The following is a 69,718-nucleotide window of genomic DNA, read 5'->3' on the forward strand; positions in this document are numbered from 1 at the left end:
CAAAAGTGTAAATTTTCCAATCTTTGTTTTAAAAAAACAAAACATGGTTTGATCATAAAATGTGATTTGGTCCTGTCAAATAATCATATTGAAATTTGCAAAGACACGCAAACATGTGGCTGTACCCAGAGGCTGAGCCTCTGTCATTCCAGTTGCTGCAGGTGTGTACATTCCAGCCCTGTTTCCCAGCTTCCTGAAATTTCATGGCTTCATCTGCCTACTTTCTCTCCTCCCATCACCTCCCTTCTCCTGCCTTCCACATTGCTTTCTCCTTCCCTCTGACGTAAAACAAGGATGAAAACAGGGATGGATAGGAGAAGGGGGGAGGAAGCAAAATAGAGCAGTGGCTGAAAAGAAAATAGGCCAGCATTAAACCCTCGTCTCCTCTTCTCCTTCCCTCAGGCTTTGGACCATGTTTCAGGCTGTTTTCTCCATGCCCTCTGGGTTACAGGCACTAAATGTGACTCAAAGACCTTGCAGGAGCAGAATGGCCCTGACTTGTAGAGGAGCCTGAGACAGGTAGGAGGCTCAGCCGTTCCAAAATAAAAAAAAAACTGTGGTGCCTCCTGGCAAGGTGGCAGTGGTGCCAAGCATGTTGTGCCGTCAATTCATTTGCTTTGCTTTATCCTCTGCCCTCCTTGTTCCTCCCACTCTGCCTGCTCTGTCATGCAGTGTCCGTGTGCTTCTGCTCAACACCATCTACTTGTTAAACAACATGAGTGCGGGGGAGAGCAAGCAAGAGCATAGAGCGGTGGGGGAAAGAGCTGTGCGGTGACGGGTGAAGCATGGAGCGCGGTGACAGACAGGTGAGAGGATAACGTGTACCGCTTTGCCGTCAATATCACCGCCGAGCAGCCATCACCGTCTATCGTCTAATCTTCCACCTTTCCTCTCTCTTTTTGTAACTGTAAAGTGCACCTGTAGTTTTACAAAGAGAGCCGAGACAGGGATGCGTAGTTTGGCTCTGGCAGAGGCCCACGTTTTAGTGGCCCCAGAGCAAATTGTCTTTTCATAGAATGGTTCAGTGTTTCGGTCTTTGCACAGGCTTGGAGCAAATGCCCTTTTTATTACAACGGTTCAGTGCTTGGGTATTTGCACAGGCCCCCAGCAAATGCCTATTTATTAAAATGGGTCAGTGCTTAGGTCTTTGCACAGGCCTGGAGCGAATGGCCTGTTGGTAAATAGGTGCATGTCTGCGCACTGAACTGTTTATATTAAAAAATATTTGCTCCATGCCTGCGCAAAGCGAGGGCTCCACTAAGGCCGATTACGCATCTCCTCTATGGCCACTTTTATTGTGCCACCAACTTTGCCATGTATCTTTAAAGCTGTGCAGATCTTTGTACCTTAAACAATCAAAGTAATCATACTCAATGTAAATTTACTTTTTTTCTCATTTCTGTATTGTTTAGAACAATATTTTCTTATTTTGCCATGTGAAATTGTTATGCTATTATGTTAGTGTGTTTACCACACAAGTTTTGTAATGGATCTGTAGCATTTTCTATGGAGAAATGATTGGCAAAATCTCTTTTTTGGTCACAATATTTTAACAATTCACTAAAAATAAATGTGCAAATGTTTTAGAGCAATTTATGCACACATATAATGATTACATATTTGTTCAATGTTCTGGTAAATGAATTGGGTGATTTGATATAATAAACATTTGAAATAATGAACAGTTGTAAATTCATTGTGAGAATAATTACAACTAAACTTTTATCTTATATTGGCTAAATAAATTCCTGGTATTTTAAAACAGTTAGAGAAAAATTTGTCAATTGCTCACATGCTTCAGAGTTTGGAAACAGTAGTCTCCCTGCAGTAGTCCCTTTTCAGCTGAGTCTAGAATTTTGCAGTCCTCAAGTGGCATAAGCATTGCAGATTGCAGAGTAATATGTCTAACTCAAAAGGGGTTGTGTTGGACATCTGCAGAGAGACCACTACTTCTCATATCCATTGGTGTTTTAAATATCCTATGCAGATGAAGTGTTTCATTCTGGAATTTTTTTAAAGGATAGATGTGAAACATAATGGAATAATTAAATTATTGATGAGCCTTAAAAAATGCACCATAGCCTGTAAGTGGCCACAAATACAAGACAATCTGGCCAGGTTAAGGTTATACTTGTATAAGGCCTTTGCAGATGTTTTTTAGCAGACCATCCTTATGGGAAGAGTGTGCATATACCGGTATATCTTATCAATGCATGGCAGTTTTTTTTTTCTTAAGGACATCTTATGTCTTTCTGCTAATTTGTGGTAATGACCCGCAAGAAAATCAGTCATAATTCATGTTTATCACATGTTTATCGTGTTTAAACACATAAACATGTCTCTTATCTCCCATGTTAATGCGGGGTGCAACAACATGCAGTATATGTCAGTGTATTGACATTTGTTCTTAATACCCTTTGCATACATACAATGTAGGGCAATTTATCTGCTCATTAGCACACCGCAGCATAAAGTTTTGATTCTATAATACATTTTGGTGAGCTACACAAGTCGAAAATAGTGGAGGTATATTTTTCCATGCATTAGGCCTCTGTAAATGGCCCATACAAAGTGAATTTGCCGCCTCAACGCAACACGCATCCTTGCACAACAATCACATTAACACATATTAGTCACAAGTCTAAAGGGTCCCTTTTTGGTCCTTTTACTGCTTTATATTGCAAACTGTTTGCTTTAATCATCTGATACATTTTGTTTTCCAAATTTTTTGTACTTTCTGGATGCATAGGTGAGATACGCAGGCAGTTCTTTTGGTTGGTGTCAGCTTCTGCGTCCTGACCATTAATATTAATTTTTTTTTAAAAGATAAATACATTTGTAAAATGATCAGAGAACTTCTATTTTAGTAATATGAAATGTACCTATTAAATATAGCAAAAATATAAATTCTTATGTAACGTAAAACGTTTTTTTTCAACCCAAGAGCAGTTTCAAGTTTGAATTGTCGTAACAGATGTGAAAGTCTTTTTGCAGAGTGTCCAAATTTTTCTGCGTACCATCAAAATTTTCTCATGGACCACCAGTGATCCACAGACCACTGGTTGGCAACCGCTGTTTTAAAGAGCTGGTGGAGGAGAAATCAATGGGCAGGACCCCATAACCCCTAATAGGGCTGCAGTCAGGAATTAGTAAATATGCGCACTAATGCACATTTTGTATTACAATAAATTTATTTTATATATGCAGAGTAAGTGCCTGACTCTGACTTGGTATCAGACTTCTGCAGAGCCTTTACTGTGGTGTGTGGCTAGTGACAGAGAGAAGCAGCACATGGAACCAATCAATTGTGCTAACATAAAACATGCTTATCAGAGGAGAGAGCGAGATAGATAGCTTGTTGATTTCCTTTCATGATCTAATCACAGGCAAGGGGAGAGAAAAGATCCACAAAATTTACCTAACTGCAGCAGAGAACTGTGGGAAGATAGCCAAAAAGATCATTGGTGCTAGTGTAACTAATCTGAGAGGAACAAATTGGTCATTCCTCAAGAAACCCCCTAGCAACCTTTAAAGGAACCCTAGGATTCCACAGAACCCTGGTTAAGAAATACTGATATATATGCCTCCTATACCAATATTCTCCACTAATTTGTTGTATCTGTACAGAATTTAGGTTGTGAGAAAGTTTGGTGTCATTTACCAGTGCTGGTAGGTAACTTCCTTGGTACCCAACTTGAAGTTGAAGAAGATATAGCTCTTTGGCACTAATTGTCGAGCCCTTGGGTTCTATCAGGCAGAAAATTGTGTTTTCCTTGCCTTAGTGCTTATTCAGTCACAGTGAATGAACATGACTTATTAAAGAGACTTCTGCTAATATATAGTTGGGTTTCTTTGTTGTTTTTGGCCTGCATTTGTTCTATATTATTTGTTACCATTGCTGCATTAGGGGAGATAGAATAGGATATTTAGAGGTCCTAAATTGTATCTGAATGTTAAGGAAAGCATGGGCATGTACCTCCAGGCACACATCAGAACACTGCACATGCTTGGCCAGGACAATAAAGGTAGGGGCAAGGCTTAGTGCACACACCTGCATACTTGCACATGTTGCCTGTTGAGCCTGGTGACTGGGTAAGTTTCCCAAAAACAGTTTCAGTCTTTCTAATTGTTCTCTATTAGAGCATAGTATTCCTTTAGTACTGCAGGTGCACTTTTACTCCATCTCATTTTTGTGTTTAATGCATCTGAAAACTCTAATGTTTGTTATCACTCTGGCCTCCCCTGTCCTTGCCCTGTGTATTTTTATCAGACTTATGGTTTCCTCTCTCACAGAGATGGACCCTTCCGGCACCCTCTGGCAGTTTCTCCTGCAGCTGCTGGAGGAACAGAGCCACCGACACCTCATCTCCTGGACCTCTAACGATGGCGAGTTTAAACTATTAGATGCAGAGGAAGTGGCGCGACTTTGGGGCCTGCGGAAAAACAAGACCAACATGAACTATGACAAGCTAAGCCGAGCTTTAAGATACTACTATGATAAGGTAAGGTACAATATTGTCCACATGGTAGAAACCAGTAAATGTATTTAAACAAAATGTATCCTGACCTTTAGTGAAGCATATTTCTTTTCTTTTTTTATTATGCTCAGGACTAAATTTACATTAAAACTGTTTTTAAATTAGCATAATAAGAAATATTGCATATAGATATCGTGTATTTCTTTAGCCTTGCATGAGTGTCCCTAGTCTGATTTATGTATGTATCTTTGATAGAGTTCCCTTTGTTACAGAACTCATCACAACAGGGACAGAAGTATCTTTTTCTTCTTATCTTTTTATCAGCTGCCTCAGTATAAAGGATTTTTTAAAAAAGGGATCTATAACGCGTAGTTCTTAGCTAACACCTAGTTCTGTATGAATCCTTTGTCATGTAATAAAGTATACCTAAACTTGCTCATTTAAGTTGTTCTCAAATGGTAGCTTGAAAATATAGGTTTAGCTTACCTCCCTATTTTGTCATATACAGTATACAACATGTCTTTGCAATGTGTGGTCTTGGCCGTGTTGTTATGTCCTGTTGCAGCAGCTGTTTTCTGCCTATCCACCGCAGTTCTGATTCAAGACATCATGTCTGGCTTGCAGTGAACAACTATTTGGACTGCAGTGAACTATTTGGAGGGAACTTACCCTTCAACTAGGAACTTTACACAATTCTCCTCGGCCCTTCAACTTTACTCCAGAGTTGACGACTTTTTTCTGCCAGCTCACTCGGTACCTCTTGTCCAAAGTGCCCGTAATCTCTCATCCATTTGCTCTTATCATGACCCTGTGGTGGTTACACTCTCCACTTTGGGAGGTAGACAATCTGGATTTCATGGGAGACTAAATGATAGTATGTACCCAGACAAACTAATAGGCATTGAAATCGAATTTGGTATTGAGGATTTCTTTTTGCTCAGTAATCCTACTGACACATCATTCACCAATAACTGGGAAGCTTTTAAGGTCACTATTAGAGGGGAGCTGATTAAACTTGGCTCTAGACTCAAAAAGTCCAAACCAAAATGATTGAGACCAAAATGAAAGCTTAAAAGGATCTCTTAGGTCAACACAAACAGTCACCACAACTTGACTTATGTCCCCAGATTGAATCTTTAAGGACAGAAACTGATCTATGTTTAACTACTAGAGCTGAGAAATCCATTCGGTGGTCGAGTCATAGTTTTTTGGTCTGATAAACCGGTTCAGCTTTTAGTTAACAAGCTGAATCTGAATGCCCTAAGGGAGGGGGAATGCTTATGTGGGGAAGCAAATTTAGCCCACATTAGCGTGATCCCCAAACCGGGCAAGGATCCTTCTTCTGCCTCTAATTATCGCCCCATCTCCCTCATTAATTGTGATCTCAAGATCCTCACCAAAATTCTTTTCCTTTGGTTGAACTCCTTCCTCAGTAGGTATATTTACCCTGATCAGGTGGAATTCATTCCTTTTCGCCAGGCCCTGGACAAAACCAAGCGATCAAATGACTTGATCTCTTCAGTCTCTGCAAACTGGAACAGGAGTTCCGGAACAGAAAGGCTATGCTCCTTTCTATAGACCTTCAAAAAGCATTTGACAGTCTCTCTTGGGACTACTTATTTTACATACTGAACTGCATGAATTTTGGTGGTGCATTTTTGAGGAGTCTGTCCATCTTATACAAGTCCCCTGAAACAAAGATCCCTGTAGGGGGTTACTTTTCCCCTAAATTTATCAAAGAAGGCACCAGGCAAGGATGCCCTCTTTCTCCCATGCTCTTTGCTTTAGCCATTGAACCCATAGTCATAGCCATATGCTCTTGCCCTGATGTCAAAGTCATATTCTTTGGAGGAGTAGAACATAAATGTGCACTTTTCGCAGACAACATCCCAATGTATATTACTACCCCCCTGATATCTATTCCTGACCTATTCAAAATTCCTAAACAATTTGCAGATATTTCAGGTCTAAAAGTTAACCATTCCCAGTCAATGGCCATGAATATAAATCCAGATCAGTCCACTGTTAAGTTACTGAAACAATCTTTTGACCTAAAGTGGCAGACAATGGCTTTGCCATACCTGGGCATCAAACTCACCTCTGACCCCTGGCATTTATTTACCTCAAACTATGTTCCCCCTATTTCAGCAGATTTTTTTGGACCTTTCCAGATGTTTTGCCTCCCCCACCTTCCTGATTGGGTAGAGTGATAACAGTAAAAATGAATGTTTTACCATAATTTTTTTACTTATTCTAAACACTTCCCATTCCAACTCCACGCAGATCTTTGGAACTGCTTCAATCCAAGGCTATGGCTTTCATATGGGATCGCAAAGGAAGTTGTATTAACCATTTTGTCATGCTTTCCCCTAAACTTTAAGGCGGTCTGGAAGTACCTAATTTTAGGCTGTTCCATAGAGCGGCACACTTATCCCATACAACCCTATTATCCCAGAGACCCCAGTTGCTTGATATGAAGCCACAGCTTCAACGGATTTTGACATTTCCTCTCTTATGTGTATTCCTAATCTTCTCATGCCCAAGATCCCTTGCCCCTCTTTACAATACTCTGGGATAGAGTAAAACACCATCCGAAAATTAGCTTAGCCTTTTCACTTCTTGCTTCGCTTTGGGGAAATCCTGAATTTCCCCCAGGTTTGCTGCCTCACTGATTTTCTTGGTGGGTTGCCCACGTTTTTCTGTGTGGGGGGCCTTATTTCAGGTAGGCACATTCTTAGTTTTGACCACCTGGTCCAAAGTAGAGAATTACCTCATTGTCTTATTGGCTTTCCGCTACTCCCAACTGAGTTCCAAAATGTCCCAAAAGCCCCCCCCCCCCCCCCATTCCAGAATGCCATTTGGGAGTACTTGTAAATCTTTGGATGACTCGGTGGGCCAGATTTCAATTCTTTACTTGGCTCTCTCGACCCCCTCCTTTAAATTATTCTATATGCAAGCCTGGGAAAGGGACTTGGTCAAAACTAGGGAGTCAGAGGAGTGGATCGAGATTTGCCGCAACATTTCTAAGGTTTTATCCAATGTCAGTTTGTTTGAAATGAACTACAAGGTTATGTTACCTTGGTATCTGGTCCCAACTAAGTGGGCTCAAAGCTTCCCTGGCTCCTCTCGCCTCTCTTTTAGAGGCTGTGGTGGGCTAGGTGATATGAAACAAGAAACGCAAGAATTCTGGAAGAAGGCGTTTCACCTCCTTTCTTCTAATATCCAAACCCATTTCCCTATTAGGTCTGAATGTGCCCTGTTGAGTAAAACTGATATACCATTGCCTAAATAAACCAAAAGTATTCTGTAACTACATAGTTACATAGTAGGTTAGGTTGAAAAAAGACAGAAGTCCATCAAGTTCAACCACTTGGGAAATAAACAAATCCCAGATATAAAACCCTAGACAGACATAGTTGGTCCAGAGGAAGGCAAAAAAAACCCTGGTACAATTTGCTTCAACGGGGAAAAAATTCCTTCCTGATTCCATGACGCAATTGGATGTTCCCTGGATCAGCAGTCTCTTTTTTACTCTTTAAGTTTTTTTTACTTTAAAGCCTAATACCAGTTATTTTCTGTGCTTCTAGAAAACATCCAGCTTTTCTTCATCCAGCAATCTATAGTAGTTGCTGAAATTACTTCCTGAGGGAGCTGATTCCACATTTTCACAGACCTTACAGTGAATCACATGCTGCTGGCTGGAAGAATTACCCTGGCCAGAACATGGAAGTCCCCTTTAATACCGATGACTTCTCCATCGGCTAAACTCAACTGGATTATGGTAAATGATAAACCCACCTGCATGGTCAAAAGTACCCCTCATGTGTTTAACTTTACCTGGGATCCATGGATCGCCCACAATTCCTCGTCTCAAACTCCTCCCTGAAGTGGACACCCCCCCCTCCTTACTACCCCCAATCTCCTTCTTCCCTTTCCAGAATCCCTTACCGTGGGACTAACTTTTTAGTTTTGCTGGTTCACATCTTGTTGCAGAGTCTAATTTTTTTTGTTTAAGTTGTGATTATCCATGGTTATATCACTTCTTAAACTCTTATGCCTAACCACTATGTAAATCTTCTTGTCCCACTTTTTTTTTATTTACTTGTTTGTTGTATATGCAAAAAACTTTGAATAAAAATCTATTGAAATACAAAGTCAACTAGGGAAAGGAGCCCTGAGATTTAAAGGAAAAAAAATTGTGTGTGGGAACTGATTTCATTGGCTACAATTGCCATACGGGCATCAGGACAGCCAGGTAAGCAATGCTTACCCTTTTATAAAAAAAACATTTTTCAGTAAAGGTTTTCTTTAAATGTTTGGTTGTTAAAAAAGTGTAGTATACATATATTTAAAAAATCCAAAAAAGCAGATAGGAATTTATAGGTATTTTTTCTATCTCTTGCAGAGATCTTAGTACTTCCTTCCTCTTTTCTCCTATGGCATTAACTAATATCAGTTTCTAATTTCTAAAGATCTCTTGAATATGCTTACGAACACAAATCAGCCACTAATGCAGCTTTTCTACATGGGGTGATTTACTAAAGGAATTTAGGCTTTTTACATAGTAACAAGTGAATTATTTTCTTGCAAGGGATACTTGACTTAGTTCAGCAATTTAGGGTATAGTTCATTTTGTGATAAATACCCAATCACATGCAAGGATTTTAAAAAACAAAAAGGGTTTTCCTTGCATGTAATTGGATGATTGAAATCAGCTTAATCACATTTATTAAGCTAAGTGAAATATTTCTTGCAAGCATAATACACTTTGCTATATAAGCAGCCTTTATTCCTTTCGTAAATCAAACCCCTTTTGACTTTCTATAAAGTTAGTGTCCTTGTGGTGTCTATAAGGCATCTAACAAAAGACCATTGGTATTACAAATATTGACACTTGTACCCTTCACCTAGTTTGCTGTACAAATAAATAAGGATTTTACTGGTGTCTGTGCACTTCTCTGCTTTGTAGAATAGGAAACAGTGTTGCCTCCTAGTATACAGTAACTTAATATGATTTTCTTCAGTGAAGATCGTTGATGGGTCTCTGACATACCTAAAGTCATATACAATGACTCAATGGTGATATCTGATTTTGAGTCGGGATGTGCATAATTTTTGCAAATAAAATTCCCATCAAACTTTATGCCAGTAGGTGACCTGATTTGCCACTTGATGGTTACCCATTATCTTCTGTATTGAGAAAGATATATCTGTGTATAATTATAAGATATTTAGGGCTTTTGTTATAAATATTTCCCCCCACTGCAAGTCAGATTTAACTTAGAACCTACTGTAATTTTCCAGAAGTTCTCATTGGTCCAAATTCTTAACTCTAACATTTTGATGTATGATGTTATCTGTAATTTTCCTCCCAAAACAGATTTAATGTCCATTGTAGAACTTGGTGGATGATCTAGTTTATTATACCATTCAGATATTCCATTATTGGGATTTGGTATCACCCCACCAACAATGTCACCAACACCAATTTGGCTCACCCCACCAACAATGTCATGAGAAACATTTTTTGTAGCTGGCTTTTCAATTTTTTTATTTTATAACAATATAATAATCTATATAATAATATAAGTTATCACTAATATGAAAAGTGTGACACCATAATTTGGCCTTGTAATGAATGTGCCAATTAAACAAAGCAGAAATTCTGGTGGGGAGATATCTTCACTTGAGTCTTTGAGAGAGACAGGCATGTGATTCCTTTTGCCAACAACCCTGAAAATATTAGTATTGTGTGGATTGGGGCTCTAAAACACTTTGATGATTACTGTTATCTGACTTAGCAACAAACTTTGTTTTGATTTTGTTATTCTCTAAAACTGTAGTATAGAAAAAAACTAATTTTGTATAGGCCATAACTTTTACTGCATTAGTCAAAAACAATTAATAACACGGATGTATACCTGTTTTGTTTTTTCTTCAGAATATTATTAAGAAAGTCAGTGGGCAAAAGTTTGTGTACAAGTTTGTGTGTTATCCAGATCCCTGCAGTGGAGAGGCCTGCAAAGAAGATGGAAAAAGTAGGGAGCCTGTGAATGAACTGGCCCAGTCACTCAAGCCTGGAGACAGCTCCCCTTACGCCCCTAAGATGGCAAGAAGCAGCCCCAAGACCAGCCGCAATGAGTACATGCGCTCCGGCTTGTATTCCACTTTCACCATCCAGTCCCTGCAGTCCCCTCCCACTACACAGCCCAGGACTAGCAAACTGGAAGCCTTGCCTCCAGCAGAAGCTCCCCCACTGCAGGAACCCAGGAGTCAGAGTGTTGACATTCCCCAGTATGAGTCCATGGATCAGAGTGATGCAGATCTTTCTTTGGAAGTTAACATCCACAGCTCCAAAGAACTTCAGCTACATGTAATGTCTACATTTTATTTCAGTAAATATATTATACACATATGTATATGGCTTTGATATTGGCTCTGAAGAGAATTACCTGGAAGGATAAAAAGATGTAGGATGACATGGATGTGGAAGGAGAAATAACAGAGCAATGTTCTGAGAATGAGTTTTATTGGGAATTGTTGAGTTTTCCTTGTAATGTAGCTTTCATTTAAAAATACCTTTGCAGTAACATAAAACCATTCCTCTAAATTTGATAAGGCACTATGTTTTTTTCTACACATTTACTTTCATATCTGTGGATTTTACCACCCCGGGCACAGTGCCTTCTGGTAAATATATCTTCGTTAATTGAGTACACAGGAAGTAAATGGAATCTCACCATTGGGGACAGGACATAAATAAAAACCTAGTTATACCAATTTTTTACTCTATCTAAAACTAATTTTTATTTTCATGTACAACGGTTTTCCTGCTATGACACTATCCCACAAAATTATTGCAGCTGCTATAAATGAAGCTCTCATTATTGAGATGGTATAGAGTGTGTTTTTGAAGGAAAAGGGACTGAGAGGGAGCTTCAAATCATCATCCATATAGAAAATCTCTTCACTAATAATACATTTATTAGGCCTTTTCTTGCTCTATATTGCTGTAAAAGTTGGGAATATGATGTTTTGTGTAATATCCTCATTTCATAGCTGAATATCTCTTAATCAGGAAAAAAATATTTGCCTCTAATGCTATGTGCAAGCTCTAAAGAGAATTAGTGAAACAATCTCTTGCATTATAATGTCCAATGCTGCTAATCTGGCATGTTTTAGCCACATTGAGAGTTCCAACTGTAAGTAAAGGGGCACCCTTCTGACTGTTTAAACACCAGGGCTGGCTGAATAGTTTTACAATTAGCAGATTTTTCCACTTTTTAAAACAGCACCCTGTTTTCTATTAGGTTGTAGTTCTTTTACAATTACAAACAAATTAATAATACCGTTAATTGTTTTTTTGGTTTTCGATAGGGCATTGGCATGTGTATTTATTTATTTTTTTCTGTAGGTCACAGTGGATCCCCCAACTCCTGATATCAAAGTGGAGGACCCTCTTGAAGATGCATCTGCTAATGTGGAAGACCTCACTGAGCCACAGGTCTTTCTGGCATCTCTTCCTGAGATAAAAACTACAAGCTCAGAACAGCCGCTTGCCCAGGAGATCTTGGTGGTCATCAACTCCCCAGAGAAGGACGAAATAAAAGCCAAGGATGATCTACAGGAAGAAGAGAAGAAAGAGGAGGCTCCTCCAGCAGTCACACCACAGGAAGGACATCCTGTTAAAGGGAAAAAGCCAAAAGACCTGGAAATCCCCTTCTCCACTGTGATTGGACAGGAAAAGATGAATGCTGCTGTTAACTCATTGCTGGCTCCTGGAAGTGCATCATCAGTCATCACTTCTCATTCACTGGTAAGTGAAACACAAAACAGAGCTTTTTAGATTTTCAAGATTATGTTAGGAACATGTACAGCAGGCCAGAAATAGACAGTACCATCTTTTTTTATCATCCACACTCTGTCTATAGTTTTGGGGATTTGCATTCTTTACCTGTTCCCACACTATCCCAAACCTTGATTATATTCTGTAGGCAGAAACAGGCAGAAAAAATAGGGGAAAGAAGATAGGCAGGCATATGACAAATTTTAAGCAGTGTGTGTTTTTTTATTGTGATAAGTTCAGATCCTAATTCTACCATACTTGTAGACCCACTAATCACTTGATAAGCACTATAAGCATATAAAAAAATTGTGAAAATGTGAAAAAAACAATTTTACAAGCAATTACAGTGATGCATTTGGTTATTTTAGTCTCTTCAAACATTAAATGACATATTCTCAATAACCTGACGCGTTTCTTGTTGTATTCTAGTTGTACAGTTAACACAGAAAAAAACAAAACAAAAAAAGGGGAGATATAATTATAGTTGACTGACAACAGTTTCGATCATCATTAACATCCAATTGGACAGTGTTCAAGAAATAAATAGAAATTAATACTTACAGTTTAATGACCACTGTACTATGATGAGTATAAAAACATCTGCAGGTATTCACGCCAATAGCTGCACCAATAGGGGAGAGAGGTTACATTGAGGATGACTGGAAATTAGTTTTAATTTATTTAGTGCTAGGAGATGTGGAATGGAGAGTAAATTTACACTTCAAATCATGTTTAAGTAGAATAAATGGTAGGGGGTTACTTACAACTATGTAGAAGTCTGGATATGGATAATTGGAGGTAATGAGTATTATAGAAAACTAAAAAGTGTGTATATTCCAGAAAAGGTGACCAAAATAGATAGAAATAGAAGGTTAGTGTAATGTTAATTGATATGTGAGATAAACTATATGTGAAGAATTTTGCCAAATAGTAATTCGTAGTAATTAACTTACTTCTTAGAAGGTAAAAACAAAGTATTTCTAGTGTTGCATAATATAGACTAAATAAAAGTAACAAGGTAAGCTACCAGTTTGATAGTATTTTAAGATCAATGTGTAAAAGCTAGAGATGTGGGTCCAAGTTACTTACATTGCTTGGAAAAACAGAGCAGAAAAATATGGGGAGGTAAAGGACGTACCAAATGTAGCTAGAGAGAGAAATAGAAAATTGATTAGAGGAGTGGTGATTGATAAATAAGTAGTGGAAATGTATCCAAAATTATGGTAGAAGGATTCAATAGTAGGATGGGAAAGTATGTATAATCAGTATACTTGCCTATTTGATTGTTGGTAATGTAAGGAGATGATGTATGGAACCTGTAAAATCATTATAAGTATTATAGGTTGGATAATCAGAAAGAAAGTGGTTTTAAGGCAGAGTGCGATGTGAGGATAATGGTTTTGAAGCAGAGTGTGATGTGAAGAAAATTATATTACAAGCCTAGTCCTGGGTGGTATAAAAAGATTACAGAATGGTCAAAGGTTATATGTGAATAAGTGTAATTCTCATGAGCATTGTGAATCATCAATAATGTAGGGGGTTTATGGGTACTTGCAAATTTTATTACGTTTGTGGTATAAGTGGAGTGAATAGGTACTTGCTATGTGAATTACCAATAGAGTGAGTAGAGGGTTTGAGAAAGTGTTTACTCTCTATATTAGTGTTGGTGGTATGAGTGGAATAAAAAGTTGCTTAGAATGTAAATTTCCAATTGAGCAAGTAGGAGGTTTGAGAGTACGGTTAGAATTGTGTTGGTGGTTTAATTGGAGTGGAGATCCAAAGGATCTGATGCAGTGGAGTCTCGTCCTTAAATGAGAAAAAAAAGTCCTGTCACGATGTAATGGAGAGTCACCAGATAACGCGATTGAATGAGATTTGGTGGGACAGGCAACAGAAACAAGCAGAGCCAACAAACAGTTCTGTACCGTCTGTACTATCTTTTTGTAATAATGTTGCCTGACTGTACTTATAGAAATAGGATCATCTTTACCGACTCCTTCATGAGGTCTCATATCAGGGGTCTTTTAAAAATGCTGTACCCTAACATTTTTTGTGCCAATATTGCGGCCTGATTAGACTCAAATATATTTAAACCACCTGATTTTCTCACCCTGCAGCCTTATTCTGTTTGCAAGTTGCAAGTTACTGCAGGTCAAAAGAAAACACCAATATCAGCACTGACTCACTGAATGAGCGTACAAAGGGTTATTTCAAAGCTTACCCCTATAAAAATATGGTGTGTATCTGGCAGAGTATTTCGTACACATGTCTGTTCAAAAAAGGAGGACATAAGTTTGTGTGATGGACAGGGACATCTGCCTACTGACAGCTTGCTGAGTGGGATTACATTCATGGTTTACACTCTTTACACTTCACATTAGGAAATAGGCATTGAATTATCAATAGGTTGTAAAATCTCTCTGACTAATAATATAATAAATGATTATGATGGTTGGAGGTTCATATTATTGCCCCCCCCCAGGGTAGCTCTATGCAGCTTTACCTGCCCATGGAATGGGATGTTGAATAGGAGACATGATCAATCTTTTTATAGCCTTTTTATAGTGCAAAAAGTACTAACTATGTAAAAAAAAAGTTTCTATAGCAGGCAGTCAGTTGTCTGGCAGTAATAATGCCTTCTGACTGGATGCTATGGGTTACCACACTTTTTGCTTTGCCCTTGAGTGTAGAATGAGCTAGGATGTCAAGCTTAAATCCACATTTATTAAAAGGTAATTGATCTGAAATTCTCTTATTCCTTGTGTTTTTAGACTCCACTGCTGCTTACCCCAAGTTCCCTGCCTCCTTCTATCCACTTCTGGAGTACACTTAGCCCAATAGCTCCCCGGAGTCCAGCAAAGCTGTCCTTCCAGGTAATTCTTTGGTTCAAGCAAGGTTGGTGAAATGAAGAAAACAAATCTAACATTCTGGCAGGCAAAATGACTTTTATACCAATATGTATGCTTTTGTATTTTAATATTATATTTGTACATACTCATATTCTTAAAGGAAACCTGTTCTAAAAGAATCATGAAGGTTGGGAAAAAGGATGTCTTGCTGAATAAATGGCTTCTGTACTTTCTCAGAACTTTATTTCTAAAATTGCCTGTGTCCTGGCTGTCTTGCTAATTAAATGGTCTCTGTACATCCCTGATTGCTGTGCTGGAACGAATATGCAAGGAGAAGGTTCTGGCTGTATGCCTATTCCATGCCAGAGACTCATAGGAGATTGGCAACTGGCTCTTTCATAAAGAGGTCAGCAGTGACATCCTCCAGAATTCCCTTTAGCATTTAACATTTTGCTTGGTGCTGTTCTGTATTTTTGTTACTGTATTTTTGTACATATTTGTATGGGATTTATTCTAATTTCCACCTTCATCTTAATATAATTTTAATGACAAGGATTGTGAAAAGTATCCTAGGTATCTTTGTTTGGTCTGAATTCTCCCTCTCTATTTGTCCTGGTGACCATTGACACTGGGACAGATATTAGAATAGGAGGTGAGAAGAGAAAAATTCCAATGAGAAATCCTGTTCCGTTGATAATTGTCCTACAGGTTATTTCCCTCTCTTAGAACCCTCTCTTACATCCTGTTGTTTGGAACAAAATAATTAAAAGAATTTTCTCCAACAGAGATTTTACTATAATGTTTTTGGTAAAAGAGTTTGGTCTCCCACCATTTATTGCGTCTTTACATCTAGGGAAAACTGATGTTTCTCTTTTCTTTTTAGAGAAATACATCATTTTCCCCATTGTCCCTCCTGTGAAAGGGCAAAAATGGGATAATTGTTATGTATGAGTAACATGACGCACGCTATTTCTTGAATTGCAGTTCCCAGCCAATGGAAACAGCCAGATCCATGTTCCAACTCTCAGTGTTGATGGGCTGTCTACTCCTGTTGTGCTGTCTCCTGGACCTCAGAAGCCATAAGGAACTCATAGAGCTGTGACCTCTTAAGACTTTTTGAAGACACAATATTTTATCTCTTAACGCACCAACACCCATGCGGCCTGCTTTGGGATCTTTGATAGCTTTTTGTCTGCGTTATCTGTTGAAAGAGATGTAATTTTTTGTGTTGTAACACCTGCTTGGACACACTCTGCCTTTTCCTTGGGTGATAACTCTACATCATCCATGTAATCCTGAAAGCATTATGTTACATAGTAGAGGAAGACTTTTCATAATATGGAGATCACGGCTGGGGACCATGGGTGTCCATGCCTCCCCAAACTTGTTGATCAAGAAAAGGGAAAATGTTTTCTACAGAGGTCCATGAAGCCAGTACAGATCCAGTGCATACGCCTGGGAGCTTGCAGTGGCAAACAACAGATGTAATTATTGAGCACAGTTCTATTACAAATCAAGTATTTGTAAAGGAAAAGGAATGTGACATTAGGTCAAGAGATGAAATGTGATTTTGTGAAACAAAGACAAAGATCACTGGCTTTTCAGGTTGAGAGATTTTTATTTTTCTTGTGTGGTGGTTTAAGAAATATCTACCAACATTTAGGAACTTCTCCTTTAAGAAATATAATTTGAAAAAAAAAACACTGGATAATTATTGTGCTCAGAATTTTTTAGAGGTTGCCATTTGAAAAAAAATTGTTTAACCAAACTTAAAGAGCCTCCATTTCCTCTATACTCACAGATATATTTTACAGCAAACTTTTTCTCAAGTTTTGCTTTCAACGTGCAGCACAAAATAACAGGTTTATATTTTTTTTAAAAGCCTAACAAAAGTAGACTCATTTCTTGCAAAGAAGTGGCTAGAAATGCTATCATCCATGGCCTGGCAAGAGGAAGTCAAAGAAATAGATGATTTTTAGGTAAACATTTACTCCAAATGAGGCCCACCTCTTTTTTGTAGATGCTATCATATAGAAAACAAGCCTAAAGCTGCTTTGGATTGAAAACAAGATGGATTTCACTGGTAAAACAGAAACCAAATTAAGAACTTTCAAAAATAAATGTGATGGAATCCTTAAGGAATGTTCAGGGGGTTTGAATGATTGTAAAGTAGGTGAATACAAAATGGCTGACTGTCAGGATACAAGGTAGCTGAAAGCACGTACTCCTGAATAAAGATGCCACAGAGATCTAGGAATGTGGCTTGCCTCCGAAGCATGAAAGGTTTGATGGACTTCACTGGAGACCTGAAATCTTCTTGAAAATATAAAAGTGTTTATTTAACAGAGATGACCTTCTGGTCTTTTCCTGGCTGTGTTTTTGCTAAGAAGGCAAACAATTTCTTCTTGGGTTGTGAAATCTATGTTATATCCATAATGAGATTCTGGAACACCAAGCTGATCGCACATTTGAATTTGTCACCTTATCTTCTTGTCAAGCAGCAAAGATTAGCTGCAAAAAAAAAAAAAAAAGGAGAGACTAAAGTTAGACTTTGTGTTACCATCCATTTTTTTTCTTTTCTGCAAAATGTTTGACGGATTCTTCACTGCATTTTAACAGTTCCATTTGCCCCTCTGTAGGGGAGATCGACAGCAGATTCTTTCATGCACTTTTTTTAGCACATGTAGATATTAACAGAAACAAAATGTTACATTAAAAGGACAGCTGACCCAATACAGATATTTTAGCATGGGGTAGATGCTGGTAAGCTGAATCATCAATTGTTTTTTTTATCTTTTGGATACATTTTCTTGTCATATTTGCAAGCTCTGCTTTCCCTATCTTTAGCACAGGAATTCCAACTCCACTTTACTTAAAGTAAATAAAAATCAAACAGGAAAAGTGGATGGAGCAGAAAATTTACAATCAAAGTCCCTGAACAATATTGGAAAGAGAAGATTTGATTCAATAAAGGATAATTCCCGACAAACTAGATGTTTTATTTAGGGATGGGTGATAATTTGTTCTGTTACATTACATATTCCTATTTTTCCTGGGAACACCATTTTTGTAACCACCAAGGAGGATCAAAAAGGTGAGGGAGAAAAAGGTCCTTGTAATGGCTATAACACAGGTGTGGAGAGGGAATTCAGCTGCACCTTATCTAAAATATCAGTTTGGGTAGTCATTTAATGTTTTCTTTACAAAATATGGTCATTTTTCCTAAATCACTCCTTAGGCTGGTAATCTCAAACTCCTCACACATTTAAATGGTTAACAAAGCATCTAAATGGAATTTGTCTTTGTTGATCATAACATTTAATCAGATTCTATCTGTCATTTCTGTAGAGCAAATTAGAAAGAGAAATGAAATATCTGATAGGTAACTGTGGACAGCACATGCTTTATAAAGCAGTGGAATCAAAATTTACATATACATATTTTCTCTACTTTTTCTATTGGTTAAGAGGTAGCTGTTATTGAAGTGAGTTCATTTTTTATCTATTTTTTTATTGATTTGGTTGCTCTTTGCCATTTTACAGTCATCCATTAAGCTATTGTACCTTGCACATAGGAACTTTGCCTTGACTACTGCATCCAGATTGCTACCTGATTTAGGCAAGAAGTGTAGGGGAAATCTCTCTTATGGGCATGCAGCAAAATAAAATTGCTATTTATAAAACAAAAAAAAAGTTAGATAATGTAAAACCCTTGTCAGATTTTTCTTGTTCTTGTTCCTGTTCACTTTCTGGCCAAGAAGACAGAAAATGAGGGTACAGTTCCAAAACAGGGACATACATAGCAATTTTGTCTTTATTTTTATTCTTGTAAAGGTGAGCAGTAAGCAGATTTACACACTTTGGCATACCTTCCACCGTTTTAGACGAACACAACCATTTAGCAGGAAATATTTAGACAGAAATCACATCCCTGCCACACCTCTAGTCACATGGACCATGTAGAACAACTGTGAAATAATAATTTCCTCCATTATTTAAATTATTATTGGCATTTTACAATGAGAAAATTGAATAATTTAGGGATAGATAGAAGCTTTTTTGTAACATTTTATAGTTATAATACTATAACAAAAAAGTGCTGACAACCAAAAGCTATAGTAGTAATTTGAAGGCACTACTTAAACAGTCAATCATTTTTTAAATATAAAAAAATGATAAAAAAAAAACAAAAAAGGAGATTAGCGGAGGTGTTGCTGCTTGCAAAAATGTTCAACTGGAGTCCTGTTGTTTGTTATGGTCATCCAATTTTATTCACATTTTCTTTTACAATGGCCAGACAGCATAACCCTGTTTAAATCATAATTTTCAATAAGTTGCAATATTTTCCCTGGCATTTAGCTACCAGGTTATTTCAATTGCAATTTAATTGATGTTTGTGTCTATTCCTCAACAGAGTGTCATAAATAATAAGTTTAAATTAAAGGTGTACTTGCTATAGTCCATGTAAACATGTTTCTAATCTGATCCAACGTGAGCTAAACTGTAAATTAGAATAATGGAGTGACAGGGGTGAGCACAGGCACATGTAGGCGGATTCAACATGGGTGTGTGAAAAGTGCAGTAACCCATAGCTACAAATTTAAAAATCAGTTTAAGAACTCTGAAATAGAATTTGTTGCTAAAATTTACTGCTTCTTGTACATTTTATTCGTCTTTGACATATCCTGACTGTCTGTTAGTGCCTGAAAGTGCTGATTTCTGGATTTTGCATACTGTCTGCTTCCCTGTTGCAAAGAATGCAGGTTAAATTGTTCACAAGGTATCTACAAAATTGTGAAATCGTTTCTTGTCTTTTTATGAAATGATATTCTTCATAGAAGACCAATGCCCTCCAAAAGTAATATTTCAGTTTTGTTTGCTTACCAGCAAGTTGAATCGCATGCTGTCTCCTAACATCACCCTGCTGCTTCAGCAGCAAGATATGCCCATCAAAACACCACGACTGTAAAACTGTTACATTAGATTCCCTCAATGTGGAATACTTTTTACCGTACCACACATTTTAGCATTTTAATCTGTTTTTTAAATGGATTCGCATTGGCTCTTATGGAGGAAAATCATCAAAGCCCAAATATATCAAATATTGACCTAATTGATCTCAGAAGTCTACTTACACTAGCCCTTTAGCTGGCCATAAATCCAAAATGGTAAATGCTACATTTGACAAAAAGGATCACATCCCTATGGTACTTGTCAATCTGTGTCCACCATTTTGACAAATGAGAGGGAGGAGAAACTTTTCCAATACTGGGGAAATCTTGCTGATGTTCACAAGGGATGTGACAAGCTGGTAGGTGATTTGGAAAACTGAAATATAAATAATATCAAAAGAATATTGGCATAATTTTTTGTACAAACTTACTTAGGAATGTCCCCTTTCCTTAACTACCAGTATGATTCATGATGTTTATTAATGAATTGGTTCTTTATTGTTATTATTGTAATAATCACTTATAGTTTGGCTTTATATGTAGGTCAGGCAACCACAAATCCCTATGGTACCTATGTAAGCCTTCTCTTACAATGATGTTATCTTTTTTGAAGAACATAGTTCTTACTATGCTGCTCTGTACTTTCTGTGTGTGTATCTTATATTTGTTGTCTACCCCTACTCCTCTTTCTTTATCCAATCGTGGAACAGTATCAAATTCCTTCTTGGTGATCCAAGTCACCTATTCCAAAGATTTCCTCAGGAATGTTCCACAGATGCCAGACAGCAGGGGAGCACAGAAACACCTCTTCTATATTGACTTTTCAGGGTAACGTTCTGTTTTTGTGGGAGTGTGTGACATCTGTGGCTCCCCTTCTACTTTCCTAAGGCCTTTTTCTTAATCACAAGGGCGTCTTGTCCTTGAAAGGGCTTCTGGGAAAAGAACTTTTCTTAAATAGTGTGACCTATACCTGCTTGTTTTACCAGGGTCACAATTTGCTTTTTTTCCAGCATTTTCTTTGTCTGACTTTTTTAATGTTTTACTGTAGTCTTTGCTGCTGAAGTCTCCAAGCGCAACCGGCAGGACTTGATCGCACAAGGGAAGCTGGGCTTTTGTCTAAGGGTGTCAGAAGCTTAGAGGTATTTTTACACATGTTGACCATATATATATATAATTTACATACATCAGCAAAAATTGTTTGTCTGTTACGTGAAATTTTTTTAAGAATACTTCATTAGCTAAACTATAACTATTTTCAAAGCTAGAGTAGTGATTGGCTGGCTGCATAGCCAAGGGTTTGGCATGATGTGTCCTTTTTCAGTCAATCCTAACGCATACCTGTAGTTTTTCCTCTTACAAAACCCATGTGCCTCCTACAAACCTCAAACTCTAAAATTTTGTGGTGTCAGACTTTGGAAAAGAGGGAGCATAGGGAGAGGAGTAAGGAGGTATCTATACTAGTAAGGAAATTTCCAAAAATTCTGCAGAAGTATGAGGGCAAAGATTTTTAGCACATCTTGGCACTAATACATGGTGCATCAGTTAGGTTTAAATTTGCTAAACTCTAACTTTTAACATTAGACTAAATAGTAAATACAGTTTTCTCTTCCTGATAAGCCTCAAACCTCAACCTCTTATCAGAATCTCAATCCTTGCTTTAATTGTTAACCCTAAGCTCCTTATCTTCAAATCCAAAACTCAGATGATACATCTGATACAAATGGTCAGGGTCATCTCGGGGAAAAATCTGTCATGTGTACTGCGGTCACCCAACGTCATTCATGGATCCATGATTTTCCAAAAGCAATTTGTAGAGAAACAATACAATACTAAACTAGAGGAATGGGCAAGTGTTGGTGTTGACCAAAGCAACCATTTTATTTCTCTCGTCCTTTTATGCTTGCCAAGCATGTTACAATCAGCTACTTTGAACCTAATTCCAATTTGATTTTTTGGTGACAAATCCAATTTTTTTTATTAGAAAACCTGAAATTCCTGTTTAAAATTAGTTTCTATTTGATCTAATTTTTCCTCTACATCGACCGTGGTTTGCTGGTCAGTAAAATATGTATTGGTAGGCTGCCTCGATTCTTTCAATCAACTTTAAATGTATTAGCAATAGAAAGCTGTGTAAAACTGGTTGACTATATAGCTAAAAATGGCTACTTGTATAGCCAGCATAGTGCAAAGATTAGGTGTCTTTGGAAAAAGTACCTTGTGCAGTTTTAATCAGATTTTGGGCATTGCAAAGGCAAACTTTTTATTGGCAGAGTGTAAGAACAGGCATATGCTTGCTGTGTTTTCAGGAACTTGGCAGCCTGACATTCATTGACTCTCTTCTCTTCACTTTAAGTCACCCTTGCACGCAGTGGATGTACAGGAAGGAGTGGCCTTTATTATGCCTTTTTTATGCTGGGCATTGCTCTTCATGAGCCAGCACATCATACACTTTGCATACCAGATCCCTGCAACATGCTAGTGGTGTAAATGTGCAAAGAGAAAGCAGCTATGGTTGCCTCTCACCTTTGCAGGACACCCAGGTATTTGAAGGTCGATTCCACCAAATACCTCATAGATTTCTTTAGCTGAGTCATATACCAGTCTATTTTGTTGCTGTAAGACCCTATGATGAGGGGAGCAGAAACATAATAATAGTAGGATATGAGATGCCCTTCAAACCCATACTCTTTTTTTCACCCACATAGCTAATAGAATAGAGAATAGCCTCTTATAATTCAGTATTCTGAGTTACAGGAACACTCAGCAATTTAGACAGTGTTGCATGTGAATGTGAAATGTTGCATACAGCAGTTGTCTCCTCTTATGTTCTACTAGAAGCCATATTGCTTGTGTGTATACAGCAAAAGTGTTTCTGGTTAAATTTTAATCTAGATGTTTTAAAGGTAAAGTTGTATTTTGGATTCCACAAACTTTTTTTTTAATTCCCTTTTACTCACTTAGTAAATAGCAAAACTTAGTGTGAAGAGTTCTGTGTCATACACATTGGGCCTTTTATGCAGGGCTGCAGGAAAGAAACGATAACTGTACTAGTTGCTAGAGGCAACTCTTATGCGTTTCCTTTCCTCAGTTTCAAATATCTTAGGCTCAAAAAACAAAGGCAGATTGTTTTAGTATAAAGTGGTGTGACTAACAAAATGCCCCCTTCAGTTTTTGTGTCTTCTAAAAATGAATAAATTAGGGGTTAAAAGCAAGATCAAGGAATTTCTATACAAATTGATAGAAAGGATGATTTCCATTGAAATAGATTGACCAGAGGCCAACCCTGAGCAGAATTGAAGGTACGAGTCTTTAAAAAAGACAAAGGGAAGATGATTTGTTCCTAAAAGCAAAATAGTATATATTTTAATTGTAAGGTCCAGTGTTAGTGTCAGAATAAAACACAATAAATTAGTTTTGGTTAAAAAATAATTGCACTCTTAACATACATTAGCTGAGTTATTATATCCAAGTATTACATTTTACAAATAATTGATTCCTTTTTTATTTTGTTTGATGTTTGACCTGTACTGTGATCTTTGAAAGTCTTGTCAGTTCAGATTTTTCTCTAATTCATATTACCTGAGCTTTCTAATTCCCAGTAAATATATTCTTAGATGCCTTTAAATAGTACCAGAAAAATTGTTTGTCCGCCTTTGCTCCAATATCTTCAACACTCTTGTACACGCTTTCAACTCTTTAACACTTTATAGACTAGAGACACTAGATCAGTGTTTTTAACATGGGGGAACCCCTTGAAATATCTTTCTTGTCTTCAGGGAACCCCTGATATTTATGGAGGGACCCTGGGGTTCTGCCAAATCCTGGTTGTGAAACACTGAACTAGATTAAGCAGTTAATGGGAGAAGGGGTGAGTGTAAGATAAACGGTTTATTCTTATTGTTATAGAAATGGTGCATCTATTCTTTAACTTTATAAAATGGATGCCCTGTGGAAAAAAATGTTTTGTTATTTGAAATATTATTGTTCAAAGATCCCCCAGCAAGAAATTGTTATTTGACTATACAACTTACCCTTGTATATATTTGTTTATTACCAGTGAAAGGTTAGGTCATGCATGGAATTAGGTATTAGAAGTTTTCTTTTCAAAGTTTACAAACTTAAGCTGTGTACACACGTGCAATTTTTGTCGTTGGAAAGGATCTTTCACGATCCTTTCCAACGACAAAGGACTACACGATGCATGAATGGTGCTGTACATACAGCACCGTTCTGCTCTATGGAGAGGGGAGGGGGAAAGCGACGGAGCGGCACCCTGCTGCTCGCTCTCCCCCTTCCCTTGCATTAGGATCGGTCGTCAATCATCGTCTGTGGATCCGCCAGGACGGTCGTTCGGACTATGGACGATGCCGACTGTACACACGCCAGATTTTCGCCTGATATCTGGCCGATGCCGATTATCGGGCGAGAAAAATGTGATGTGTGTACGCAGCTTTAGAATACCATAATAATAAAACCTGTAAAAACTCCAATCAGCTGACTCCATATCATGCTTCAAATTTTAAAGAATATTTATTCTGGGTTTGATTAGATAATACATTCGAATAAAGGGGAGAAGCGAAAAAAAGAGGTTTGGACTCCCAAGTAAAAAAAAAAAATTATTGATTATGTATTGATGTAAACACGTTTTCATACATAATTATTTGATTAAATACATGCGAGTATATGTCCAGTCTAGTTAGTAAAGCACTAGACTAGGATCAATCTAGACAAAAATTGCTGTCTATATTATACACATTAACCGTATATTATAACATTAACGTAAAATATAGATAATATATTCAGCAGTTTACAGCCCCACTGCGCATTGGCTGATTCTTTGACCTAAATTTCGCCCAGGCTATAGTTAAATTTGAGAAAACGGGAGCCACTGCTCTGACTCCACATTTCTCTAAATAGGAGAATATTATTGTAAACTCTCTATGACTGAATTTAGGTTTCTTTTTTACCTGTACAGAACTTTTGTCTTCTCAAGAAGGCACATATGGTTTCAGTTCTTGAAGGTAATTTTTGATGGGTTCCAAATGGCACATCTCCTATGCAGTGTTTATAAAATTAATTAACAATCAAAAAAAGATTGAGGACTCCCAGCAGTTTCACTTCCGGAGTCCCTGAGAAATATGGGAAACCATATAGCAGAAATTGGCAACCTTATCCAAATACTGAAACATTGGCTTTAATTGTGGTGATCTTTACTCTCATAATGTTAATACTATGGAGCACTTTAATTCTACAATTCACCAGCAAAAAATAAAATAAACAATAACCCTGAATTTAGATTTAGTCAATCAGTCATGGCGGGAATTATGAACAGAACACCACCACAGTTTAAATAGTCAGTCTATCTGACATCTATAGGATATTTCAGTTTTTGGTAAAGATTTGTGGTCCAAAGACCTGTTGGCTTTTACATTTCCCAGAAACTCTGGATGTGATATATATGTACCCAAGAGAATCGCTCTGCCCATGTTACAAATTGCTATTGTGTTTTCTGTTGACCTTTTCTTTCACATCATATTTTTATATCCATTTTTTTATGCACTTATATCTATTCACAGATACATCTCTTCTGCGGCTGTGTTTATTTTTACTAATAACTTATTACCATCATTAATTTTATATACACTATATGGTCAAAAGTGGATACTTGACCAATAAAGGTATATGAGCTTGTTGGGCATCTCATTTCAAAACCAATGGTGCTAACGTTTTTTAAAGGGCATCTCTGCCTAAACTATGTTTAGAGTTTGCATAGCTTGTTTTTTATGTCCCTTCTTGCAATGGTTGCAAAAAAGCTCCATTTATTTTTTCAGTTCTACCCCACTGCCTTTCTCTTTACATAACTGTATCTATATAGCCTTGATATGGGGTAAATCTTATCTTTGGAAACTTTGAGAAACACAGCAACCTACCTTACTCTAAAATGTATTTGAAAAATAGTATTTGTTTTACAGGTAAGCTTGTCTTGTTAATTTGGCTATAGTGAAAACTGATTGCCACTTTTGATCCATAATTATGCCTGAATACTGGAGTAGTTTACTCAATTTAAGGGTTACTTATAAATAAAAGACTTATTGTCAAAAAATAGCTAGTTCATAGGAAAACTGTTACTGCTGCTTGCCACAATGCCCTATCATTTCATAAAATGAATAAAGTGCTATTTTCGCGGGTCAGTTTATTTAACCTTGGCCCAGCCGAGAATGGTGCTACAAATTTTTACACACAACTGAAATATATGCTGCTGTGAATTTTACCAGCCTCATTTCTTGGAGCTGACAGTGAATGTGTTTGTAAACAGGTCAGCTGATTTATCCATGTCAAGGTGGCACCATGCCACCATTTTGTGCTCTTCTGGCCATGGTCCAACTGTTTGTGTGCCAAATAAAAAAAATAATACTAATAAATATATATATATACACATTTATAGAATATTTAGGCAGTTTGTGCATAACTCCAGGTCAGTTAGAACTCTCATGCAAGGTTTTAGTAATTGAGATTTTGTTCAGGTGACAAATCAAAGTCTTATGCAATATTTTTGTGAAGTGGTTTCTGAATGTGCTCTTTCTGTGAGGTGCATAACAATTTAAAGGAAATTTCATACTATGCTGAAGTCTTTCTTATGTTGACTTTAGTGGTGTTTGATATGGAATATATTTATGCTTTATAGGGAAAAAAATACTGCTTTTGCTGAAAAGAACTATGTATCATGCAAGTATTTTTTATTATTTATGTTTAGTTCACTTAACTGCCAGTTCAAAGGCAAAAAAGATATAAATTTATTGTTTAAGGGAGCTCAAATAGCTTCTGAAATGGACAGAATGCACCAATTTCTGCAAATTGATGAGACACTTACTGTGTTAGGACCGCTTTGGTAAATGCACAACCTTGACACAAGCACACATGTTAATGTTGTCTTGCGCATAAAAAATACTTGGCTGAACAGGGATTTATCTCATTACTACATACACACAACCACAATATATGTCTAACTTTACACTCAGATTTCTAATGGCCAACTGTAGGTGATAATTTACCTCATCCCATGTTACTCTGGTCATTATCGTAGACCGTTTTGCACAGGCAGCAAAAGGAGAAGGCTGGGGGTAAATGGTCAAATAAAATGTCTTTTTTTCAGGGTCTCTATTGGTGAGATCTCTGCAATTAAGTCCCAGGTCTGCTCACCTTCTGACATATTAAGAGAGACTTCCATCTTCCCTGATGGTTTTGTATTTTTTTTACATTATAGAGAATGTAATAGAGCTGGAAAACATCGGGGTATGCAGACATTACCCTCTTAGGTGGCAGGATTTATGGCAAATTGATCTCACTGTTAGAATATCACACATATAAAAGATGCCAGGGGCTGACTCAGCCCACCAGGATCCATCTATATCCCAAACAACTGACCCTTAAAATGCTGGCATCTACATGTAAGATGTAGTATATGTTAAAATTCTCAGTTGTCATAAGTTTGGAATAGTCACCTAACATATGCACATATTTGCAAGTCTCTGAAGGTAAGCTGATCTTGTTTCCCAGGGCAACTAAACAGACTTTCACCTTTTGTTTTTATAGGTGGGAGAACTAAAGGGAATAGCCGATTGCTCTGCCTTCAGACACTTTGTCTGCAAAAAGCGCCGTAAGCTAAAGTGGCCTCTTAGTCAATATTTACATGTCATTTTAGATGTTTAAGTGTCTGTTTAGCATTCCCTAAAATCTTTTGCAGCTTAATAAATCAGGGCCTTTCCGTCCTGGTTCCCCACCATGCCATCAATGCAGTGATTTAGTGCCGACTGCCCATTTCCAGACAAGCTTTGCCTCTCTTACTGAAAAGTAAGATACTGTTTTTTAACTGATGAGGAGATGCTCTCAGTCTCTATGCTGCTTTCACTCTTATGCTATTGTTCATTTAAAAAAAAAAGTTTTATGAAGGCTTTTGAGAACACTGTAAATCATTCTATATTGTTATATCTGTAAATATATTTTTTAAAAATAATCATTGGCTCTGGTGTTTTTTTGTTCCTTGTTTCTACACAGGCTCCATGGATATAAACATACACTTTTGGGCTATTTAGAAAGCAGTGAACCTGGCATTCACTGACATTCTCTCTGGCAGAAATTGATTCTCTACCAGAAAATGTTTTAGTAAATGTCGAAATCACTGCTTTATAAATAAAACTCCCTATGCCCATGCCCCTAAACTCCCTTGGATAAATTTAGTATATGCAGGGAAAAAACTCAAGTAGCAGAGTCTATTCACGAGTAACCATTAGGACTTCAGAGTCAGGGAGACCCACTGAAAGCTTCACTATGACTGTCCTCAATTTCAGGTCTCTTCTACTGCTTTTTATGCACAGACAGTTTGAGCTCTACTCCACACTATCCTGTACCCCATGCAGACACATGAAAGTAGATTTCAACACAATAGGTACCTACCTATGGTAATACAGCCATGCCTTTGTGAGATAAAATAAAAAAAATATATGAAAAAATTAGGCTTTTAGCAGTTGACTGTTCATTACAACTGTACAATTACCAAGCACAAGCAGTAATGGGATATTTGTGTTTGCCCAATAAACATTCATCCAATTTTTACAAACTGAGCCTAAAATGTGCTTAGCAAGAAAAATTCTCTACTGTTACTCTATTTTATCTCGATAAGCCAAATAACTTGGACTCTGGTTTTAATGTGTACTACAGTTTTTGTGTTGTTTTCTTGTGAGATATTTAGCTACTAGTTTACATTCATTTTTGCTACCGTTAAATGAAACTTTAAAGGTACACTTGCTTAAAAGAACAATATTTATTGACACATAATTTACAATAAAACATATTTTGCAATTTCTGCTACCACACATGTAGCAATTGCAATGTGCAGAATGTGTTTTATTGTGTCAATACATTTTGTTCTTTAGAACAAGTGTACTTTTAATTAGGCAAGTACCATTTAATGGTTGCAAAAAGGTATAGTATATTCAGGGACATGGTAGACATTTTGATTCTTAGACCTGGCTATTCTCTATAGAATATTAGTTTACATTTGGTATGTTATTGGGAAACCAATGTAACTCCTGAAATAAAGCAGAACACTTCCAAGTATTTACCAGTGTCTAGGCACTCCTGTGCTTACAGCCTCATGGCTGTATATCTGCAGTGTAAAATCTAAGGCACCATTGCCTCTGCTAGGCCCTGGATATTTGAAGTAAGATGTGTTGAAATAACTACTGTACTGCTCCCTGAATACTACAATTGGCTGCCTCAACAATACTTGTGATACTAGTACTTTGCTTTTTTTAAATTTTTTGGCATAAGTTCTATTTTTGCATGCTGAATGTCAATATACCTAACAAGCCAAGAGCAGTCTGGCTTAAAACATGCTACCATGTTTATTCAGTAAAACAAAGAACAGTAATTACAGCACATAATCAGAATTTCCTTTCAGGAAACTAACTTCAGTAAAAAAGAATATGTTTGGCCTGTAAGTTACTTCACATCAATTTACCTTTTGTACCACTTTATTTACCAAGCTGAGAAACTCTTCTAAAAACCAGAATCTGAAAAACAATTTTACAAAGTGTGTATGAGGCCTTTGGAAAATAGGGTTACAGTCTCATTTTCCTTTATTTAAAAAATATTACAGGCAATTACACACAACATGATTCAAAAATAACATTTTGGTTTACTGAAATTCCCAACTTTTTAAATGAATACAGGTGAGATAGTTTCCTTAAGTCCAAACTCTTTTCTTATTCACAAAAAAGTCCACATAAGACACCTGAAACTGTACTGTTGGATTCTGGTAATGGAGCACAACAGTGGATTTTTTCCTAATAACAAAAAAGGAGACAAGAATCCTCCCAATTGTCTCTAATGCCAGTTTTGGGTGGGTTTTTGCTAAGTTCACAACTGTTTTATAACCATTTGTACAAAAAGATCTAAGACAGGAACACCCTCTACGAATGGAAAGCAGCAAAGTCCTTAGTTAATGTCATCAGAATTGTACAAGTCTATGACTGCCACATGTATGTTTTTGAAGTGTCAATTTGAACAATGGTTGGAAAAGTTTTATTCCCTTGTGGTGGCACCAGGGCAGGTTGCTCTATGGTACTCTCTTTTTCCTTCTCTGTTTCTCCTTCCCAAAGACTGATGAGTGGAGGGTAAAAATCATTGAGGGGGATGAATGAAGCCCTCTGCATATACTTTTTTAATGAATGTCCACAGCTTTTATGGCGGAGGTGATGACCAGCATATACAATAACAGCTGCCATACACAAGCCAGCAATGAGAGAGCCAAGAGCTGCCGAGAGGGCAATACTCACTGGCCTACCTACGGCTGCCATGGAAAATGAAGCGTCTTTAGTGGTCACATTGAGGCAAGAGTGTTGACTTGGAAAAGAACTAGAAGAAACTGTAAGGCACACCTCATACTTGGTGGCTGGTTGGAGATGGGTGAGATTATACTTCTGGATTTCAAGAGGAACTTTGGCTGTGTAACTGATGTGTGGGTTGTGTATCCTCATTGTTGCTGAGGTCCACTGAACAGGGACTAGAACACTTGGAACATTTACAGGGCCGCCCAGCATTTTCCATTCCACTACAACAAAACTGGAATGAACTTTCTTGGTAACCATGGAAAGAGAAAATACTTCTTGTTCCTGAGTTCCATTGATGTAGAGAACTACACTTTTGCTGTCTGTTCCATCTGAGTTCCACATTTGGCACATATATGAACCAGAGTCCTCCTCTGTAGCATCCAGTATTTCCAGGGAACCTTCTCCCTGAATACGTACTCTGCCATTTCCTCCTGATATTCTTTCACCGTGTGGAGTTATCCAATAGATTTCAGGTTTTGGATGACCACTTGCTTGGCAAGTTAGAGTTATTAGTTGGTGCTTGGATAGATGAAGCAGAGAAGGAAAAGAATGTGTATCTATTAATGGTGGACATCTATTTAGCCATGCTTGACCCTGTATTTCTTGAAAGAGGTGTCCACTCACAAGGGGAGGATCTGTGCAAAGTGTTGCTTGGGCTTCAATCAGTCTCAGTGATGAAAGTCCTTTCCAATTGTTTTGACAGTCACAGCGGAGAGGATTACTGTACAAACTGATTTCAGTTAAGCCTGGCAACATTAGCAATACTTTAAGTGGAATTATTGCTAGTCGATTATTGCTGAGAAGAAGAGTTTTCAAGGCATTAACATTAGAGACAAATGCACCAGGATCTAGATAGGTCAATCTAGGGTTGTTGCAGATTTCTAGTTTAATGAGTTCAGGCAGATCCTGAAAGGCCTCACTCTCGATAGATTCAAGCTCTTCCATTGAATTAAGGCTTAGTTCCTCAAGATGGGGCATGTCTCTAAAATCTCCTGCTTGAACTTTGCTTATAGGATTTTTGTTGAGGTCCAGAAATTTTAGCAATTTAAGAGGTTTCAGTGCTTCCTTGGGCACAGAAGTTAGCTGGTTGTCAAAAAAAGAGAGGCTTTCTAAATAGTCCAGTCCATAAAATGCATTTTCTGGTACATGGTCAAGTTCCATCCCGGCTAACACAAGACTGTGTAATTTCCCTAGTGGCTGAAAATTTACATTTTGAAGTGCACTCACAGGGTTTTCTCCAATCATAAGTATCTCAAGATTTGGAAGGTCTTCAAACCACCTTGAATCTATAACACATAGTCGATTAGCATTTAAGTGAAGTCTTAAAAGCTTGCCTAAGCCAGCAAAGGCATGGGGACCAATGAAATTAATCTGATTGTGGTTAATATATAGCTCTTCTAGACTTTCCAGATCTTTTAGACAATAATCTGGAAGTTGTGTGAGCTGGTTCTCTTCCAGATAAAGAGTAATCAGGTGAGACAGGTTTGAAATACTCAAATCTTCAATGCTTAGAAAGTGATTTTGAGATAAATCTAGTTCTGTAAGGTTAACCAGATCTTGAAGTTCCAATCCCATATGTGAGATCTTATTGCTTTGAAGCAGTAAAACTTGAGTGTCTGTGGAGAGGTTCTCTGGGATGTGAGTCAGCAGAAGGTCATTGCAGTCCACTGTCTTTGCTTCATGGTACACAGATTGAGGTGTAAACCAGGGCCTTGTCTCACAAACACACTGAAGAGGACAGAATGTCAGACATGATGTAGCAAATACATTGAAAATTATAACAAGTGTACAAATTTCAGTCCACTGCAGCGTTTTTTTTATTTTTACATATAGCAAATGAGGCATGTTCAGTGTTTTTTTTAGGAAATCCCAGTAATCCAGTTGGGAAAGAATAAACCTGCAACGAGACATAGAGACTGGAGTTAAAAAGGATAATTTCATGATAGTTTTCTGCACACTTACTTAGCAAAGACAAACTGTGCTGCCCAATGCTTCCTGTTTTGCAGAGTAGTTTAGCTAAATTCATTAAAAAAATTCATGGAGGAGCCTGTGTAAAATAATGATATTTAGTAATAAAATGTGATTTTTCAGGTTTACCAATGTATGTAAAGTAAATGTAAAAATTATTTCTCATACTGGGTCTTATAAATGAGAATCAGAGGGGTGAGACCCTTTTCCTGCCTATACATGTGCCAAAATATTATGCTGTAATCTAGTTTCTGATTAGCCATGACAGTATTAAACACAAAAAACATGGAGCTGCTTTACAAAGTTACAGTTTCCCTTTCATCACTGGAAGAATTTGATACATTTTCTTCTATCCTTGCCTTCCACTGTCAAAGCATTATATTTTATGTATTACATATATACAATATGCATGTGAATATATGAGGAGGACATCTTTCTTTGTTTACGCACAAAGAATAGCATGATTACTCACAACTATTTTTTATTTTTTTCTCTTGGCAACAAAAAGGAAGATGAGGACTGGTCGCTAAAGGAAAAAACACACAGTTCTTATTATATGCACCTTTAAATGGTAACACCTATTTCTGAAACAAAGCTGATTTTTTTTCCTGTTTAAACCATTGCATTTCTAATCCTTATTGCCCCCATCTCTATGATTCATTTCTGTGTTTCCATGCAATTTCTCTAACTGCACAATACTTTCCAGGCCCTTTTTTGTTGCCTCCACCTTGTGACACTTTTCTGTCTGTCCCTCGCCTACCTTGTCTCCCTTCATATTTGCCAATATTCCTTATTTTCTCCCCATCTTAAGCTTTGTCTCCTAGCTCTTTTTAGCTCCACTAAGATGTTGCCATGGCAACACCCTGAGCATCCATCCTACATGGAAATGAAGGCACAGAATTAATCCTGAGCCACCTATATCGTTTAATACGCCATAGCTGTGGAGGGGTGGCAAAAATTAAATTAAAAGGGCAATGTGCACAGGTGTAATGATTAAAACATGACAAATATTAGGCCTGATTTATTAAATCTCCCCAAGTCTGGAGAAGATAGACAAACATGGGAGAAACTGGACCAACCTGGAATGGATTTCTTAATTTGCAATTATTTGGCAAATGTTTTTAGTTCTGGACCAGATGTCTCTAGTCTTGGAGAGATTTAATAAATCAAGCCCAATGTATTGCACATACCACTGCAATATGTATAGTTACAAAATACCAGAATTATCTTAAAGGTGATTAAGTCAAACAAGAACAAAACCCATTACCATTGTCCAAGCAGATTCCAACTATCTGATAAATGGATGTCTTTGTCATGTTCGCTACTGTGCTGGCTAAATCCCACTATAATGTTAGAATCCCTTATTTCTGAATGGTACATATCAATCATCTGTGGCTTGTGTTCCCAGATTTCTAGTCCTGCTCTGTGTAGTTCTCAGTGAATCAAAGCTTGCAAACCTGCTCAGAAGGTATGTTAAATATTGAGAAGCTATATCATAAAATAACACAGTCCCTACTTAGTAGGGAAGAAAGGGATTTGTTGCTCAATTGGGTCCAAATGAAGTTTCCTTTACAGAAAATGTCAACTCTCCTCCAGTCTGAGTGTACCTTGGGTAATGGGAGGTGACAGGGTGTCACTGAAAGGACTCTTTTGAAAAAATAAAAAATGGGCTACAGTGGCACTTAAGGTATGGAGTAGACTGACATTAATTACAGTTGGCATTTTACTGACTGGCATCAATTGCTGCCTGGAGCTAGATTTTAATGACATGACCATCCTAAATAACAGGTGGCTCTTATGTACTTTGTTTCAGCACCAAGGACAGCTCCAGCTGGTGGCTGTGTACAGAATACTGAGGAACCATAGATGATACAGGGCAATTTTCAGTGGTGGGTTTTGTGACCTAGATATTTGATAAAGCCGTTCTTACAAACACAGGATCGATTGCTTGTACATTGGTAACACTCTTTATTGCACTTTCAATACTACAGGCTTTTAATTGGAAAATATAGCTAAAAGCCCGTTTAAGTATTTCTTTTATATTTACTATTTATTAAAAGGATAAACTTAAATGTTTTGTATGGGCACAAGTGAAAATATGCTGGCCATTACTTTTGGACTTCACTAGAAATAATTTGGTTCTATTTTAATGGATTCATTTTCAGTTCCAGTAGCTAAGCTGGTAGTTTTTAGCACAGCCCCATGGTTGCCTTAAACTAACCCTCCCTATAACCTTCACACTAACACTCCTAGTAACCAGAATATTACTTCTAACCCTAATATAAACACTGAATATAGCCCTAACATTAACCCACACTGTAATTCTAACATTAACTTTCCTGTAACCTTTATACTTAACCTCTAGACTGTTACCCTCACACTAACCCTGCCTGAAACCTTAACACCCCCTGTAATCCTAACATTAACACTATAAGCCTATAACTTTAACCCATATTGTAATTCTTACTTTCTGGTAACCCTTATTTTCACCCATTCTGTAACTAATATTATTTTTTTTATTATTAGCCAGTATTTCTATAGCGCTGACATATTACACAGCGCTTTACAAAGTCCATTTTTTTATCACTAACTGTCCCTCAAAGGGGCTCACAATCTAATGTCATGGTCATATGTCATTAACATAGTCTAAGGACAACGAGGGAAAGCTGATCAACCTAACAGCATGTTTTTTTGGGATGTGGGAGGAAACTGGACGACCCAGTTTACACGGTGAACATACAAACTGCTTGAAGATAGTGTCCTGGTTGAGATTCTAAACTGTTACCTAGTGCTGCAAAAAGGTGAGAGTGCTAACCACTGAGCCAACCATGCTGCCCCATGACTATAACATTAACCCCTTCTGTAACCCTAACATTAGATTTGTAATCCTAGCATTGACCTCTCCTGTAACCCAGACACTAAGCCTTCAATGTAATCTCAACCCTGACCTTCCCAGTAACTCTAACGCTGACTAATTTACTGAGCCAAAACAAATGACCAATTCACACCTATGTATTATGGTTTCCTTCTTAAAACCTGTAAACTACCTGAAACCTTAACATGTACCATCCCTGTTTCTAAATTATCAATTATCCTCCCTGTAACCTTAACACTTACCATACCTTTAATCCGATCAATTATCCTCCCTGTAACCTTAACACCATGCCTTTAAATATGCCACTGAACCTCCCTGTGACCCTAACACCTATCATCCTAATAACTCTATCACTGAACTTACCACTCTTTAACTCTAACAATGACCCTCCCTGTAACCCTATCACTAATTCTAAGCTCTAAACCTATCTGTAACACCAACACTTTCCCTCCTTTTCTTCCTGATGACTAGACTGGAGTTTGGTAATCAGACTGATCACATAATGTCTTGGTGAGAATTTTCAAAACTGAAGAATGAGGAAGTTCTGACTTGAAGCTTACCCATGGCTCTCTCTGTTCACTTCACCTAGTTCACGAGGAGTAAAAGGTAAGTATGTAAAGCAGGTGGGACTGTCATAAAACTGAACCCATTGCTTTACCCTACATTGACAAAAAGAAGGTTTACTTTTCCTCCTTGTTAGTCCCTCCTCTCCAGAACTGGGAGCTCAACTTCTGCCCCAAAAGATCCCAGCACTGAGATTTTGATCCTCTGATCTGCTGTTTGAAAATGTCTGCACCTCATATAAAGCTATAACAAAGCATTGCTTATATACAAAATGGACCCCACAAACTTTGACCTTACTGTTTAAAACTTGTGCCCCCACCCATCTTTTGTGTTCTGGTTCTTCCTGTTACAGTCATAAAAAGAAATACAAATTCATGGAGAGTTGGATCCCCTTATGATAATGTAAAACTTAAAAATTACTTTTAGGTGGCTTAAGAACCTACAAATAGGTATACACTGATATTCCACAAATAATATTACACAGAATTTGTTAAACAGGATGCAAACAGTTAGTTTTAGAAAGTGACATGTCAGGAGCAGGCAAAATGGGTAAACAGAAAATCTGGGTGAAATGTAATTTTGTGATGGGCACCTCAAAAATGACAGTTCTTGTATGGTGTACCCAGTATGCGGGGGTGGCCATGAGAGAAAGTTGTCAGAACACTGCAGCTGTGTAGCCACAGAGAGGAAGGCATGGCTGGTGGAGGATGTGTGCCAATGTATTGATGCAAAAGGAAACCCTCTGGGGTGCTATGGAGTTCATGTCTTAATAGGTCTGAGCTGTTTTGGCAGCATAGCAATGTTTTGCCTGGTCATTGTATATCCACCTTGGGCAGACTGACCTTTTAAAAGCTGTAGTATGATAAACAAAATGGGGTATTTTTCATGGTGGTTTTCCAAAAATCATGGCTGAGCATGCTGTTAGCTGCATAGGCAAAATGGTTTCTGAGCTGCATTGTTTACCAAACAAAGTGGGGATAAAAAAGGAAAGAAACATGTTAAGTAAACTGCAGAGAGCCTTGTGATCCCCCCCCCTTCCTTATTACATTAAGGTTTAAAAACTACAAAAATAGTTGTAAGAATTGCATACTCAAATTCATAGGTCACAGCTATACTTTTGTTACATGGTATAATTATATAAAGAATGATAAGTAGTTAATGTATTAGTGTAAACTGGTTCAGTAATGCAAAGCTGCATGCACTGACTACAACAAGCTACAGCAACCAACAGAAAGGCTTGATTTACCAACCTGACAGGCTTAATTTGAATTTTATTTAGAATTTTTTTTCTTGGAATAAAGAAAAACTTTTTATTTCTAGTTTTAAGCACACATAAAACTATAAACCAAAAAAATGACTCAAAATTACTTAAGTGGAGTAAGTGACTTTGCATTGTGTTAGAATACCTGTAGCTCTCCAGCTGTTGAGGGACAATAGTGCTTGCAGGCCATGGGAAGAGAACAGAACAAGAGGGTCTCCTTTTGACCACAACTGCACTAAGATAGGTATAAAGCCTACTTGATCCTTCCTCTGGGTCAGTGAGCTAAAAAAGAATAATAAAACATTTGTGATGAAAGAGAGGGCTCAGTAATAGTATAAATCAGAGGCCTAAAAGGTGGGGAAGCAGAATCTAAAGAGATGGGGGCCATGATTGAAAATATCTTGAAAAAGATAAATTGGGGATAAAAAGTCAAACTGTAAACAAACCCCACAAGAGAATTCCATCATGGACTGGCAGTACGATAGCAAGGGAAGTACTTTAAGTATCCTACAGTAAAGAAACAACAGGGGTGTGGTACATACAAGAAATGTAGGTAACCCACAGGGGAAGACCGGTCACTCTTAAGTTGTGGTCAGGAGGTATGGCAAAGGTAAGTAAGGGAAAAAATGGGGGGAGAGAAATGTAGGAGTGTAGTTAATGGCAACTCAAAAACAAAGATGGACACATAAATTGTAGAGTAATTGACTGTCACATTTAAAATGGATTTGCAATAAAAGGTCAAATTAGGCAAGGCACAAAAAACTTGAAGAGGAGATGAGTAAACCTAAAGGAAAGCCAAAAAAAAAAAAAGAAATACCTCACTCCACTTGCAGTTCTAAAACCGACGTCTTGAACTTTATGCCACTGATTTATGTTCGGAGTTCTCCCATTCTTTGTCTTCCACGCTCTTTTATTCGCCAAGCCTTCTCTGGTTGCTTGCAGCCTTCTGTCTGTTACCACAAAGCCTTAACCCTGAAAATACTTCTGTTCTCTAGCAATTGCTAGCCTTGCCTTTGTCTAATGTTATCTCTATGCTCTTTCTCTCTACCTCATGTTCTTCTCTCTGCTTGATTGTTTCTTGTGCTTATGCTGTAGAAAAGCAGCTTTTTATCTGACAGCTGCTAAGGGCGGCCAATAGGACTTGCCAAGCACCAGGATAGCAGCCAATAGTAGAGGGAAGGAAGGACTGGAATGGGAGAATGGATAGTGTAAAGCTTCTGATATAGAAACTGACAACACACAGTGATATTACCAATATGGATAAGCTGTGTGTGTTGGTGTCAGACCAGGATCACTTCACTGACCTGCCTGGAAACAGAGGGAGTCTCATTCTTAACCCTTTCCTGCCTTGCTCACATTGCACCGAGAAACAGTGACATCATTGGTGCCAGCTGCAGACTGAGGAAGGGTGCTAGCTGTGGAACTACGAGATCGAGACACAGTCTGCTTCATACTGCAGATGAGAACAAATAAAGATTGTAATATTGTGCTACCATTTAGCTTAAAGGTGTAATAAATAGGGTGGGCAGCCATGCTACAAACTTGCGAAAAAATGTCTTGCCATTTAATACATTCATATTTACACATTGATAATTGATTGATGGAATACCTGTACTGTTTATCTTGTGAATGTTGTGTGCAGTTGTGTATATGGAATCTTTTTACTGTGAAAACTGTGTGCAGATATACAAATAAACTATAAATTGCACATTAAAACCTACAAAGAATAAATCATATATTTATTCTGTTTTAATTCAGATTCAGTTTGTGTTGGGAAGCTGGTTTAGGCTATTGGTGGGGTCCAGCCGTGCTGCATAATCAAACATCAGGAATGTGTTCATCTTGCCCTCTTGTGACACAACCAATGGTATGATGATTGTAAACAGTAAATACATTTGGGATTTCCCAGTGAGTACTACAGTCTACTGACTCAGAGCAAACCTGTCATGTACCCATTTGCAGAGTGTGAGCACTGATAGATCCAGCGTAACCTTGCCCTACAAATGACTAAATGTTAGCTCATAGCTCCCAATGGACCCTGATTTGGAGGGGCTGTTCCTTACTGATCCAAATCCCTCTGTGCAACTTTTTTCCTCGGTTGCTTTTTTTGCTTTTGAAGAATTTTGAAGATTTAGAATGTCTATTTCATTTTATTATTTACACTTTTTATTTCTACCTGTGCCCCTGAGGAGGACCCTCTGTGTATTTTATTGGTGACCAAAGTTCCTGAGATAGAAAATGAGTGGAAATCCACAATTTTACAGTTGTCACCAGGGAGAGATGAACTTCTTTTATAGAGCTTTCCTCTCTTATATGGATTGTTTCTGGAATTATATGTGAAGGAAAATCTTCCCAATAGGACACCTTCAATAAAAAAGAACCGACAAAGGTTCACACCTTCCCTTCCCTCGCCAAAACTAAAATTCAAAGTTTTAGCAAATATTACATTTTAAGGGGGCCAAGGTATACAGTAAATCCAACATTCACTGAAACACTCCCTGGAAAAAAAAACAGTTAGTGCCATTAAAACAAATTGACCTGGAAGATTCTCCAACAGAATATTTCAGTGAATGCCATATTCGCTTTTTTATAAACAGACCCCTAAGGTTTTCAAAGCAATATTAACAGAATGTTAATCCCAGAACAGACTGTTTCCTGTGGACACCCAAAGATTTAGTTACAACCGCCAGAGAGTCAATGAGACACTTAAGGCTTTATTCAATAAAAACAAGGTAAAACAACAGTAGTACAATCCAGTAAGAATATAGGAATCTGAATATTTAAACAGAATCTATACATCCCAGGTTGCAAAACACTTATTAGCTCTGTTTAGAAGTATAGCTCTGCCAAAGAATGGCAGGATCTATCAGTGTCCATTTCACAAATATCTCTAAACACTTTGATAATAGAGGCTAATTATAAGGTTTTGATGAGATGGTACCTGGTCCCGTTTAGGATCCAAAAAGCCAATCCCTCAATCCCTCTGTTTTCGAGGATGTGGTCAGACTGGCACTGTACTCCATGCTTGGTGGAGATGTCCCAAGGTTCAGAGATTTTGCATCCGCATATTTAACCTAATACGCTCTGTCACCCAGGTCAACATCCCGAGGAAAAAAGAGTGTGGGTTTTTTTCCCAATTAGAGGATATAGCTCCGAAACAGTTAACTAGACTAAATAAATATAACCTGTTAGCTGATTACTATTGCTTGTTACTGGAAAGCTTCCAATATTCCCCTTGAGTTCACAAAAAAACAAACTTAACCGGATAATGGTAAATGAATCCTGACCCTTCCCTTTTGTTTTGAACCCCCTATTCATCCCTCCCCCCCTTTTTTTTAATTAACTTTCTTTACTACATTTTTTTCTCTTCCTGTTTGTCTATGCAAACTTGTTGTGTAGTGTTATTATTATAGCCAAAGTGCAGAATGGTGCTGCATGCTACATTCAGTAATTGCAATGTTAAAGATCATTAGTTCTTCAAGGACATTTTATGCATATGCAATAAACACACTTCTGGTATTAACAGTATAGATAATTTCCTGATTTGTTTACTTATGTATCATACTTTCCTCCAGAAGACCTGTATCTGAGGACAGCTCCACCAAATGTGTGTCATTGTACCATTATCAGCTGTACATCGCCAACATACATTAGATTTCTGTAGAAAATATTTGTGCATTTGATTTGGTGTCCAATACCATTGGGTGAGTATCCTATAGAAATTTTCTTGCATTTTAGTGCTAATAGAGTTTTTATGTGCCATTAGACATGTTCTATCCCATAAGTTTCCAACCTTTTTTGGGTCACTTTTTCAAGGAGTGAAAGCGCAACCTGTTAGAATCCCATCATTTTATCATACTCATGTATGTAACTGAACGTGAAGTTAAGGGCAGAACATATGTCATTTATCTATCTTACTTGACATAGTTGATGCTATTTTGGAGTTTGAGACTGCCCAGAAAGCTGGAACAAATATCCTTGAGTTGTGTTATCGTTTGGTCTTTGTTATCTATTTCTGTATGTATGACCATATTTGAATGTATGTAATGGTATATATCTCATTGTAACTATATTGTGGGAATTCACATCCATCGGGTGTCACCACACACACATATACATATATACATACACTCATGTATTCTTATTGAACTGCTGCTGTAACTATGAAGATTTTTTAATGATTACACAAGTTTTTTATGATACAGAAGAAGACAATAATGTTCTTAAACAATAATTTAAACTAATATTACTTGTTTACACCCCCTGGGATGAACTATACTATATATTCAAAAACAAGGACAGATTTTTATTAGAAGATATTAACAATATCGGTGTATTACTCAACATATAATTAAATCTTTAAGTAAAAAGAGTAACTGTCCTGCTCTTGCACATAGCTGGACACTTACCTTCACTGGAGCAGAGGGATGTTGCCAAATGACAATGTGGAAGCCAGTGGGAAACACTTTTTGTCCACAATCCCCCCCCCCCCAATTAAAATTTTATGCCAATCATATCACGCTACGCTGTCACACATAGCTATCCCCTTACTCTCTATGAACCCCAATTTCTCGCTATATCTCGCTTTACCATAATTTAAGAAAAACAACCCAGGGACTTTCTACCTTACAAATTAAAAAATAAAATGTGTCACATAGTGACTCACTCCAAGAATCTTGTGGTTACCCCCTTCCCCCCACCAAAACTTCATCACCACTATCATTCCATGGTGTTCTGTCACATATACATTTCTCTTTATGTTGTTTGAACCCAAATGTACACATTTTATTGTTTAATTCCCTCTGCTTCAGAGAAGGTACGTGGCAATCTCTGTGTAACAAGCACCCCGCCAGCTGCTCATTCCCTCGCACCGCAGCATCTGCAGATGTGACTCCAGGTGGCAGTAAGAGGTCCTGAGTGTCTCCCCAAAAGCTGGGTTCCATAGCATGAGGAAGGGGTAACCACAGTGCCACCTCAGCCGCCAGTCTGAACACAACCTTAATGTTTGGTGAGCTGGCAAATTTATTTTTGTGGCAACACAGTGCACAGACATTTGGCAGTACCCCAATGCTCAATGCCAAGGAAGTGGCCCCGGGGGGTCCCTAATATGCAAACTCAATTTGGAGTCCCTTGTCTTAAAATAGCCAATCACCACAATTAATTTTTACTTTATATAGAAGGGTAGAGAACCCTTTTTTTTCATTAAATGCCTAAAAAAAAAAAAAAATCTAAAAGGCAAAGACCCCCCCCCCCCCATTATGTCATTACCACTGTGGTGGTAAAGACTGAAAGAGAGCGCAGAGTCTCCTGGGATACGCACGTCATGAATTCCAGGAGGCCAAGAACAAGCATGCTCAGGAGGACTTTTCTGTCATTGAAAAGTAAAAAGTACAGTGAGATCAGTATTTTTTTTTTTACAAATACAGCGGCACATGTCACAGATTTTTTAATTTTTACTGTAGGTCCACTTTAATGATAAAAAGGTTCCAAATTCTTATTGGGATTTTATGTTTGAGACCCCATATCTGGCAAGCTATTTTTAGGGGGCTGAAATTAAATTTATCTCTCAGGTTCTTATGTGTACCCTGAAAAGTTTACGTTTGTACAGCAATCGGTGTAGGAGATATGAAGGTTTATACATTGGGGATAATGACAGAAGCATGGACACAGACACAGCTCTCATGCTGCTGCTGCTGTACGAGGGGTAGGATTATGTCACAGTACAAAGTGCAAAGCACAGCACCAAGGTCTATAGAACACACCTACTGCTGGGGAGTTCACACAGAATCTAAACCTCACAGAAAAAGATAGGGGATGCACATGCAGACAGAGCATACACAGCTGATTGTGACATCATTGTACATGCCCAATCAGCTGGTACCGGTAGTACGCATTCCTAAGGTAGGATTATAGGAAACCATAGTCTCAATCATCCACAGCCCGGGCTGTGGATCAAACAGAGGAATAAAAGCTGGGGAGCACATGGGGAGAGGGATCCCTGTGTGTATAACCCAAGAGGGTGGTGGCTGGTTCTCAATGCTCCCATACGTCTTGGACAAGAAATGCCCCCTTACATTTCTTCAGCGCCCATAGGTGGGCCGTACCACCCCTTTGGGAACCAATGTTTTATTACATTGATCACCAGAAAATTCCATCTCTAGTTCTTTTTCAGAGTTCTTCCAGAATCATTGACATAAAATTTTGGGGAAACTGTTGAGAAATGCATACATAAATGATGTGCTGTGTACTATAAGAATTTTATGTAAACAATGTAACGTTCAAAAGTCAAGGTTCTGGCAAGTAACTTTCAGATCTATCACTCTGATGTAATATTTATTTCATAAAGATGACCACCAGGGGAAATCCCTCTCACCCTCTACTATTTCCTTTAAATCAGCTCTGCTTGCTATGCTTACGTCTATAAAAATCAATTACTCTTGCTGGTGATTCTGGGCTCCACCCCCCTAGAAATTTGTTATTTAACCTTGGTGTAAAATCTAGGTTGCCCACCAAAGGGGTCAGCAACAGTGGAGAGAAAACTATCCCCCTTTTACGATTTATTCTATGAAACATCATAATTGTGCTTCAGATTGTAGGGTGAATTTTTAGTTGTTGTGGAAGACAGTGAGTTTCTAACCAATGGGATAGCCCCAAATTCATGGTGCTAAAAAGCAAGGAAACCAGGAAAAAGGTTTTACATTTGTTAGGAGATGCATATCTATCTGGTGATCCCATGCTGTGCACAAACGCAGTATCAAATACTGTTTTTTCAGTCCAGCAATTTAATGTGCAGCAGCAAGGGGAACTAAAAAATAGCACCAGCCCCTGCTTCCCTTTAGCCATGCAGTATGATGTATGGTATTGGTATCCCCAACACACACCGTGAGGCTGTGGATAGTGTTGTTGTTCGAATTCGGGTCGTCCTAATGTTCAACCCGAATATGACCGTTCGAATTCGGGTCGACCCGACCCGAATTCAGCTGCATTCGATTACCCGAATTCCGCCCTCCCACAATGCACTCAAACACTGGGCACCTCCCCCATGATGCACAGTGCCCTCCAATTACAGCAGGGATGCCCCCTCCACCTTTGTTGTGGCAGACAGCCGTTTGGCTGTCTGTCACTGCATGCCACACAGGCAGCCATTGGCCTATATAAGGCGAAGGCATACCTGCATTTCCCACTCCTGACAGAGATTTTGCAGATAGCAACACAACCTTTCTGTGCTGCTTGGCTTGCTTTCTTTGTCAAGTGAAAAAAAAGTGCTTTACTTTGGTAGACTGTGTCACACTATTAGTCAGATAGATTGTTGGATTGTACTGTATTTGTGCAGTCCTGAAATCTACTGTACTCAGATAGGTAGAGTGTTTCACTGTTTGCTAGAAAGATAGCTAGATAGATAGATAGATAGATAGATAGGTAGAAGGCTAGAAGGCCACAAAGCTAAATGACTAGAAAGCTAGATAGATAGAAAGCTAGATAGATAGATAGTCAGTCAGTGGCCCTGATTCATCAATAAAATCCGCGCTCGCTGGAAGCGCAAAAGTACGCGCGACCAGCGAGAGCGGTTTCCCGCGGTCTGGAGTCGAGTGCGCTCGTACACTCGCCTCCTCACTGCCAGCCGGATTCCTGGCTTGATAATAATGAGCAATAGGGGGCGCTTTTCTGTTTATTTTGATAGGTAGCAAGTGTTATCAGAATTAATTCTCTGTATTTTTCTTACAGAAATTTTTCTGTTTATTTTGATAGGTAGCAAGTGTTATCAGAATTAATTCTCTGTATTTTTTTTACAGAAATACAGAATTATTTTTCTGTTTAATTTGATAAGTAGCAATTGGTATCAGAAATAATTCTCTATTTTTCTACAGAAATACAGAAAATTTTTGGTTTATTTTAATAGGTAGCGAGAAGGATCAGAATTAATTCTTTGTATTTTTTTTACAGAAATACATCAATTTTTCTGTTTATTTTGATAGGTAGCAAGTATTATCAGAATTAATTCTCTGTATTTTTTTTACATAAATACAGAAATTTTTCTGCTTATTTTGGTAGGTAGCACGTGTTATGAGAAATAATTCTCTGTATTTGTTTTTTACAGAAATACAGAAATTTTTCTGCTTTTTTTGATAGGTAGCAAGTGGTATTAGAAATAATTCTATGTATTTTTTTTTACAGAAATAAAGAATTTTTTCTGTGTTTATTTTGATAGGTAGAAAGAAGGATCACAATTAATTCTCTGTATTTTTTTTACAGAAATACAGAAAATTTTCTGTTTATTTTGATAGGTAGCAAGTGTTATCAGAAATAATTATCTGTATTTTTTTTTACAGAAATACAGATTTTTTTCTGTTTATTTTGATAGGTAGCAAAAAGGATCAGAATTAATTCTCTGTATTTTTTTTACAGAAATACTGAAATTTTTCTGTTCATTTTGATAGGTAGCAAGTGATATCAGAAATAATTATCTGTATTTTTCTTACAGAAATATAGAAATTTTATGTTTATTTTGATGGATAGCAAGTTGCTATCTATGAAAATACACAGAATATTTTCTGTATTTGTAAAAAAAATGCAGAGAATTTATTCTGATACCATTTGCTATCTATGAAAATAAACTGATTTTTTTTTTTCTGTAAAAAAAATACAGAGAATTAATTCTGATACCACTTGCTATCTATCAAAATAAATTGAATTTTTTTTAATTCTGTAAAAAAATACAGAGAATTAATTCTGATACCACTTGCTATCTATCAAAATAAACATAAACATTTCTGTATTTCTGTAAAAAAAAATACAGATATTTTATTATGCTAGCACTTCATATCTTTCCTAAAACCCATAAAAAATTTAGTATTTCTCGCTAAAAAATATAGATATTTCTTTCCGATCCGATATTTATGTGAGACAAATACATATATTTGGATGTGATAGCACTTGCTAGATATCCACAAATGATAAAAAATTTTTGTATTTCCCCACGTATTCCACCAAGTACGTTTCCTTTTATGTGGTTTCACAACATAGTAGGTATGGAAAGTGTGATTTTCGGTAATCCATTAATCTCCTAATTAGATACAGCTTCTACACTGTCCATAGAGTTTATGGCCTCAACCTCCAATGTGGTCCACGCTCCGTACCAGGGACCAACGCCTCCTACTGCCTGGTACTGCTGCCGCCTTCCCAGTACCCAACTGTAAATGCAAGATAATAATCTAGTCCACAATCCGTCTCAGAGCCCACCACCTCCTCCTCCTGCTTGTAAATGATGCTGCCGCCTGCCCAGTACCTGACTTTAGATGCCAGAAACTAATGCCGTCCATACTCCTTCTCAGCCCACCACCTTCTGCTCCTGCTGTACATGATGCTGCCACCTGCCCAGTACCTGACTTTAGATGCCAAAAACTAATGCCGTCCACACTTCATCTCGGAGCCCACCACCTCCTCTTCCTGCTGTAAATGATGCTGTTACCTGCCCAGTACCTGACTTTAAATGCCAAAAACTAATGCTGTCCATACTCCGTCTCAGCCCACCGCCTTCTGCTCCTGCTGTAAATGGTGCTGCCACCTGCCCAGTACCTGACTTTAGATGCCAGAAACTAATGCCGTCCACACTCCGTCTCAGAGACCACCACCTCCTCCACCTTCTCCTGCTGTAAATAATGCTTCCGCCTGTGCAGTACCTGACTTTAGATGCCAGAAACTAATGCCGTCCACACTTTGTCCCAGAGCCCACCGCCTCCTCCTCCTGCTGTAAATGATGCTGCTACCTGCCCAGTACCTGACTTTAAATGCCAGACACTAATGCCGTCCATACTCCGTCTCAGAGCCCACCGCCTCTTCCTCCTGCTGTAAATGAAGCTGCCGCCTGCCCAGTACCTGACTTTAGATGCCTGAAACGAATGCCGTCCACACTCCGTCTCAGAGCCCACAGCCTCCTCCTCCTGCTGTAAATGATGCTGCCGCCTGCCCAGTATCTGACTTTAGATGCCGGAAACTAATGCCGTCCACACGTAAGAGCAGGAGGAGTAACACAGCCATACACACTATGTCTCAGGGCCTGCCGCTTCCTCCTCATGCTATTACTGCTGCTGCCTGCCCACTGCCCAGTACCCAGCTCTAGATGCCAAACTAGACTCAGGCTCAACAGGGTCTTGTTTCCCCGCTGATTCTGCCAAGCCCGTTCCCTTTCATGTGGTTTCCTACGTAGTTGGTACGGATTGGAATCTCGTTGATCCATTCATGTCTCCGATAGCTACAGCTTCGACACTGTCCATATGGGTGATGGCCTCAACCTCTAATGCCGTCCTTGCTCCTTCTCAGAGCCAAACGCCTCCTCCTCATGCTGTAACTGATGCCCCCTGCCCAGTTCCCAACTCTGGATGCCAGTTACCAATGCAGTTCCCGCTCCGTCTCAGTGGCCACCACCTCCTCCTACTGCTGCTGCTGCCACCTGTCACTTGTAACGTATATCAGAGCTGTGTAGCTGGCTAATTTTCGGACTGAAAGACCGCCCTCAGAGACCTCTGCCTGTACTCTGAAGCCTGTGTATGGCTTGTAACGGAGCGGTGAAACCTGGTGGCTAATTTTTGGACCAGAGGAACCCCCTCATGTCCCTCTCTGGCTGTATTTGGAGACCGTGTAAAATCTGGTATGTTCCCTTGGCCGCCCCATAAAATGGCCATGCCAGCAACAGTAAAAGACTTCCTTATTTTATTTTTACTTGTACAGTGTTGTGCAGAGATGGGAGAGTTTTGACATGTCTTTTTAAATGTATTTATAGGCTGTAGAAGCTCTCCACCGACCCGAATAACAACCCAAATTTTTCCCCCATTGACTTTATGGAGTTCGAATTCGACGTTCGACCACCCGAATAATTATGCATTATTCGGTCGAATAGCGATCGAATCGAATAGTGACCTATTCGACCAACACTAGCTGTGAAGAGCTGAAGGGGATTTTAAAGGCAGATTAGTTCCTGACTCTATATTGTGCTGCCATTGTCTGCTGAGATTTTATAGCCTCTCTGCTACCAGTACCAGGGCCTGTTGTAGAATTAAGTTGGGCTAACATGCTGCTGGTGTATTAATTCGTCTGATTTACTGTTGCTAACTTTGCCTGTTTATGACTCTGCAAGTGTATTCTTCCTGGACCAACCTTTTGCCTGTGACATTGACTCTGCTTTTTTCTTACCCTTGTGTACCTTGTCTGGTGGATTGTTTACCTGTGAATAACCTGGCTCTGTATTCTGGGCTTGTCTCTGTGACATTATGAACCACCAAATTCGCTAGGTATGTGTAGGAGAACAGTGGCAACAGGGGAAAAATACAAAAGTTCCAAAAGACCTTGTGGTTTTCCAGAAAATGGCAGGCAAATTTTTGCGTGATGGACAGCGTACAGAAAGAAGCATAAACATTAGGACATTGAGAAAAGGGGGTGCTACGTGTGAACTCAACCCACTAGCTGCAATGGTTAATGTTGTATGCTGGGTGTAGTGGTGTAGTGTTAATGTCCTAGGAAGGGAGCCCCTCCGCTAACAGAGACCATGTCCTGGGTGGAGGCACTGCCAACTTTATTAGTATCCTCACTCTTCCGCATAGCAAAGGCCCAGGATCCTCTCTGTTATCTACAGGTTAGCGCCATAGCCTGCTTTGTGAGGGTCATTTACATGACCCCTAATACCAGGGCTACAAGTATATAACACACACACAATTTAAATACATAGAAATAATATTTTATTGTGTTTCGCCTGGCAAGTAGCATCAACCACACTCCCAACTGCTCAATTGAATGCAGTGCCTTTTATTTTCAAACTGAATTTTGTGCATGTGCAGAAGGATTTTTCACACCCTTATTGTGCATGGGTCAAATCAGAATTTCACACATATGTGTCACAAAATGAGGTTTTATTGCTCATGCGTCAAAATGATATTCCACAAATAGAGTTTCTTGAATGTGCAGTAGGGGTATCAGAAAACCAGGCCCTACTACACATGCGCGAAGTTCCATTTTGATACCGGTGCAGTAGGAGTTGTCAGGAAAAGGGCCAAACTGTGGATGCATCAAACATGAATTTCACGCATGCGCAGTAGGGATGTTAAAAAATCATTCCGTATTGCACGTGTCAAATTCTGATTTGACGCATGCCCAGTATAACCCGATTTCTGTACATATGTGAAATGCTAATATGATGGAATGCTCAGTGTTGTACTATTTTCTGGCACCCTTTCTGTACATGCTTCAAATCAGAATTTTACACATGAGCAGTAGGAATGTCAGAAAACCTGGTCCAACTGTACATGTGTGAAATGCTCAAAAGGGCTGAATGTGGTGTAGTGCAGTGTAGCGTTCATGTGTAAAATACCAATTTGATGCATAGTAGAGGTAGCAGAAGGTTGGTCCTACTGTGCATGTGTCAAATCAGGACTTCATTTATTCATAGTAGGAACTGATTTTTGATACCTTTACTCTGCATGTGTGGAATTCTAATTATGCATGGTAGGTTGACGCATGCATGGTAAGACCCAATTTATGAATGTGCTTAGTTTTATTTGCTGTGACAAGATAATTTAGTCTAAGGTTCCTTGCATACATGAAATGGTTTAGAAAGAATCAGACAAAACCTTACTGCTATCAGTTTGGTGTTGTGAGGATAGTCAATTGATGTGGCAATCGAGAAAACTTGTCCACATGTTTATGTTCCCATTTTGATAACCCTCAGATACAGAGACCAAGAATAAATAGTAATGATTTGTGTTGCTAATATTTGCCTCAGCAGGGTTCAAAGTCTTTTCAAACCAGAGATAAAATTTAGATTTCAAATATTCAGAATGCAAATTTAAGTGAGCTACCGATCTGTACACAGCAGGCAGTTTACATGGAATTCAATTAGGTATTCTGTGTCTATTCTCCAGCTAAAACATTCATTGAAAAAAGTCCTGTGTTACAAATGAGATACGACCTGTAGGTTTGTTCTTAAGTGAAATTTGTATGTGAGTTGGAACAGGTTCCTTTTTTATTTAGAGCAGCTTGGACAGATTTTGTCTTTTATTTATTTAGATTTATATTAATTATTTTTACCTTGACCAGGATAGCTCAGACCTTGCCCCTTCCCCCCAATTCATTCACCCCCTGCTTGCTAGATTTGCCCTAATGTACCCAGCGGTTCTGAAAATCTTCACCACAGATCGTGGAATCCAAATATTCAAGGATCCTCAGGAGGCGGCAATATTTGTTAAATCATTTCTGGCCACCTTTCCTACTTCTGGGGAGACTTCTGTGTTGCCAAGTTGTGGACAGGGTCAGTCTTCACAAACGTTTTCTTTAAGGTCCTAATGGACCTTTTTTTCATAATCTCAATCTGCTCCGACATACTTCTAGTTGGGAATCCATACTGGGAGCCCACACAATTGGCACAACTGCAATAGTTTGTATTGTTTTTTTTACTCAAAATGCCCACAAGATGGAGCCGGTGATCCGCTTTTGGTCCCACCATATTGATTCAACTCTCCTCTTACACTTTGTTCACACAAAGCATGGAAGGAAAGATGGTGATATGTTTTTTTTTGTTAGTTCTCCCACAGTACATACTCTCACCTCTCACATTGGAAAAAAATGAAGCTCCTTGAAAGTACTACGACATGAGACTCTTTTTTTATTTTTTTACCTTGTTTGGTTTTTTGTTGTTTGGTTAGGGCAGAGGTCGGCAAACTCCTGCCTGTAGGCCAGATACGGCCTAGTCGGTAGTTTGTTTGGGCCTAACACCCTCTGGCCGATCCGGCCTAATGCCAGCCGGCAACCCACGGCTCCGGAGCCACGGGTTGCCGGCCGGACCGGCCAAGGGGGCTTGAGGCCAGAAAATACTACCCGAGCCGCTGGAGCTCCAGAGCCTCATGCGCCTCTTGAGCCCCAGCTTGCTGTGGCTCCCCTTTTACCACGGCCTGCGTTAACACTTCAGCTGCCGGGGTAAATAGGGAAATCCATCCTCTTCCGCAATGCATATGGAGAAAAGGGTTTTCTCTTCGGGGGGGTGTTCCTGGTGGGGGCGGTGCCATTGGGGCGGGACTCAAGGGAGAGTCCAGCCTAGTGTGCTCCTCCCCACCCCTGAAATGGCCTAGTGACCACAAAAGTTTGCCTACCTCAGGGTTAAGGGATCTAGGTGCTTTGCTGCCATACTGCTACCTGCCTACTACTTACCTCAGACGCTACTATTTTTTGATGACGGATGTCCTTCCTCTGCATCGCTGCTCAGCTGGGACGGCTGTGCAGAATCTTTTTTACGCCTTGTCCATGCTATAATAATTCTTTTTGCATATTTGCCTCAGTGAATGTGGATAGCAACAGGAAACGTTAAGGGTCTTTGTTCACCTGCCAGGCAAACAAAAGTTCTATGCCATTTAAAAAAAATTACAAACTGATGTGGCCGTCCTGCAAGAAACACACCTCTCCTTCTAATTTTTTCATCTTCTCCGTAAAAGCTGTGTGAAGTCTAGGGGGCCTCAGCACAAGGTCAGCGGGCCGGAGTACTCATATTGATCAACAGGAAATTGCAATACACAACAGTCTCGAAATCATGTGATGTCTCTGATGGCAGATTGGCCTCCATCAGCCTACAATTTTCAGCAGGTTCTCTTACATTGATGGCTATTTATGGCCCTAACAAGGACAATAACACTTTTTACAACACAGTGCTGGGGATTTCAATGCAGTGTTAAACACCAGAGAGGACAGACTTCCTCCCCCACAAAAACAGGTTGCAACCCTGTCTAATGACAACTCTTTTCAGTCTTTTCTCTCCGCTGCTGGCTTAGTTGACTCCTGGAGGCACCTCCATCAATTGGAGCCAAAGTACACGCATGTGTCAGCAGCACACTCCACAATGTCCAGGCTCGACACTATGCTTGTATCGGTTGACATGCTTCATAAGGTTGATTTGGCTGATATACACCTGATTTCGTGATTTCGAACCCCGCCCCGGTCACAATTGACCTCATGGACAGTTTTTTACATGACTACATGATTTCACCTGGCGATTTCCTACATACTTGGCTACGGATGAGAAGTTCCAGCAAAATTTGAAATTTTGGTGGCAGGACTATGAATTTATTAACGCAAACCATAGGTCTAACCCACAGCTCTACTGGGACACGGCAAAAGTGGTTTCACCAAAAAGAAAACTCTGCGTAAGTACATGGATGCTTGCACACAGGCCAGACAGACATATGAGACTTACAAAATTTCTCTTACGCCTGCACACAAAGAATCTTGGTTATAGGCGAAGAGAACCTGTGATTTCTTGATTAGCCAGTATGATTCCACAATCATGTCTTACCGTTCAGTGAAATTTATTTGCTACGGTAATAAGTCTGGCAGGCTACTGACTAATCTACCGTAGAAAGGCTACCGTAGAATCTTCCCCTGATTTGCAGAATCTTATACACAAGTCCCCAAGGGTCATTGCCTCTACTTCTGCCTCCTTTTATAGGTCATTGTTAGTGTTGGTGTTCAAATTTGGGTTGTCCTTATATTCGACCTGAATATGGCTGTTCGAATTCGTGTAGACCCAACCTGAAAAAAATTAGATTCGATGGTAAAAATTCAGATAAACAAAAAAGATGTAAAAATTTTAATTAAATTTATTTCTAATTTTTTTTTACAGATTATCCTACAATGACGTGATATCTCTTACTCTGTAACACACTTTCCAGCACAGTAATATTGTGATACATTTGTTACATTTTTCTGTTATCCACTGCTAGAAAAATGTAACAAATGTATCATATTACTGTGCGTGTTACAGAGTAAGAGATACTTGCCGCCGATATCTTCTCAATGATTGCAGCAGAGTCTGCAATCATTGAGAAGAGTGTGCGATCCCCGGGGCACTACAGGTTAATTAACCTGTAGTGCCCCAGGGATTGTAGTATGCCAGACAATGGATACAGGCTATGTACATAATGAATATAGACTTACAGTTCTGCTTATATCAGTCCCAACATCTTATGAACGGTAGAATAATTCACCAGTTGAGCAATTGAGCCCCCTTTCTGCTCAATTGGTGAATAATTCTACCAGTCATAAGATGTTGGGACTGATATAGGCAATTCTGTAAGTCTACATTCATTATGTACATAGCTTGTATGTATTGTCTGGCATTTGCGTGTCTATGTAGAAATTAATTTTTGGATCATGTATTGATATTGCAGACCTCCTGAAGAAGCAGATCCTATTTTTCCGTGAAACGCGTCGACAGCTTACAACCCATTGATTTGGTGTTTGTACAGGAGATATTGCTTGCATGATATGTTTTTATGTTTAGAGATATTTGTTATAATTTTTTTTGATATTGAAATAAAATCTTTTAAGCTATATTTTATCTGGATTTAATCTGGCTTAAAAAGTCCAAAACTCACATGCCCTATGGGACTGTCCTCAGATTATGATCTTTTGAGGCTCAGTATTTGGATTCATGGCTAGGATTATGGGATATGCTAGGCAACTGTCCCCTCATCTGGCATTATTCCACGTGGATGTAACCGATAGTTTGTGCAGGTCACGTCCCACCGTCCTCTGCATACCTGCATACCTAAACAGTGGCTGGAGCCTACTGCGCCCTCACTTCCACAACTTATTCAATATTTACAGTCACTTATGGTTATAGATAGAACAGAGGCTACCCAGCATATTGACACTCATCCGTAGAAGTTCTTTAATACCTGGATGTCATATTTAAAACATACTTTGTCCCACGCTCAGCTCCAAGATGTCATTGAACTTTTTTTCGGCACTCGGTTTGGTACGATCAGAGGACACTAACCTCACACTGAATATGGACACATGACAGAAAGCCCCGCTACTTTGGCAGGAGATAACTAATTTTGCCTATTCCTACCTTTTATCCTTGCATTTGACACTACCATCTGATCACTACTATTATCTGATGCTAGGTTAGCAGTGAAGATCCCAGTTTCTTTGGGATGTTTTAAGGGAATTTGATGTCCCCCTTGTTTTGGTATGTTGGTTTCAGTTTTAAGAGATTTGGTTTACTCTAGACGCTAATGAACCAAAATGCTGATGAATAAACAAATGATAAAAAAAGTTTGAAAAATGTCAGGAAACAATTTGTTCTTTGCAAATATATTTACTGCACTGTTTTTTTTTTCTCACATGCTGGTCACTCTTACAAGATTCTGATGCTATATTGAAAAAATTGATGTACAATTCTTACAACCTTTTTGTACTATGGCTGCATTCTGCATTCTTATGTTTCTTTGTCAATTAAAACACTTTTATAAAAAAACAAAACACACTGACACTTTTAATGGACTTAAAATGGCTTAAACAACATGTTATACATTATATATATATATATATATATATATATAAATAATAATTTACAACATATAAATAATGATAAATATACACATGCATACATTATTATAACATAAATAATTCAACAATTTAAACCCTCAACATTAAACAACAGTATTCTTTTCTTGTACACACCCAACCTCTGCTTTAAAGCCCCTCCACACCTGCAACTTTCTCTGAACCCTATCCTGTATGCCCAGGAACCACATATACATCACTATGGCATTGAGGTGCAATTCATCCCTTCCCAAGTTTGCCAAGTCTCCTCCTCCAGCTTCGATTCCCCTCTACAATACCACCATACTTGGTAACAAAACAGCCCATTTCTTTTTTGACCTTAAACCTTGCTTTGTTGATCTGCTAACCGAGTTTGCCTCGCTCAAACTAGTCAAAAAACTCCACACGCAACCTCAAAAAAAATCTTTACATCTCTAATCAATTCCCTCTTTTAGCGCCGCCCCAGGTCATTGCCTCCAGAATGGAGCACCACCACACCAGGAGGCCTTTACAAAGGTGCAAACTTTGAATCTTGGGCACCACCCTACTCCAGAGCAAGCCCGGTACTCCAGTCTAAAAGGAATGATAGTAAAAACCCTGTGCCTCCACCCGTAGCATCCAATCATTTTTTAAAATGGAGGTAAATTGAAACCTTGACAAAAGTGCCATCCCCATGCAACAAAATGGGACCCTTCTTACCCTGGTCGCCGTGTCTGCAGTTCCACCACTGCTGACACGAGGCAAACCACCAACTCCCTCTTCTTAAAAAACACCTCTTTAAAGCCTCCCCCCGGCCACTCTGACGACTGAATACCCAAAATTACCTTGTCCAGCGAACAAACAACATCCTGCGCCAAAATGCGAATCTGAGTCTTCAACAGACTAATCCACAATGCTCCAAAAACACCATCATTAACGCCGCCCTAAACAACACTTGTTCATACTCCCCCACACACACCAACTTCAACTGTCAAACCAACCCTTGCAATAACTCAAAGGACACTGGCTGCCAAGCATCCGGCAACCGCTTTCCCTGCTTTACCCTTCACCACTTGCCAAAATCCTTGGTCACATCCCGCACACCCTGCAGTTTGAACCAAACTGCAATTCCAACCAACTTCCTAATCACTGCGCCCCAGACTCCCTGCCTGCAAAGTCACAAGCAAGCCAAAACAACAATACCTGTACCTAATCTTCGGCTCAACTCACCCCCCACCCTCTTGCGCAATGACCACCACTCCTGCCACACCGCAGATTAGGCCGTCCAGATTTCTGCACTCACTGATGGCCTAATCATACCTCTGAGCCCATTGCAATCTGCCACAGCTGATCCGGAGAGGAGAAAACACACTGCTCCACCTCCGGTGCCAACACACCAAACCTGTCCCACTGGAAAAGACAAAACACATCAGTGATGACATTATACACCCTGGGAATGTGACGTGCAAAAATGTAAATATTATGCTGCAAGCATCTAAACACTAATCGCCTCAAAAGCTGCACCGCTGGCAAAGATGACACTGTGAACCTATTAATGGCCTGAGCTACCCCCAGATTGTCACAAGAAACCAGAACTTTTTGTTAGCCAGTTCTGGCCCCCTCAACTCTACCACCAAAGCAATTGGAAACAGCTCAAGACCACTAAATTCTGCACGAAACCTGCTTCCACCCACTCCAGGGACCACACCCCAGTGCGCACCTACCACCTACCTACCACCCCGCTCAGGGGCTCTGGCACTGGCCAGAGCTAAGGACTAGTGTTGGTTGAATAGCTTAATATTCGATTCGTCAGCTATTCACTCGAATAGAGCAAAATGATTTGAGTGGTCAAATGTCAAGTCGAACACCATTAAAGTCAATGAGAGGAAAAATTTTTTTTTTTTTTCAGGACTGTGTAGAGCTTCTACAGCCTCCAAACAGATGTAAAAAGATACATATTAAAAGGATATATAAAAAGATACATAAAAAAGATTCATTTTAAAAGAATACATAAAAAGATACATAACACTATTACATACCCCTGTACTTCACATGAATATTAAAGAGCACCTGTCACATCAATATTAGGCTAAAGCTAGGTACACACTTCCAATAATGATTGTTAGAAAACGAACGATTACGACTCATCAACGATTATGCACGATTATACTTGAACAATCATATTGTGCACAATTCTGTACATGCTGTAACAATACGATCGTTCAAAAATAATCTGCCAACAGTGTCCACACGCTAGATAAAATCGTTTGAAGAATGCAGGGAGTGACATGTAAAGGAGAAAGTGTACCACAGAAACATGCACGACCACTGAATGACTGTACACACGATAGATAGTGAACGATCGTCGGCCAATCAGATCCGCCGTGGCGGTCGTTTATTTCCAACAACAATTCTTGTTCGTTGACTTCGTTGGTCACTTTTTTTAGAATGATTTTTGGCCAATAGGTTGTTCTTCGGTCGTTCGTCTGTCGTTTCTAATGATAATTATTGGGTGTGTGTACGCAGCTTTAGTCTACACAGACTGTTTCCCCAGCGTTTAACCTGAGGCTTTTAAAGCCCATGTTTGAAGTCCCCATGCATTCCAATGAGCTAATCTACATCAGGACGTTTCCTTCAGGCACGTATTTGAGCGCTATCTTAAAAATTAAAATGCTGGATAAACGCAAGAAAACCCTTCCATTGAACTCAATGGAGGCTTTTTCAAGCGTTTTTAAGCTTTTATGAAAGCTTCCATTGCAAACAATAGGGGCTTTTATAAATGTTTTTAGCAGGACTTTGGAATCTGGAAGCCCCCTTTAATAAGGGGACTCCCAGATCTCCACCACCCCACCCTGGGGAATGAGTACAGGGGTACATAAAACCTCTTACTCATTCACTGAAAGGGTTAAAATATATGCAAAAAATAGAATGGGGCTTTAATGTTAAACTATTTTATTAAATGTGTGTGTGTTTGTGTAACTAAACTTTTTTTTTACAGGTTATCCCAATGACAGGATGATTTCCAGGGCTGCAATGAGCACAACCCTGGGACTAACATTAAAGCCTTGTCCAATTTTTACACATATTTTAACCCTTTTAGGGAATGAGTAATGGGTTTTATGCACCCCTGTACTCATTCCCTGGAAGGGTTAAAAGTAAAACTTTTATAAACGCTTAAGTAAAATTGTGGCAATTCGTGGTAAACCGCATCATAAGCGGTTGTAAAAGTTTTTTAGCGTTTTAAAGTTAGGCTTTAAACGCTTGTAAATGTGCATAAAGATGCATATAAACATGGTAGGAACGTTTATATGGGTTTTTAAAACCATTCATCCTCTCCCCAGCCAATCACAGAGCAGTAGAGGTGATGAATGGAGATACATTTCTCCATTGAACTTCTATTTCCCCGGTATCGCCTGAGGTTACAGCTAATTGAAGGCACGTGCTTCCAACTAGCTGTAACTGCAAAGTTCCCAAGGTCCGGGAATCTCACAATGACATTATGATTCATAATGTAATTATCAGATAACCTGTATAAAATAAAAAAAAAATAGTTAAAATAAAAACACACTAATTAAATTAATTTAAGATTATTTTTTATTTTATTTTTGCAGTCGAATCCCATGTTTTTCGTGTCGGGCCTATCCAAATTCGAGCAGCCATATTCGGGTCGAATATAAGGACAACCCGAATTCGAACACCAACACTACTAAGGACCCCAAACATTTTCTCTGTTGGCGACCGCTGATCCATATAGTAGACGACTGACTCCACCCCTGCCACCGTCCACACTACCCATTCCAAGAAAGTGCTAAACTTCTTAAACAGGGTGCAGAAAATAGAGCAACCTATGAAAAGGCAGCGATCAACAAAATACACCCCTTCCCACGGACAGCCTTACAGGCGTAAACTTTACGGATGTACTGGCAGCAACTGAAAAGTGGCCTCAATGTGCGCATTTGTTAACGCTCCCGCCCCGTATAGCCACACCCACTGAATCGCCACATTAAATGACATGTACACCGCTTCACATAGCTCCAGGTCAATGCCATTATTCACCAACTCCTCCTGGTAGAAATGATAAATGATGTATCTACCAAAAATTACCTGCCTCTCTCTTTGGCACCAGCCCCAATAAGGAAATCACTATACCCTCCAGCGGCGGGGAACTAAGGGGCCCACTCATCCTGCACAAACTCACCTTTGCCAATTATTTCGCAACAACCTCTGAATGCCTCAGCAACGATTTCAAATCCTTAGGCACCTGCAGCAAATACCCCATCGCCTCTGATAATGAAACCCCACCTCAAACCCCTTCTCCAGTACCCACACCGCCTCTGCATCTGGGCTGGCCATGATATCCATGATATAACGGCTGCATCCTTTTGACTCTCATCAGGGTAATCCCTCTTTTCACTGACATCTTCCCCTCTTCCTGTCCCCTGCTTCAAACATTGGGAGAGCCCATGATTTCCCCCACAGCCTGAGCACTCATGTGTAAACCTGCACCCCCATCCAAACTTTTATCCCCCCTCATTAAAGAGCCAACAAACTCCCTTTTTTATATCAGCCTGCGACCCTCCCTCCTGTTGGCTGCTACCTCCCCTGAAGAAAAAAAAGTTCCCCCCTGTCATCAGGCGCATCCACAAGCTTATATCCTTGTGGTCCCAGGGCAGTAACACTTGGAACGCTTTTCTCTGGCGAGCTGCTCGCAACCAAGCAACACTCCCTGTACATCCGATACGCCTCCCTAATAGTATCCAAGTAACAAAACAGTGCCGAACATTGTTCAGACTGCTTTTCACCTATGACACTCGCCAAAATCCCAAATGTATGCAACCAATTGAAAAACGTGCCGGGAATCAGCTGATACCTCCACTGCTTGCTCTTTTCCTGCCGACCTTCCCCCTCAGCTTTCCTTTCCAAATTAAAGCGCTGCATGGGCAGCAGGGAAAAATAAGCCCACGTTCTCACCTTTCCAAATCTGGTGCGCACCTTGAGAGGTCTCTTGAAGCACACTTAGACCTCCCCTCTCGCTGAATCTTTTCAACACACCTTATCACTGGCCCCCTTGATGTACTCCCCTTTGCTCTGCCTTTTGCCTCCTCCCTTCTTGCACTGAAGGAATTGCCATTTCTGCTTCAATGAGTTTAATACATAGTACTATGATGGAAAGTGCAGTGTGCTCTGTGAAGATGGGCATCCCACTTCAACAGCTCTTTTCTAGTAGCAGCAGATTTTCTAATGAACACAGACTGTGTGGAAAGATGCGTGATACGATTTGTTGATTCGATACTGTACAGCCTCCTTTTTTAAGTACAAGTAAGTCGGATGTTTGTAACTCGAGGACTGTCTGTAAATTTTTGTTACCAAATTTGCAATGCTTTTTTTGAATAATAGGAGGAAGTTCTCACTAAAATAATATTCTACTTTTGGTAAGCCACTGTCCTGAAATTGTTTGGTCTCACCAATAAGTAGATGTGCACATGATTTTTGATTTTAATATAATGTGATTGGCTGTTATAGTAAGTGGAGCAGAGGTTAGCACTAAAATGTTAGTTAGTTGAAATGTTACTTCTTTGGAAGCCCCTTTCACTTTTGACATTTCACATGGTTACAACCTATCTGGTGGCCTACTCACACGTGTATAGCAAACCCCTGCTATGCACCCAGGACTGACAAACCACACCAAAAAATAACATGTTTGTATGTGTTGATCTTGCATTTGCAGTGTGGTTCTTCCTGCAGACAAGGAAAAGTAATCATAGGGCTAGAAGTGACAAAAGAAGGCGTGGCTTGGCAATGGCACTGTGAGCAGGCACTTTCCTGGAGCTCTGTGTCCACCACGGCTTTAACAGCTAATACTTCAGATCACACAGCTTGTTTCCACCCCCACTCAGTGATGTCCAAGCAGCAGAAGAATAAAAAAGCAGGGAAAACCACTAAACGGGACAACTTACACAAATATTTTCCTTCAGACTCAGCAGCTTCAACAGGAGGATGTGCTCCCAAGATGGCCCCTGCATCTGCAAGTGAAGCTGACCACGTGGAGTCTGCTGATCGGGTGAGTGAAGAGGGGACTTTCCCCCCAGCTGGGATCCCTGCTGTTCTGACACACTCCTGTCAGTCATCTGATTCCCCAGCTGAGTTCTCAGATACAGTGTCCTCTGCTCAGCAGCTGCCCAGAGAATTACAAGCCCTCCTGACATTCATACCCACTAAAACAGAGCTAGAATCCTGGGCTCATCTCATAAAGCACTCTGTTCATGCAGAGATTGAACAGATATATCAGAAAGTGCAAGCAGTTGATATTAAGGTTACTTCACTGGAGTACTCCTCCTCCCAAACTTCCCTTAGATTAGACACACTTGAACATGCCCAACTGCACATGAAGTCTGTGCTTTCTAACTTGGCTCTCAGTTTGGACGATCAAGAAAACAGGGGCCGACGCAACAATTTACGATTAAGGGGACTCCCGGAAGCTACAGCTGGGCCTGACCTGGAGCACACTGTTATTGCCATTTTTAACACCCTTTTAGACCGACCCCCCTTCCGAGCGCATAGAATTGGATAGAGTACATAGGGTTGGTGTGAGGAGAGATGGAGTACCTGATCGCCCCAGAGAGGTTTTATGCAGGGTGCACTTTTACAAAGTTAAAGAGCAAATCGTTCAGAAAGCATGGCAGAAGGGGCCGATTGATTTTGATGGTGCAAGTATTCAGATATTTCCGGATCTATCCCCTCACACGCTGCAGATGAGACGCATACTGAAGCCACTTTTGGATTACATTACCACACACGGAGCCCGATATAGATAGGGACATCCACTACATCTCATAGTGACCAAACCAAACTCTGTGTTTACGTTGCAGAATCCATCTCAGCTACCGGCCCTGTTTACCTTCTTGCCTTCTTGGGCGCAGATCCCATTGATGTTCCTAATTGGCTAGAAGTCTTAGAGGTACTCCCAAGTATCTACTTGAGCTCAAGATCATCTACCTCCACACGCCACAGACGGCGCTCTCCTACTCCTTAGCGCCCCCTGGGAAGGAAAACCTCAAACTCACATGAACTATGATTTCTCCTGCTGCTGAATATTTGAACTCTTGGTACCACCACTGTCTACCTCCTACATATATTACAATGCATATCTATACCTCCTCAGAAACTTATCATTCCTGTGTGATGTATCTATGTCCTGATCTGAGCACACCTCCTATGCCGGAAGCGGATTCCTGTTATTGCGGTGACATTGGTGCACATAGAGTATGGGCGACAGCCAATCATGGTCTCAGTGGTTCTTTGTTCCCAGAGGGCTGCCTACCGCCAGTACTATTACTGTTATTATTATTGTTCTGTTTACATAATACCTTTGAAGCTGGGTTATTGTTTTGGCTCCTGTAGTAGCCTGCATTGTGTATTGCTGTGCACTTTAGTATGCCTGATTATTGTTATGCCCTTTATTTAATGTTTTTATTAATGTCTTTGGGACCTTCATTCCTGTGAAACCTTTCTACTCTTGTAAGTTTAGAATTCTATCTCCTCTCCTTGTTTTTTGGGAACGGCATATCTTCCTGGTTTCACTTACTAGAGCTGTATGATTTACTTATAGTTATATGCGTGTTTTATGTTGCTGCTGCTGGTGAGCCAGCGGCTCATAGTGTTCTTGCCTACACTACCCACCACATAGGTACACCCGGCCTCTTGTAGAGGTCGGTGTTGTGGTATATTGTTTTACCTACCTAGGTTTAGGGCCTAGAGCTCTATTTCTTCTTCCTTTTAAGTTGTTTTTCTTCTTTGTGTACCTTATTTTATTGATTTCCTAATTTCTTCTTTCTTTTCTTTCCTCCTATTCTTTACTAATTTCCCCCACCCTTCCCCCTTCCTTACCTTACCGTTAGACCACAGGAATTATGACTATCACACTCACATCTCTAAATGTTAAGGGATTAAACTCTCCCTCAAAACGTTCAGTCCTATTCAATACACTCCGAAAATGCAGAAGCCATATTGTCTTTCTGCAAGAGACACACTTCCGCCATGACAAAATCCCGGTCGTGCGTAACAAACAAGCCAAATACAGTTATCACAGCACTTCACCCGATTCTAAATCTAGGGGAGTTAGCATTCTAATAGATGGTTCTCTTCCATGGTCCCCCTCTTTGTGTAAAGTGGATCCAGACGGTCGTTTCCTCATAGTCCAGGGTATGATAGAGAAGCAACTATTTACATTTGTAAACATATACCTACCTAATACCGGCCAGTTGACTGTCCTTGAATATATTCTGACCCTCTTATCTGAGTTGGCTCAGGGTACCATCATTATAGGAGGTGATTTTAATTTAACTTTGGATCGGTCCTTAGACATATCCAAGGGCCGTTCCCACCTGCCTTACTCCCATCATAAATGTCTGAAAGCACTGTACATGACAATCAATTGATAGATATCTGGCATTTTCAACACCCCAGAGACAGGGATTATATGTTCTACTCCGCGGTCCATAATACTTACTCCAGACTTGATTATTTTCTGATATCCCATGATGCCATTTCACTGGTTAGCCACTCAAGTATTGGTTCCAAACTTTCTCTGACCACGCCCCCATTATGATAGAGATCTCTGGAAGGATAAATGAATGTAAACCCAGTGTTTGGAGGCTGAATGAGGCACAGCTCGAAGACCCTGAACTGACCGCAAAGATTGAGGAAGAACTTTCCTCCTTCTTTGCCAACAATGCAGGATCTACAGACAATCCACTTTATGTATGGTAAGCTCATAAATGTTATATTAGAGATCTGTTCATACAACAGAGCTGTAGACTCAAAAGACTAACCAAACAAAGGCTTGATACGCTGTTACAGGAGTTGCATCGTTTAGAAATGTTGCACAAAAGACTTCCAACAATAGACCTGGAATCCCAACTACTCGCCACTCGTACACAAATTAACTCCCTGTACAGAGAAAAGGCTAAAACACAACTTACCTGTTGCAAACGGTACTACTATGAACATGCCAACCACTGTGGTAGGGCATTGGCTAGGGCGCTTAGGTCTAAGAAGGCGGCCATGTATATCCCTAAAATCAAAACCTCTTTGGGCACCCTGGCACACGCCACCCCTGACATTGCTAACACCTTCCATGACTATTACAGTCTTCTGTATAATTTACGAGGAGACTCTAGTGGTAGGTCATCTCCCGACCGCCAGATCGCAATACAGGACTATCTCAGTGCCTCCGACATTGTTCTCAGACATTATAGAGATATTAGATAAACTGATAACACTGCTTGAGCTACAAGCGGCAATTCGCCGAGCCGCATCAGGGAAAGCTCCCGGCCCAGATGGTCTGACATTAGCCTACTATAAGAATTTCTTCTCAGTACTAGGCCCGCATTTAGTTTTAGCTCTGAATGCGCTCACTGATGGTCACACTCTTCCTTCTGACACATTAGCGGCCCACATATCAGTGATACTCAAACCAGACAAAGACCCTCTCCTATGCTCCAATTATAGACCAATATTGTTGCTTAATTGTTATTTGAAACTTTTTGCCAGCATATTAGCGCATAGGCTGACTCCAATACTGAATGATATTGTCCATCCTGACCATAGCAGTTTTCTCCCGATGAAGGAAGCCAGGGACAACACGATCCGTACCCTGAATATTATAATTTTTATGCACATATTCACAACACCCCTCTAATGCTCCTCCCCACTGATGCTGAGAAGGCATTTAATCGGGTGGACTGGGCGTTTCTGCTCTCCACATTGACACATTTGGGTCTTCCCCCTCGTATTCTGCGCTGGATAGAAATGTTGTATTCCTCCCCCAGCGCCAGAGTACGGGTTAATGGTGAACTCTCCCACTCCTTTTGTATTACCAATGGGACGAGACAGGGATGCCCATTATCTCCCTTGCCGTTTGTGTTGACCCTGGAGCCCCTCCTATGAATAAATCATGCCAATGAAGATATCAGGGGAGTCCAGATTGGCCCCACTGAACATAAGGTAGCTGCTTATGCGGATGACCTTTTATTTTATGTTGCAACACCGGTAACTACTTTGCCGGTTCTTATGCGAGAGCTAGACAGATATGCCTCACTCTCTAATTACATAATAAACCTGCAAAGTCGGAAGCACTGAGTGTTACTCTTCCCAGAAAAATTAGAGAGGCCTTGGCCCCTTCTTTCCCCTTCAAGTGGTCTATTTCTTACCTGGGCACACAGATTCCTGCTAATCTAGTGGAAATTGTGGATCTCATTTTTATCCCTCTATTAAATAAAATCCAAAGTGATCTACAGAGGTGGAGACAGATGGTATTTATATGGTTTGGGAGGTGCAATGCGCATAAAATGAATGTTATGCCTAGACTGTTGTATATGCTGCAAGCACTCCCAATACACATCCCACTTTTTATCCTTCGAAAATTCTGTTCGGAATTTGTAAAATTTATCTGTCTTAATGGGGCGCCCAGGCTTAGGATGACATTACTGAGACTCCCCAAAGCCAACGGAGGAATGGCATTCCCTGACCCAGTTTTATACCATCATGCAGTGCACTTGTCTAGGCTGCTGGATTGGTTCACTAATGGCTGCTCCAAACTGTGGGTTGGGTTGGAGGATGCATGCTCTACTGCTCCCATTGCCGCATTGGCCTGGCCGACAGCGGCAGCCAGGACAGCAATGTACACCCATCCATTGATTGGTGAGACCTTGAAAGTGGTCACTAAGTACTTCTCCTCTCAAAACGTAACCATATACCCGTCTCCAATGTCTCCCGTTCTAGGCGATCCTGGATTCCCCCCGGGCCAGACTGACCCAATATTTCGCCAATGGCGTGCTTTGGGCGTGTATAGAATATTCCATTTCATACACAATGAGGAATGGCAACATATTCCGACCCTACAAATGGAAAGGGATCTCCATTCCTTGTTGCCCCGGTGCCACATACAACTCACTTATGTTCTGAGATCCTTGCCGCGGCCCAATACAATAGCCCGTTTGCTTCTTCCTCTAGAGGACTTGTGTGTAACTGGTCAACCTGTACGGGGTACACTTTCCCATGCCTATCAAACCCTGTTATCTCTATATACGCCAGAACTCCCTTTATTTGTATCCCAATGGGAAGCTGATTTGGACACTTGATTTACTGAAGCCCAGAGAGATATATTGCTCCATTTCTGTCATAAGGGGTCCATTTGCAACAAATATCAGGAAACCAACTACAAGTTGGCCAATCGATGGTACAGGACACCGGTGAAGTTTGCTAAGATTTTCCCAGGGTCGGATAGCACCTGCTGGAGATGTGGCGGCACACAGGGTACGATACTGCATGTTTTCTGGGAATGCTCAAAATTGCAATTATATTGGAGCTCAGTAGATAATATTATCTTAAAGCTTACAGAAGTGGATATAAGGGGAAATCCAGCCCGGGCACTTCTTCATGTTTCGGACATGTCCCGCAGGTGCTATAGTAACTCTCTCCTGAGACACCTTCTCAATGCAGCTGAGGCCTGTATCCATCCTTATGGAAGAATACTGCCACTCCGACGGTAGTACATTGGTTGCAAAGGGTTGCTGATATATATCACATGGAGGATATGATATCCACTGACGCTAAGAAAGCGGAAAAATTCGCACAGACTTGGTACCACTGGATCCACTTTATCACTACTGAGGAATATTGCCGTTTGTTACGACCACCCCCCTAGATACCTGAGTATTCTGGGATGGATTCCCTAATTGCATTCTGCCACTGTTTCAGAGATGTGATTGATTCTATAGCTGGCCAATGCCCACTTTAACCCCCCGATCTCTCCCCCCCTTTTCCTTCTTCCCTTTTTCTCTTTCTTAGTTAATTTGTTTGTTCTTCTTTTATTTTTCTTTTCTTATAAAAATGTTTTTGAAAACCTTAAGATATCATGGTTCCTGCTACTGATACAGCACAACGGGTTGGTTACAATGTTTGTATTTCTATGCGGTTGGCCGTTAAGCCACAAGCTTGAAGATATGTATTGTTAGAACCTAACCTTGCTGTATGTTCTTTTTTGAACTGTATGTTACGACCACTTTATTTTCTTTTCTCTGTATGTACCTTGATATCTTGTAATAAAAATAATTAAAAAAAAAAAAAAAAAAAGAAGTGACAGAAGCTTTCAGGAATTGCACGTACAAATGAATGTACAAAATGTTTTCCAACTGCTTCCATACAGTTCCATGTAAGAAAAAGCCACAATATCTGGCATGTGCAGAAAGATCAGCCAAAAACGTCTGTGAATGAGTGATGTGGGTATTCCAGGAGGCTCTGAGCCCCGTGTCTGCCTTTTTTACAAAAAAACAAAAAGATAACTTTTACCTTACATGAAGGGTTTATCTACCCTTTTATGTAAAGCAAAAACTTTGGTGACAGGCGTGCTATAAATACATAATAAAACTTGAGGAAATATGAAGGAACTTAGTGGCTTTGAAGAAACAATGTCTGCCTCGGTCTCAGAGTGAGGCACCCTCCCCTGATGTGCTTGCTAGTTGACCCCCTCTCCAGGGCATGTTCCTTAAGCAATGTGTTAGCACTCCTTCGTTCTTGATTGTGGTAAAAACTTTTTACAAGTGCCTTCAGTATTGTGGTAATGGGACCCGACTGTAATGCTACTGGTGCTTTTTACCCTATTTATCCCTTTCTTAAGCTATTTTATTATGGCTAAATTCTTGTGTTATGGCTAAAGTCTCTCAGTGTTGCATCCATTATACTTGTTAATATTTGTTTATACCTACCTCATTTTATACTACTCACAATTAATGCTTATTTACCCGTGATCATTTTCCTTGTCATCATACTTTGAGTTGGGGCCGGCTAGGTAGATTCTACTTGATTATACTGGATCATTCGTCCCCTTTGTATTTCTCTCCTGCTTGTCAGGAAAGAAGACTGGCAAGAAACACATTACAGTTATAATGTCATTTTGTTTGTTTATGTGTCCTTCCCCATCCCTGTCCTCTATCCCCTCCTCCTCCCCATTTCTGCTCAGGGCTGTCCCCCCAACTCCTGCATATTACCTCATACCAATGTACTGGGTAGGTGACCTCTTCAGTTCCACACAACTGACGCCTCCTTGTCCTACTCAGCTCGAGGTGCTCATTTGGGCCCCTCTCACATAACTCCTACTACTGTGATCCCTCATTATGGTTTTTAAATTAGTGTCATTTAACATTAAAAGCCTAAACTCTCACAAAAGAAGGAAATTGGCTCTTCAAGAATTCAAGTGTATGGCAGCAGACGTTCTGTTTCTGCAGGAAACACATTACGATGCCACAGGGAAGTTTAAATTTGCCTCCAGATATTACCCAATATCCTATATGATCTCCTCTTCTACAGGAAATAAATCTGGTGTAGCCATCCTATTTAAGCATACATTTAATTTAATTAAATTTGCACAAAGGTCTTTTCTGACCATGATGGCAGATATCTTATTTTGAACAGCCATCTGAGGGACACCCTTATTACCCTCTGTAATGTATATGCACCCAATACGGGCCATATTACATTCTTATCTAAATTACTCAACAAGCTCACCATGCATCACTCATACCTATTTAGCTGTGGGAGGTGATTTAATTTAATTTTCTCTCCTACGTCCGACAGGTTATCCCTGTCTGACAGCCCCTCCTCACAGGATAGGCCCTCCCGCAGATTTAGTCAGCTTATAAATTGTCATCGATAAGAAAGATATTATTAGATTAATTCATAAGCACCAAATCAGATTCATCTCCTTTAGACATGATACTGACAACACACATAAAGCTTTCTCTGTGATAGATGCCATTAATAAACATGCAACGCCATCTCTCCTACTCAGCTTGGATGTGGAAAAGACCTTTGATCGCCTCAGCTGGCTGTTTCTGTTTGACACAATATGCCACCTTGGGATCAGAGGCCCATTTTTGCATGCTATCAAGGCACTCTATCAGGGACCAGGCAGGGTTGCCCATTTTCTCTTCTCCTGTTTGCCCTTTCAATTGAGCCGCTGGCAGCAGCTATCAGAGCCAACTTGGATATCAAGGGGAGTGGATAAATGGGGTGTCCCATATGCTATATCCCTATATGCTGATGATATCCTTCTAACCCTCACTCAACCTCCCATTTCCCTTCCAAATCTTTGTAAATATTTAGAGAGGTATGGCCCTCTATCAGGGTACAAAGGTATTGCCCAAAAGGCTGAAGCACTCCACCTGAAACTATCGGATGCTCTGACTAGCTCCCTTCAGAGTTCATACCGCTAGAGGTGGTGTTCCTCTCATATTAAGTACCTAGGGATACAGATAACCTCTATCAACTCTTTATAAACACAATTTTCCCTCCCTGTTCAAAGAATTCAGGGATTCGTTGTCTAAATGAAAACAGCATGACATCTCATTCCTAGCCATATTGCTTCCCTAAAAAATAATGTTGTTACCGAAACTCCTTTACCGTTTTGAAACACTCCCTGTTCTGGTACCCAAGTGAGTATTTCAGGGATTACACATGGACTTTATTGATTTTATCTGGGCATATAAATGACACCATCTGGCAAAGAGTGTCTTATCTACTTCCAAGGACTGGGTGGAATGGAGGCCCTGTCGATTATGAATATTATCTGCATAAATACGGATATTATATGACCTTATCTATGCACATATATATTCAATAAATGAAGCTTTATGCACACATAATAGCTAGTCACGCAAACAGTTTATTTAAGGAACAATTTGAAACAATAAATACACAGCAGTATTGTTTGATATAGATATAGGAACTCAAAGTATACGGTACATGAAAATAATGTTGTTAGTAGGTAAACACTTGTAGTAATCTAATAACGGTTACTGCATAATCCTGCAATTATAAAACAGCAAAACAACATAACAATAACAGACACATATAAGAAAATGTAGGAATGCATTCGGGAATATCTTATAGCTCCCTTTTAGGATGTAAAAGCCTGTATCCCTAAGAACAGTGTCTTGCTAACTTCTCCCTTGCTTCCATGCTTCTTGTATAACTAACTATTTTATGCTTACTCAGTGGCCCTAATTCATCAAGCAAAATCGGACGCTCGCGCATTCGTATTCGCGATCCGAAATCGTAAGCCGTCGCGCAATTCAGCAACTGAATGAGCTCGCGGCTGGAGCCGCACATCTCCGGCAGCTTTACACTGGCGAG

The 69,718-nt window shown here is 39.5% G+C and overlaps 2 protein-coding genes and 1 long non-coding RNA gene across 7 annotated transcripts; 1 reads left to right on the top strand and 2 right to left on the bottom strand.

Moving 5' to 3' along the window:
- The first annotated feature begins 303 nt into the window (after positions 1-303).
- Positions 304-28,138, top strand: ELK1 (ETS transcription factor ELK1). Of its 4 annotated transcripts, XM_072431674.1 has the most exons (7): positions 304-519; positions 673-806; positions 4,294-4,502; positions 10,420-10,851; positions 11,893-12,294; positions 15,096-15,197; positions 16,158-28,138. In XM_072431674.1, the coding sequence occupies exons 3-7, from the start codon at positions 4,296-4,298 to the stop codon at positions 16,254-16,256; spliced, it is 1,242 nt and encodes a 413-aa protein (XP_072287775.1). In that variant the 5' UTR covers positions 304-519; positions 673-806; positions 4,294-4,295; the 3' UTR covers positions 16,257-28,138. The 4 variants fall into 4 exon arrangements, with proteins under 4 accessions (XP_072287775.1, XP_072287774.1, XP_072287777.1 ...); XM_072431673.1 differs by lacking the exon at positions 673-806; XM_072431676.1 differs by lacking the exon at positions 673-806 and having other exon boundaries at positions 21,173-28,138.
- Positions 28,139-29,721: 1,583 nt separating this feature from the next.
- On the bottom strand, positions 29,722-38,474 carry LOC140343533 (leucine-rich repeat neuronal protein 1-like). Of its 2 annotated transcripts, XM_072430229.1 has the most exons (3): positions 38,001-38,474; positions 37,329-37,465; positions 29,722-32,412 (listed from the first exon to the last, which is right to left on the bottom strand). In XM_072430229.1, exon 3 carries the CDS (start codon positions 32,358-32,360, stop codon positions 30,150-30,152), a length of 2,211 nt encoding a protein of 736 aa, XP_072286330.1. In that variant the 5' UTR covers positions 32,361-32,412; positions 37,329-37,465; positions 38,001-38,474; the 3' UTR covers positions 29,722-30,149. The 2 variants fall into 2 exon arrangements, with proteins under 2 accessions (XP_072286330.1, XP_072286331.1); XM_072430230.1 differs by lacking the exon at positions 37,329-37,465.
- A 14,033-nt stretch (positions 38,475-52,507) lies between these two features.
- Positions 52,508-60,617, bottom strand: LOC140343431 (uncharacterized). Its single transcript, XR_011923332.1, has 2 exons — positions 60,484-60,617; positions 52,508-52,747 (listed from the first exon to the last, which is right to left on the bottom strand). It is a non-coding gene; the product is annotated as an uncharacterized lncRNA (long non-coding RNA).
- Between the last annotated feature and the right edge of the window lie 9,101 nt (positions 60,618-69,718).

Source organism: Pyxicephalus adspersus, chromosome Z, assembly GCF_032062135.1.
Source record: "Pyxicephalus adspersus chromosome Z, UCB_Pads_2.0, whole genome shotgun sequence".
NCBI lineage: Eukaryota > Metazoa > Chordata > Amphibia > Anura > Pyxicephalidae > Pyxicephalus > Pyxicephalus adspersus.

Excerpts from the sequence above, each read along its gene's own strand:
- ELK1 (XM_072431674.1), top strand. The coding sequence starts at position 4,296 with ATGGACCCTTCCGGCACCCTCTGGCAGTTTCTCCTGCAGCTGCTGGAG. Across the intron at positions 4,503-10,419 it reads TAAGATACTACTATGATAAG|AATATTATTAAGAAAGTCAG; the intron begins GTAAGGTACAAT and ends TTTTTTCTTCAG. Across the intron at positions 10,852-11,892 it reads CCAAAGAACTTCAGCTACAT|GTCACAGTGGATCCCCCAAC; the intron begins GTAATGTCTACA and ends TTTTTTCTGTAG.
- LOC140343533 (XM_072430230.1), bottom strand. The coding sequence starts at position 32,360 with ATGCCTCATTTGCTATATGTAAAAATAAAAAAAACGCTGCAGTGGACT.